The 72,089-nt window shown below is 49.9% G+C and overlaps 2 pseudogenes; both read left to right on the top strand.

Moving 5' to 3' along the window:
- Positions 1-33,638: 33,638 nt before the first annotated feature.
- Positions 33,639-56,141, top strand: LOC123989145 (annotated as a pseudogene).
- Positions 56,142-63,054: 6,913 nt separating this feature from the next.
- LOC114882498 lies at positions 63,055-66,479 on the top strand (annotated as a pseudogene).
- Positions 66,480-72,089: the final 5,610 nt, after the last annotated feature.

The following is a 72,089-nucleotide window of genomic DNA, read 5'->3' as shown; positions in this document are numbered from 1 at the left end:
ATTAAATTCAATTAAAATCGCATTAACATGACGCGCGATCCCCAATCAGTAACCTCTAATCTCGGACGCATTATGCTCGCGTCTCGGCTCTCTCCCGGATTCCGACCCGCGGCTTCTTCTTTGATCCCCTCTCTCGCGCTCACTCTTCACAGCATCCCGAGCTCGATCTTTCCCTCTCACTGTACCTGCCGGGCAGTGGATCGAGACCGGCCGGCCTGAACCTTCCTCTCGCTGGCTGATTCTCGGCGAACCGCGACCCTTCTTACTCTTCCCCTTAGGTTCTCTGATTGCATCCGCACTATACGTAGTGTTCCGCTTACGGTGCACTTACACACATGTGGTATAGAATTGAATGAACTGAATGGATGGATGAATGCATGTGACAAACGACACGAGCGTTCCGAGCGCTACCGCGTGCTCTCGCATGAGCATTCCTTCGTTTGAAATATTTTCGCGTCCTCTCCCACGTCCGGAATTCGCCCATCGAGAGATTTAGCTCACCCAAATGTGTGTTGCGGTCGATGGTGTCCAGGCAACCCAAGACTTCCTTTCGCTCGCTATCATGCGTGAATTCCTCAGTGCGCGTAACCAATTCCAGGCCCGAAATCCGCCCATCGAGAGTGTGTGAAGCAGTCGCTGGTGTCCAGGCGGCTCGGGCTCTCCTGTCTCTCGCATTCATGCGAGCACTCCTTCGTTTTCGCGACCTCTCCCAGGCTGAGATCCGCCCATCGAGAGGGTTAGCTCGCCCAAATGTGTGTTGCGGCCTCTGGTGACCAAGCGGCTCAGCTCAATCCTACACATCTCCTGCGGAAACATACGGGTAGGGAAAAATGATTCTGCAAGGATAATGCATAGTTCCGGTGATGTGTACGCACAGCGGCTGTGGAGTGTCCACCAACGCACTCTGTACCTTCTGTGGCTAAATGAAATCACCGCCGTTCAAAATAGCCTGCGTTATGAGCGGAGGTGCGCTGGGGCTTACCCGCGACGTTCTTGGACGACTGAACGACTTTAGGTCGGCCGAGTCGGTCGATGTGTAAGCAACATCGTCGCTACACAGATAATGCTCTGCATTAAAGCCCTCTGGGGTTGCCGGAGGTATCTGTGGCCGATACGGAGCAAGCTTTTAGTGGGTATTGGGGTACTGTAACGATCCAACTCAGGGAAACTTGTTTTGGTATGTACCTTTGAGTCCCACACTGCCCGAGACCCTTCCTAACCCGACGGGTTCCTCGCTTACGTAAATGTATTTTCTTGCTGTCAAAATATAAAAGAAAAAAAGGTTAGGTTAGGTTACGTTAGGTTTACCCCTGTGGATGGGGGGTATAGAATACAGCCACGGTAACCCCTGCCTGTCGTAAGAGGCGACTAAAAGGGGAGCGTGAAGATAGAACACAGCGAAGAGGACAGACGTGGTTGGGGCGCTGCAGTGGGAAGGGGACGCTCTGAAGGAGTGAAGCAGAACACGGGTAAGCTTTCGTTTATTTACTAATATACTTAATCATTTATTTTGTGTGCTTGATATCTTGTGAGAATGTGCGAGTGTGTGCGAGTGTGAGTGTGCGTGTGCGGCATGTATGTAACAGGTATCGGGACATCATGGCTGAAAGCAGAAGAGAAGGTGGTGAGGTAGAAGAAGAGCGACGATGACTCCAGAAAAGAAGAGGTGGAAACTGATGACAGACGTGGTTGGGACGTTGCAGTGAAGAAGAGGACGTCCTGAGGGAGTGAAGCAGAACGTAGGTATTTATTTCTTTATTACTTACATAATTAATTATTTATTTTGTGCGCGTTGATGCTTGATTAAGGGTTTGTGCGAATGTGAGTGTGGGTGTGCGGTGTGTATGCGGTAGGTTTCCGGGCATCGTGGCTCAGAGAAGAGAAGGCGGCGAGGCAGAAGGAGAGTGGCGACGACTTGAGAATAGAAGTGGCGGAAAATGAAGACAGACGTGGCTGGGATGCTGCAGTGGAGAAGAGGACGCCTTCTATGGGTTAATCAAGATACAGGTTATTATTGGTTTATTTATTTATATATTTATTCATTTATTTTGTGAGAATGTGCGAATGTGTGTGAGTGTGTGTGTGCGAGTGTGCGTGGAACAGGTCATCGAGGATTGCAGCCTACGAAGACGTGGCACAGTCAACCGGGGAAAGGACTCGCCCCGGGACCTGGATGTGCTGAAGAAAAATGGCCTGTCCCGGCAGGGGTCAGGTGGAAGAGATGACCTCAGGGAAAATGCACATCTTCACCATCCTACAAGGTGGACCAAGACATGGCACGGTCAACGGGAGGCAAGATGTCCAGGTCCTGGCCGTGGTCGAAGAAAAAGCCCCTGTCCTGGCAAGTGCCAGGCAGGTGGACACAGGCACGACCAACCGTTGAGTGGGTACCTCCGGTTCCTGGTCGTAGTCGAAGAAAAGTGGCCTGTCCCGGCAGGGGTCAGGTGGGAGAGATGACCTCAGAGATAATTCACATCTTCAGCATCCTACAAGGTGGACCAAGACATGGCACGGTCAACGGAAGGCAAGATGTCCCGGTCCTGGCCGTAGTCGAAGAAGAAGCCCCTGTCCTGGCAAGTGCCAGGCAGGTAAACACAGGCACGGCCAACCGTTGAGTGGGTACCTCCGGTTCCTGGTCGTAGTCGAAGAAAAATGGCCTGTCCCGGCAGGGGTCAGGTGGGAGAGATGACCTCAGGAAAAATGCACATCTTCAGCATCCTACAAGGTGGACCAAGACATGGCACCGTCAACGGGAGGCAAGATGTCCGGGTCCTGGCTGTGGTCGAAGAAAAAGCCCCTGTCCTGACAAGTGCCAGGCAGGTGAACACAGGCACGACCAACCGTTGAGTGGGTACCTCCGGTTCCTGGTCGTAGTCGAAGAAAAATGGCCTGTCCCGGCAGGAGTCAGGTGGGAGAGATGACCTCAGAGAAAATGCACATCTTCACCATCCTACAAGGTGGACAAAGACATGGCACGGTCAACGGGAGGCAAGATGTCCGGGTCCTGGCTGTGGTCGAAGAAGAAGCTCCTGCCCTGGTAAGGCCAGGCAGGGGAACACATGACGCGATCACCCGTTAAGCGGGAAGTTCCTCCGGTGTCCTGATCGTGGCCGAAGAAATATCCTGTGCCTTATCGTACAGGTTGAAAATGTCCTACTGCTTGATCGGAGGTGTAGCGTCGTGGATCCTCAATCCCTTATAGCTTGATATGCGCATCGCGGGTTGAGGGTGGACGAAAGCGTCATGAAAGCTAGGGAGCCGAAGCGCAGTTGCGGCTATCGCTGTGTTCATGTGGGATATCCTCAAAGGATGAAACGGTTCCGGCGGCCTACGTCAGGGGACGGGTTTTTAGTGGGTAGTGTATCAGGCCGCGGACGCCCCGTCTGGGTACCGCCGGATCGTTCCTTCTGGGCTGTGACCCTATCTTTTGAGCCCACCCTTTAGGGTAGGGCTATCAGGTCGCCCCTTCTGGGTTGCCTCTTTGGGTTTGCCCTCACCAATGGGCGCCCGGCCCCCATCTGGGGATACGAGTCCCACACTGCCCGGGTCCCCTCTAGCCGAATAGTGCGAACAGGGGGAAGCCCGCGCGTGCATAAATGCATTTTCCTCTTCCATTAACTCCAAAAAAAAGGTTAGGATAGGTTCCACGGACCTGGTCAAGTGTACTGGCTGGGCGGGGAGGTGATACCCCGACGTGGCGCGTCCCCAGGTGGCGGATAGGGGAATGCTCGCCATGCACTTTTCGGAGTGCATGGAGGGTAGGAGTGAAATAAAATAGCTCCCGCGGACCAAACACCAAGGGAAGCAATACCCATCAAAACCTCCCCTGTGACTGGGGGATAGAATACAGGCACGGTAACCCCTACCTGTCGTAGGAGGCGACTAAAAGGGGCGGTTGCTGCTGTCGAAGTAGCCTCGCAGATGACCCGGATTGATGCCGGTGGGATCTACGGATCCTGGCAGGGCCTCCCTTGCCGGTAAGGCCTGGGTCGGGGAGGCGAAAAGGTGACTGCAGCGTCGTTGAGTTCTCCAGGGGCCAGGCTGCGTGGCGGTCTGGTGCGGGTAGCGAACCCGGAGTGCCCTAGCAATGATACCGTAACCCAGTGGTCACGTTCCGCTGGAACGGGGGGCTTGCCTTCATTGGTCGGCCCGCGAGGATGACAACCTCTATAAAAAATCCCTAGCCACAAGCTGCGGTGCGCGGTGAGGAGGGCGTGCCCGGAGTAAGCGCCAGGCATGGCTGATGGGTGCATCAGTCTCTAGCCGCCAAACCCGGGGTACCTGGCGACCCGCCGGGTGTTCTACCCTTACCCGGGTAAGGCGGCTCTGCCCGGGCGGACCCATTATGGATGGAATTACTAAATCAACAAATAAACAAACTGGACAGGATTTAACGGAAACGACCATGGCTACGAATCAGGACGTGAGACAGGCAGCTGGCGAGGTGGACCTGTTGTTGCCCGGCACTAGTGGAGCGACGGATGCGCGCCAGCTATCCGTTCAACTTTCTAGGATGGACGCGGAATGGTCTACCCTGAGGTCGGGGCGAAGAAGGGGCGGGGTCTCCCCGGCGGCCCCGGATGCCGCTGCATATCGGGACGGCGAGGACTTGGACGAGTCAGTCGCTTCGACTGTGTCCTTGGAGAGACGGCCGGCGAAGAGGAGTGGCCGTCCGCCGACCACCGGCGTGTACTCGTAACTCGCCGCGGCGAAGCAAATGCTCCTGGAGGTACAACGCCAGAAGCTGGAACTCGCGGAGGAGAAGAGGGCACTGGACCCTGTCGAGGACCCTTCCGAGCCGAGTCGAAGTAGCAGGTCCCTCCCCGATCCTGAGGACCTGGCGGAGAAATTCAGTCATGTCCCGACCGTCGACCTAGCCGCCCAGGCCCTGGAATTCTGTAGGGATGTGAAGAGGGTAGCGGGCGTTTCCAAGGGCCCCAAGGGAACGCTCGTCAGGAAACCAAGGATGGCCGCACGCCATTTAAAGGCCAACCATACGGAAACGGCGGTTAGGGCCGCCCCCGCTAGGGCAGGTAAAGAGCTGGAGGAGCTCCGCCGCCAGCTAAAGCTCCGATAGGAGCAGCTGGCGGCCCAGACAGCCCAGATCAGCATCTTCCAGCAAAGCCTGGCGGAACTCACATGCCGGTAATCGCGGGCCTGAAGAGGGTCGCGAGGCCCGACACGCCATTGTCCGGCGAAGAGGCGGGCAGGAAGAGGAGGAAGGACGAAGTCGAAGTTTTCGACTTACCGTCTTGCCCGCCTGAATGCCCCGTGGTGCAGGTCCCGATCCTAGCTGCTGCACCTGGAAAAGAGGAGGGGAAGGTTGGTGGCCGCGAGCCCGATCTGATGAGGGGATTTGCGGCTCTCCTCGAGAAAGGTCTGTCGGGGCTCAGGGCGGAGTTCAAAGCCGCTATTGCAGCTGTCCAGCCCCCGCTTAAGAGGGCGGAGCGCGTTAAGGGGGAGCTACGGCTGCGACCATCCCCCTTGCATCGAGGAAGGAAGCGGAGAGGCGGGCGCGGAATAAGTTCCTGCCTGCGACATAGCCGTTGCCAGGGCCCTCCTCAGCACCGGACCAGCCGGCAGCATTTGTGGAGGCCAGAATGGCCCGGATTGTTGAGGAGCATCGGAGGGCGGCGGATGGGACCTGGGTGACGGATGTTGGCCGCCGCGCTAAAGCTGCGGAGAAGAAGGCGATCGGGGAGAAGAAGGCGGCAGCGGCCAAGGCCCCTCCCTCCCAGGGGTCCAAGGTGGTTGCCCAGAAGGGGCAGAAGAGAGGGGCGGCACCGGCGGTCAAGGGGCAAGGGGCCCAATCTGCCAGGCAGTATGCCCCCCGCCCTCCTCGTACAGAGGCGGTCACCATCAACCTAGCTCCCGAGGTAAGGTCTCATACGCCGAGGCTATGCTCATGGCCCGCGAGCGGGTCGAGTTGGAGGAGTTGGGCATCACGGCGTTGATACCCAGAAGAGCTCGGACCGGTGGCTTGGTCCTCGAGTTACCTGGGAAGGACAGGACGGAGAAAGCTGCCAAGTTGGCTGACCGACTTTGCCAGGTGTTCAGTGGCACCGAGGTGACGGTTGCCCGCCCCATAAAAATGGGCGAGGTTAGGGTGACCGGTCTCGACGACTCGGTCACCCCGGTGGAGGTGGCGGCCGCGTTGGCCGCTGGGGGGGGTTGCTCCGCTGAAGAAATGAAAATGAGGGAGATTCGCACCTCCCTCCAAAGGATGGGGACTGTCTGGGCGGGATGCCCTCTAGCGGCACTCAAAAAGTTATCCGTCTCCGGGAGGGTTCTGGTCGGGTGGTCCTCGGCCAGAATACAGGCGCTGCCACCGCGGCCATTGCAGTGCTATCGCTGCCTGGAAAGAGGGCATGTTAGACAGCGATGCACTTGCGAAGCTGATAGGTCCGACCGCTGCTATGCGTGCGGAGAGTCGGGCCACGTGGCCAGCAAGTGTAGCGCCGCCTCGCGGTGCCCCATCTGTGCGGACCTGGGGCGGCCCGCGGGGCAGCGATTGGGGGCAAAAGGTTGTGCCCACTCCTCCTCCCAGAGGAAGAAGAATAGTGCCGTTGAAGGGGCAGGAACAGCCCCCAAGGAACAGGCATCAAGGACCAAGCCTGCGGAGTCGAAGAAGGGGTGCAAGAAAAATCCACCTGCCAAGTCGGCGAGTAAAAATGCCGCGGAGGCGGCTCGTAAAGCCGAGGTATGGGGCCCATGGGGCCTATACTTCAGGCCAACTTGAACCACTCGGCCAGGGCTCAGGACATGTTGTTCCAAACCCTGGCCGAGTGGAAGGCTGGGTTGGCGGTGGCCGCGGAGCCGTACCGAGTCCTCGACAGACCAGATTGGTTCGGGGACGAGGACGGCACCGTGGCGATTATTGGCACCGCAGTACCCCCACACCCCTCCCCACTGGAACGGGGCCGGGGGTTCGTCGGCGTGCTGTGGGGTGAAATAGCGGTGGTGGGGCTATATGCCCCGCCCAGATGGCCTCTCGCGCAATATGAACAGTACCTGGACCGGGTGGGGGACTTTGTCTCCCGTTGTTCCCCCCGGCCAGTGCTAGTCCTCTGGGACATTAATGCCCATGCTTCACTTTGAGGCTCCCCGAGGACAAACGCGAGAGGCAGGGCGGTCGTATATTGGACGGCGGGGATAGGACTCCACCTGCTCAATGTGGGGTCCGTTAGCACCTGCGTGCGTGACCAGGGGGAGTCTATAGTCGATCTGTCTTTCGCTACTCCCCTGGCCGCGCGTATGGTGCAGAGATGGACGGTGGTGGAAGAGGCGGTCACACTTAGTGACCATCTATACATCCGCCTCGACCTTACCACCACCGCCCGCCGCCCCTGTGGACCACCACCGCTACGATGGGCTGGGGCCTCGGTCCCTATTGTACGCGGCCCGAGGAGTGCCGTCATCGGGTGTGGCCCCCGATGGCGGCGGAGTTGGGCACGTAGGGGGAGAGCCAAAGCTAGACCCGCCCCCGAGCAAGGCGGCGCCAACGCGCCATGGGTGTTTGGGCCCCGGTGTTGCTCGTCAGAGGTCCCGGGGCCCTCCCCAACACACAGCGTAGGCCACCGTGGGGGTTTTAGCCGGTGAAAATCCGGCACGACCCTCGGCTCCTTCCCATGAAGAAAAAAAAAAAAGGTTTCAGGGGAATCCATTGTGGACCTGGGCTGGGCGTCCCCTGTGGCCGGGCGCATGGTGCAAAATTGGAGGGTGGCGGCGAGGGAGACGCTGAGTGATCATCTATACATCACAGTCAGCTGCTCCCTCCCCGCCGACCCCAGGCCGGCGCGTGGCCCGCCACTGCGTCGCTGGGTGCTGAAGAGACTGGACAAGTACATGCTGATGGCCGCAGCCCTTGCCGGGCCGGTCGCGGACGTTGAGGGGGAGGCCAAGTGGTTCCGGGAGGCGATGGCCGCAATATGCGACACCGCCATGCCCCGGGCCCCGCGCCTACCCCACCGGAGGGCGGTGTACTGGTGGTCGGGGGGCATTTCGGATCTCCGATGAGAGTGTCAGCACGCCCGGCGCCAGTGGGAGCGCGCCCGAAGGGTTCCATTCCGCGACCCGGCGAGGGAGGATCTGCTGAGGGGCACATACCAGGTCTTCGTGGTAGCCCTGAGGCAGGCCATCAGGGACGCGAAATCCCGGGCCTGGGAGGAGCTCCAGAGCTCTCTGGACGAGGACCCGTGGGGGCGCCCTTACCGGATGGTCACGGGCAAGCTCCGCGCACGGGCAAGCTCCGCGCACGGGCAAGCTTCGCGCACGGACGCCCTCGGTCTCGGAGAGCCTGGACACCCAGCTTCTGACGCGGGTAGTAGACACCCTCTTCCCCCGTTCCGGGAGAACGTCGCACCCACGCCACCAGCAAGGGCCGGCGGAAGCGCGTCGCCTGGTCCGCCGACCTGGGGGTCACAGGGGAGGAGCTGGATGATGCCGTCAGGAGGCTCGGCGCCAAGCACACCGCCCCGGGCCCGGACGGCATCCCGGGCCGCGCCTGGGTTATCGCGCCCGGCATCCTAGGTCCGAGGCTGTGCCGCCTCTTCCGCGCCGCTTTGGAGCAGGGGGTGTTCCCCTCGATTTGGAAGGAGGGGCGGCTGGTCCTCCTCCGGAAGGACGAAGGGCCCGCAGATTCTCCCTCTGCGTACCGGCCCATTGTGCTGTTGGGCGAGGTGGGAAAGCTCTTCGAGCGTTTCATCGCAAACAGCCTCGTCCACCACCTGTTGAGCGTTGGCCCCGATCTGGCCGGCATCCAGTTCGGGTTTCGCGAGGGTCGCAGCACCATCAACGCTATCCGGCGGGTGCGCACCCTCGCCGAGTCGGCTACGTCCCGGGGTGGGGTTTCGCTGGGTGTCTCCTTGGACGTTACAAACGCGTTCAACACCCTGCCCCATGGGGCGATACGGAGGGCGCTGGTTCACCACAACGTTCCCCCGTATCTGCAGAGGATCATCAGGGCCTTCCTGGATGGCAGGTGGATACTGTACACGGGCCGGGACGGTACGCTGCACCGGAGGGAGGTCGACTGCGTAGTGCCCCAGGGGTCCAAACTGGGCCCCCCCTTATGGAACGTGGGGTACACCGTGGCGCTGCGGGTGATCCTCCCGCCCGGGGTGTGGGCCACGGTATTCGCAGATTACTACCTGATGGCCACCGGGCGGGACTGGTTAAGGACCTGCCGCCGTGCCGAGGTAGGGTGTCGCCATCGTGCGAAGAGCGATCCGGGCGCTGGGTCTGGCGCTGGCTCCTCACAAGACCGAGGCCATGTGGTTCTTCGAGCCTCGGCGTGGGGTAGCCCCTCCGGCCCAGCTCTGGCTCGAGGTCGACGGGTGCCGGATCGTGATCGGCCGCGGTTTTCGATACCTCGGTCTGTATCTCGACAGCCACTGGCGGTTCGATTTTCACTTCGACCGCCTGGCTCCCCGATTGGAACAGGTGGCGACCAATCTTGGCCGCCTGTTGCCCAACCTCGGGGGACCGGGAGTGAGGGTTCGCCGCCTATACGTGGGAATCGACCGGTCCATAGCCCTATACGGGGCTCCGATATGGGCCTGCGATCTGGCGGTCAGGAGACACAGCTGCACTCTGCTGCGTCGGGTGCAGCACCGGCGGGCCTTCAGGATTGTGCGGGGCTACTGGTATTCGCGAGCCCTCCGCCAGGCCGGGGAAGACCCGCCGGGGCCGACGGTCGAGGAATACCGGAGCCAGGCCCGACTGGTCACGGCAGAAAGGTGGCAGAGATCCCTAACAGAGGGGGCTGCCGCCGGAAGCCGCGCCGTCGGGGCGGTCCTGCCGATGATATCGGAGTGGCGGGACCGCGGCCACGGCGCCCTGCCGTTCCGGGTCACGCAGGTGCTCTCCGGACACGGGGTGTTCGGGGAGTTCCTGTGCCGGAGGAACAGGGAATGGGCCCCCCACTGTTGGCTCTGCGGGGTAGCGCGGGACGCCGCACAGCACACGCTGGCGGAGTGCCCGGTGTTTGCGGTGGCCCGCCACGCCCTGATGTCAGAAACAGGGGAGGATATCTCGCTGGCAGGCGTCGTGAGACAGATGTTTGCCGGCGAGACAGAATGGAGGGCCGTGACCACCTTCTGCGAGGAGGTCATGTCGCTCAAGGAGAGGTCCGAGCGGGATCGTGAAAGGTACGATCCTGCTCGGAGAGGTCGCGGACGTGGGACGCGACGACGTCGCAGGGATCCGCCGCCCTTAGGGGTGTGGGGGGGGGGCGATAGCGCCTTTCGCTATTTGCCCCCTCGGCGCGACGGATGCGGGACGGCGTAGTGTAGCGGAAGGGCACGCGGGCCTTTCTACTGGGGAGATTTTAAGGGGGGTGTTTCTTGTGAGGGTGGGAGGGGTCGCGGTGTACCCTCCCACGCCGGACGAAATGAGCCCGGACCCCGGTCGGACCCGGGGGCGGGCGGGTGGGGTCCCCGTTCTCAATCTCCGTCCGCCTCTGGGGGCCGGGTGTCTCCGGGCGGAGAGTGGCGTCTCCCTCCCACGCTGGGAGTGGCGCTGGCCCCGGCAGGGGGGGTGCAGCGGAGCCGAGGGAGTCCACCTGGAGGGTGTCCGGCCACGGCTCACCGCAGTCCACAGAGGGACGACTCAGCGGGCCACAGGCGCCCTGTTTGGGCGCCATTGCACGCGGACCCGGGGTATAGCCGGCACCGGAAGCCGGCGGAGCGAAGGACAGCGCCCGGCCTTCCTCGCGGGCGGGCGGGGGGTTGCTCCTCCCCGTAGCCTGTGAGGAGCTCGAGACGCGGGGACTGCAGGCGGTACGGGCTCGGGGGCCTGGCCGCCATTGCACGCAGTTCCCACGCGATGGAGCCGGCACCGGGTGCGACCCCTGGTGCCGGCTGGGGGAGTTGTTACTCCCCCGGTGAGGGGCGCTTTCAGCGCACGGCGGGGGAGGCTTGGAGTTATAGTAATCAGGTCCCGGAGCCTCTGCCATACGCCAGAGGAGGTCGCCGTGGGGTTTTAGTCAGTAGGAATCTGACACTCCCCCGCTGTCCTACCCTACGGGTGGCGGGGGGTCTAATGTAAGATTTCCCCACGAAAAAAAAAAAAATGGTTGGATTCCCGCTCGACGCGTCGAGGAGAGGACGTGTTTCGTGGTCGCTCCGCGGTTAGATTTTCAACGCGGTGGATAGCGGCTTAGTTATTCGCGTTTTTTGGTAAAATCATTTTTATTATGTGTTCGGAAGTGCTATTGTGTCTTTTTTTGATTAAATATTGTGTTAATTTATTGTTAAATAACGAAAACGTGATGTGCGTGTTATGCGACATTTCGACGTCGTGTTTCCGGTGTTCGTGGTATTAATTATAAACATTGGACATTATTTAAGGATAATTTTCGTAAATTGGAAATGATTCGCAGTGAAATTCCGCGTTTTTTGGAGCCACAGCTCCAAAACTACGGATCTGAACAAAAAATGTGGTACAACAAAAATAGTAGGAAATTTAATTTCCTACAAAAAAGGTCTCTTATCATTTTGCCATAGCTCGCACCGTTTCTGAGATATTTGCAGATTTACCTCAAGGAACGTGGCGTCACGCACATATTCCGAGATATTTCTTCTTCTTCTCGTTCTTCTTCTGCACAGCTGCGCTGGAAGTGGCATCTACAGCTCGGAATAGTGAATACAGTTTAGAATAGTGCAGGGTTACCTCAAAGAAAGGGGCCACGGTGTTTCTGCATCTTTATAACGTGTGTACGTGTACGAATTTCGCACTTCAAACTCGTACGAATATCTCGGTCGGTAACATGGATCGATAATCCCGTCTTCACCAAATACGTAAAAGTAATCGCTACTGCGCTGTCTAACCACCGATCCGAGCGCTCGCCAATATTGAAAAAAAAAATTCTAACCGTTACGGCATTAACGCGAAAGCGATACAGAGAGCGATTTTCCAGCGACAGCAACGACCAAGAGCTTTATCTTTACTCGAGTTTAGAGCATTTTTAATTTCAATTCAGTGCCTTGCACCGCGAAGTCTGTGAATCGTGTAATTCCACATTAAAACACAAGTGTGATTTTTGTAGTGCTTAATTCACGACTCATTGTGTAAAAATTGTAAGTTATACACAATTAGTGACCGCAAGGCTGTGTCGTTCATCTTCTCCTCGACGCCCACGTCTTTGAAAAGACAGAATCCACGCCTTTGCCGACAACTCTAATTCTCGCCGAGAACACATTATTTCTATTGTGAATACAGTAATAATGATATTGTTATTAAATGTACACTGATCTGTAGTAAGGTATCAGTATATTACATTATATCTAATGTAGATATACTAACAATGATATGGTTATTAAATGTACATTGATCTGTAGTAACGAACCAGTATATTACATTATATCGAATGTAGATATACTAATAACGATATTGTTATTAAATGTATATTACATATCTAATGCAGATATAGTAATAATGATATTGTTATTAAATGTGTATTACATATGTAATGCAGATAGAGTAATAACGATATTGTTATTTAATGTTCCTTTATCTATTGGAAGGTATCAAGATATTACATTACATCTAATGTAGATGTAGTAATAATGATGTTGTTATTTAATGTATATTACATATCTAATGCAGACATAGTAATAATGATATTGTTATTCATTGTATATTATATACCTAATATATATATACTAATAATAATATTGTTATTAAATGTATATTATATATCTAATGCAGATATAGTAATAATGATATTGTTATTAAATGTATATTACAATATCTAATGCAGATATAGTAATAATGATGTTTTTATTAAATGCACATTGATCTGTATTAGGGAATCAGTATATTCCATTACATCTAATGTAGATATACTAATAATGATATTGTTATAAAATGTCTATTACAAATCTAACGCAGATATAGTAATAGTGATATTGTAACTAAATGTACACTGATCTGTAGGAAGGTACCAGTATATTACATCATATGTAATGTAGATATAGTAATAATAATATTGTTATTAAATGTACATTGATCTGTAGGAAGGTATGAGTGTATTACATTATTTCTAATGCAGATATAGTAATAATGATATTGTTACTAAATGTACATTGATCTGTAGGAAGGTATCTGTACATTACATTATATCTAATGCAGGTATACTAATAATGATATTCTTATTAAATGTACATTGATCAGTAGGAACGGATCAGTATATTCCATTACATCTAATGCACATATAGGAATAATGATATTACTAATTGTACACTGAACTGTAGGAAGGTATCAGTATATCACATTATATCTAATGTAGATAAAGTAATAATGATATTGTTATTAAATGTACATTGATCTGTAGGAAGGTATCAGTATATTACATTATATCTAATGCAGGTATACTAATAATGATATTGTTATTAAATGTACATTGATTCTTCTTCCCTTCTCGATCCTGTATTCCGGGTTGTCGTCAGGGTGCTCTTCAACCTCCTGGTACTTTTTGTTGTACCAATTGCCTTGCGTTGGTGGTTGCACGCCGCAAACCGGTTGTGGCCGCCGTGAAAGCGCATCGGCGACTGTGTTTTCTGGACCTCGTCGGTAGCGGATTTCGAAGTCCCATTGGCCGAGTTCCAACGCCCATCGAGCGAGTCGATCTGACGGGCTGTCAATTTTCTCCAGCCATTTGAGAGATTGGTGGTCGGTGACCACGATGAAATGGTATCCCTCTAGGTAATGGCGCATCTTCCAGATGCCCCATTTTACTGCCAGGCACTCGAGTTCGGTGGCCGAGTAATTTTTCTCGGCATTGTTCAGTGTCCGGCTGGTGTAGGTGATGACCCGTTCGCCCTGGTCGTCTTCTTGCGTGAGCACGGCTCCCAGGCCTTCCGTGCTCGCGTCTGTCTGGAGAACGAACGTTTTGTTCCAGTCCGGCATCGCCAGGACTGGTGAGTCGGCGAGTCGTTTCTTTAGCTCGTCGAATGCTCGCTGTTGTTTTTCGCCCCATGACCAACGCACGTCTTTGCGGAGGAGGGACGTCAGCGGGGCCGCCTCTTATGAGACTTCCGGTACAAAACGTCTGTACCAGGAAGGGAGGCCTAGAAATCTCCTCAGGTCTTTGATATTTGCTGGCGGCGGTAGTTGAGCAACGGCGGATACTTTTTCTGGGTCGGTTCGCAGGCCTTCGTTGTCCACGATGTGTCCAAGATATTTTAGACTGTTTCGTGCAATGTGGCACTTTTCCCAATTCGGGCGTAGTTTCGCCGCCTGAAGTCGCCGGAAAACCTCGGTCAGGACCCGTAGGTGTTCCTCGAACGTGGAAGTGACTACGACGATGTCGTCTACGTAAGCGAAGGCGTACGGCGCCAGTTCTGGTGGAATTACTCGGTCCAGGAGTCTCTGGTACGTTGACGGTGCCGAGTGAAGTCCGAATGGCATGACGACGAATTCCATCATTCGTCGCCCTGGTACGGTGAATGCGGTTAGCGGCCGGTTTTCTGGTGAAAACGGAACTTGCCAATAACCGTTTTTCAGGTCGATCGTGGAGAGGTATCTTGCTCCACGTAATTTATCCAGTGTCGTGTTGACGTGCGGCAGTGGATACGCGTCTTTACGCGTGACCAGGTTCAGTTTCCGGAAGTCCACGCAGAAACGATATTTCCTGTCTTTTTTCTTCACCATGACGATGGGTGAACTCCATGGGCTGCTGGATGGTTGAATTACTCCGTCTTCAAGCATCTTTTCGACTTCCTCGTCGATCAGTTTCTGCATGGCCGGGTTGCGTGGTCGGTACCGCTGCTTTATCGGTGTTGTTTCCTCGAGCCGGATCTCGTGCTCGATTAACGGGGTGAGCCATCGTATCCCCTCGAACGCTCTTTTTTCGCGCCCCAGGAATTGGTCTAGCTGCTCCTGGTCGGCTGGTGTGAGCTGTGCTAGACCAATTGGCGCTTTTACCGTGCACTGGACAGGTAGACTTGTCGGCTGGTTCTGATGGTCTGTGCTGTCCACGCGTTGTTCTCCTAGCCATACTTGCAGGCCCATCCTGCGTAATAGGTCCATGCCGATTAACATAGGATAGGCTAAATTTGGCATAACGTAAAATTCATGTTTTCTACGCATGCCATTGTAAAGTCCCTGCCCCCTATAGCTGGCATAGATTTTCATCTCCTGACCATTGGCTAAGGAGGAGGATAACTGGTGGTCTTCTTTCTCCTATCCGGCCTGTTTGCAAGCCTCGGCCGTCTCGTCGCTAATGTACGACGCGGCGGCCCCTGTGTCGAGTAAAGCTTCTACGATACTTTTGCCTACTCGGACGGTGATAACCATCCGGTCGTTTGCAACGGCCATTGGCAGTTGATCCTCGGTGATCTTGCAGTGGATGGTGTTCTGGTCCTCTTCTGGCTGGCTCTTCTTTCCTTCCGGTTTCTTCTTCTTTTTCTTCTTTCGGCGTGTGATGTTATCACGCGGGTCGGGTTCTTCTGGGCTGGTCAGCCGGTTTACTGGGGCCGGTGTTTTCCGGCCCCTCTGGCGTTTCCCTGCCTCGGACATAGGCAGGTTCGCGTCATTTCGCCTACTTTGCCGCAGTAGGAGCAGAATCGGACAGCCGAGTTCGGGCATTTAAATCGGTCGTGCCCTGATTGCCCACAACGCCAGCAGTGCGTTTCTCGACTATAATTGGCCGCAATTTTGCTGCCGCGGGGTTGGTTGGAAGGTCCCGCGGCTGGTTCGCTTGATCTTGCAGCGCGTCTCTCTTCGGCCTTTGGTGTGCTGGCTCGTTGTGTGGCGATGAGCTCGGCCACATTTTCTGCTAGGGTTATCACGTAACTGATGTCCTTGAGCTCAAATCGGTTGATGTAGAGCTGCAATTCTGGCTTTAGATTAAAGAAGATGGCATCGCGGAGTTCCTCCTCGGTGTACTCTCCTCTGCGGCGCATTAACGTCGTTATTTCGTTAATGAAGGTCCTTATCGATTCGTTTGGACCTTGTTTGCGGGCGGCGATTTGCTGGTCCAATCGCCTCTTTTCTCCGGCTGGTACGAAGAATTTTCGTAGCTGTTCCTGGAGTTCCGGCCACGAACAAACTTTGTTCGCTGTATTCCTGTACCATATTTGGGCTTGCCCTCGTAACAATTGGGTGAAGCCGGTACGCATCTGGTGGTCGGTAAGGCCGTACGCAGCTTGTAGTTCTTCCAACTGCTCCAGGAACGGGTACGGGTCTCGTCCGTCAAACTGGCAGTTCCATTTTCTCATTATCTCCATCGTTTTTGACCGGTCTTCGTGGTGTCTGGCGGCTGGTTCTGGTGGAGGGGATGGCCCTGCTAGAGACGCCGTCATCTCGGCGTTCGTGTTTTCCCCGCGGTTCGGTGTTGATGTGGCCGCGGTTTGACGGCTTCCGAGGTGTGTGTTCGGAGCCACTCACGGGCCATCTCCGCGTGGAATTCTTCATAGTCTCGGGTACGGTCGAGTTCTTCCTTATATCCCGGCTCATCGTTCGGTTTGTCTGGAAACTCGTCCTGGTGTTCTCGGACGTAGTCTGCCAGACGCGTCCGGAGCTGGACCCATGTTCCCAGGGTTGGCTGCTGTAGTCTGCGTAGCTCGCTGACTACCTGGTCCTTCTTTAGGCGATACACCCAGGCGACACCTGCCATGTCGGTTTGCTTCCTCGGAATCGATTCGGCCAACTGTTAACAGCCACTGGATCTGGCTGGATTGACTGTTTGCAGTTGCCCTGTCGAATTAGTCGGCAAATTCGGGAAGGTAGGCCGTCCGTGGTATATCCCTCTGGTCTGGTCTTTTTCAGCTCGGTCTTCTAGCTGGATTCGTTTTCGGCTGGTGTTCTAGTTCTGGATTCTCGTTCTGGATTCTCGTTGCTTCGCTGTGTGTTCGCTTCGATTGCTCGGTAGCTTCTGTTCTGATATCCGTTTGCTCGTTACTTATATACTAAGTCTTAATTCTAGTGGCTCCACCGTCCTGATTCCGAACTGTTCGGGCGCGATGTAACGGGGTCGTACGGCTCGGTGCGCACGGCATTGCGCACCGCGGTCGGTTTCCCCGTGCCAGGGTTCACAAGGGAACGTGTCGGTAAGTAATGAGGCGGTGATATGTTAGAAAAATATAAATTTATTCAAAGAATACTGAAGCTACTGGTGGACTACGTGAATACAGGGCGGCGGTCCTAGCCTCGCCGCGCTGGAAGCCGGGCGGTGGTCTCCGGCCTCAGATACAACAATCAAAATATCGTCTGGTGATTAGACGCGTGGAGCCATATTACTTAAGACTAGAGTACAGGTCTTATGTACTACGGTCGGAACCCGGTCCGTCACAGAAATTACGCGGAACTTATGCCTAACGCTCTTACAAACTACTGCGGTCGCTACCGCCTTACAAGCTAAATGAGTACGGACGCACGCTGGTGTACGCGGAGCGCGAACGCGAACAATCTAGCGAAGGCGCCGAGGCACTATCGAGTGCCGAGGAAGTCAGGAAGAGGAAAGACCCGATTGGGCCGACGGTATTTTATTCAATCGCGCTGCGGTGTTTCGCGCTGCGGTGGAGTTGTTGCCCGTTTGCCTCACGCGGCTCGTCTTCTCGTATGCCGAGGTAGAACCGAGCAGCGAACGAGACGACGACCAATCCTGGCCAGCCTGGGTAGCGCCGCGAAGCTGGACGGAATCGGCTGCCAAAGGCAGAATACGGTGCCGTGTAGGCTAGCGTTCGGAATCCCCGCGGAAGCACCAGCAGAGATTATGAACGCGCAACTAGCTTGGTCACCCCGGGTCAACCACGGGTCTGACGAGGCTAGGCGCGTACGGCCGCTGAACCTACAGGAGCTGCCAGGTCGTAGAGTAGTGCCGAAGCCCCGAGGCAACTCATCGATCATCGCATCGATCGGTCCTACTTATAGTCTAATCGCACGGGAGTGGGGATGCCGCCGCGGCGGGGGCCCGCGATGCGCGACGCCGATCTGCGGCTGTCGTCGCCAACACTGTGGCCCCTTTCTTTGAGGAAACTCTGCACTATTCTAAGCTGTATTCACTATTCCCAGCTGTAAATGCCACTTCCAGCCCAGCTGTGCAGAGGAAGAACAAGAAGAAGAAGAAATATCTCGGAATATGTGCGTGACTCCCCTTTCCTTGAGGTAAATCTGCAAATATCTCGGAAACGGTGGGAGCTATGGCAAAATGTTAAGAGACCTTTTTTGTAGGAAATTAGATTTTCTACTATTAATGTTCTATGAGATTTTTTGATCAGATGCGTAGTTTTGGAGCTATGGCTCCAAAAATCGCGGAATAACCTTTTTTTTTTTCGTGGGGAAATCTTGCCTAAGACCCCCCGCGCCACTGGGGGAGGGCAGCGGGGGCGTGTGAGATTCCTACTGACTAAAAACCCCACGACGACATCCTCTGGCGTATGGCAGAGGCTCCGGGACCTGATTACTATAACTCCTGAGTCTCCCCCGCCGTGTGCTGAAAGCGCCCCTCACCGGGGGAGTAATAACTCCCCCAGCCGGCACCAAGGGTCGCATCCGGTGCCGGCTCCATCGCGGGGGAACTGCGTGCAATGGCGGCCGGGCCCCCCAGCCCGTACCGCCTGCAGTCCCCGCGCCTCGATCTCCTCACAGGCTACGGGGAGGAGCAACCCCTCGCCCGCCCGCGAGGAAGGTCGGGCGCTGTCCTTCGCTCCGCCGGCTTCCGACGCCGGCTACACCCCGGGTCCGCGTGCAATGGCGCCCAAACAGGGCGCCTGCGGCCCGCCGAGTCGTCCCCCTGTGGGCTGCGGTGAGCCGTGGCCGGCCACCCTCCAGGGGGACTCCCTCGGCTCCGCTGCACCCCCCCTGCGGGGGCCAGCGCCACTCCCAGCGTGGGATGGAGACGCCACTCTCCGCCCGGAGTCACACGGCCCGCCACAGGCGGAAGGAGAGCGGCCCCCGATTGAGAACGGGGACCCCACCCGCCCGCTCCCGGGATCAACCGGGGTCCGGGCTCATTTCGTCCGGGGCGGGAGGGTACACCGCGACCCCTCCCACCCCCACAAGGAACACCCCCCGTAAAATCTCCCCAGGAGGCGGGAGGGCACGCGGGCCCTCCCGCTACACTACCCCGTCCTGCATCCGTCGCGCCGGGGGGGCAAATAGCGAAAGCCGCCATCGCCCCCCCCCCCGCACCCCTTATGGCGGCGGATCCCTGCGACGTCGTCGCGTCCCGCGTTCGCGACCTCTCCTTGAGGGCCATGACCTCCCCGCAGAAGGGGGTCACGGCCCTCCATTCTGTCTCGCCGGCAAGTATCTGTCTCACGACGCCGGCCGGCGAGAGATCCTCCTCTATTTCTGCCGTCAGGGCGTGGCGGGCCACCGCAAACACCGGGCACTCCGCCAGCGTGCGCTGTGCGGCGTCCTGCGCCGCCCCGCAGAGCCAACAGTGGTGGGTCCATTCCCTGATCCTCCGGCACAGGAACTCTCCGAACACCCCGTGTCCGGAGAGCACCTGCGTGACCCGGAACGACAGGGCGCCGTGGCCGCGGTCCCGCCACTCCGACATCATCGGCAGGACCGCCCCGACGGCACGGGTTCCGGCGGCAGCCCCCTCTGTCAGACCTCTCCGAGACCGGGAGCGCCCGTGCGCGGAGCTTGCTCATGACCATCCGGTAAGGGCGCACACACGGGTCCTCGTCCAGAGAGCCCTGGAGCTCCGCCCACGCCCGGGATTTCGCGTCCCTGATGGCCTGCCTCAGGGCTACCACGAAGACCTGGTATGTGCCCCTCAGCAGATCCTCCCTCGCCGGGTCGCGGTCTCGAGCCCTTCGGGTGCGCTGCCACTGGCGCCGGGTGTGCTGACACTCGGATCAGAGATCCGCAATGTCGCCCGACCACCAGTACACCGCCCTCCAGGGGGGCAGGCGCGGGGCCCGGGGCATGGCGGTGTCGCCACGACCGGCCCGGCCTGAAGAGCTGGCCCGGCCACGGCATGGGGTGCGGCCATCAGCATGTCCTTGTCCAGCCTCCTCAGCACCCAGCGACGCAGTGGCGGGCCGCGCGCCGGCCGGGGGCGGCGGGGAGGGAGTAGCCGAAGGTGATGTAAAGATGATCACTCAGCGTCTCCCTCGCCGCCGCCCTCCAATTTTGCACCATGCGCCCGGCCACAGGGGACGCCCAGCCCAGATCCACAATGGATTCCCCTGAGCCCGAACGCAGGTGCTGGCGGAGCCCCTGTTCAGGAGCAGGAGCCCCGCGGCAGCCGCCCAGAGCAGTACCGCCCCTCCTCTCGCGTCGGTCCTCGGGGACCCTCAGGCTTCGGCCTTGGAGTTGAAATCCCCGAGGACCAACGTCGGCCGGGTGTGGGAGCTAACCACAACGCTCCCCACCCGGTCCAGGAACTCCTCGAACCGCTCCAGGGACCAGCCGGGCGGCGCGTACACGCCCACCACTGCTACGCCCCCCCAGTCAACGGCCACGAAACCCCGCCCCCGTGCTAATACATCGGCGACGTGCCGACCCCCCAGGACGATGGCGACGGAGCCCGCCGCGTCGCCGAACCAGCTGGGTCGGTCCAGTACGCGGTACGGCTCCGACACCACCGCAACCTCAATCTGCCAATCGGCCAGGGTATGTAGCAAACTGTCCTGCGCCCCGGCCGAGTGGTTGATGTTGGCCTGCAGGAAAGGACCCTTAGGCATCATTGCGCGCCGGCTGCACCGCTGCCCCCACAGCTGCTCCTGCGTTGCTGGGGCTCGCTACCCCAGTGGGCGATGCAGACGTGGACTGCTTCGCGCTCGACTTTTTGGCGGACTTCTTCCGCCCTTTCTTCGCGGTGACCGACGGGCATCCTCTGGTCCCCATCCTGTGCACCGCGGGCCACCCTGAACCGGTGCACAGGGGGCACCGCGGCGGGGCCGTACAGCCACTGGCTCGATGATCCAGATCGCCGCAGTTGAAGCAGCGATCCGAACGATCGACCCCGCAGGGACACCGCTGCCTGACATGTCCAGTCTCCAGGCAGCGGTAGCACTGCAGGGGGCGAGCCGCCAGGGCCTCGACCCGTGCTGAGGACCAGCAGACCCTCAGCCTCCCCGCGTCGACGACCTTGTTGGCTGTGGTAAGGGGGCACCTCACCCAGACCCTCCCCAGCCCACGGGGTGGGGCGCGAATCTCCCCCACCTTGACCTGCTCAGCGGTGCAGGCTCCTCCGGTTGCCACCGCCGCTGCTACCTCCTCCCGGGTGACCGAATCGTCGAGCCCGATGAGGCGGATCTCGCCCATCTTAACTGGGCACGCCACCCTTACCTCATCGGACCCGCGGAACACAGTTTCGAGGCGGCTACCCAGGGCCGCCGCCTTTGCCGCCCTCTCCGTCCCGGCGATCTCCAGGACGAGACCGCCTGTGGCCGCGCGCCTGGGCCGGAGATCGGTGATGCCGATCTCCGAGAGGTCGACCTCCTGCCTGGCCCTGATCATGGCCTATACAGCAGGTGGTCTTCGCCCCGGGCCCGACCGTTAGCGTGACCGCCGAGGTTTTGGGGGGGCGGGCGAGGCGGGGCTTCTTTGTGGCCTCCTTTGTCGCCGCCGCGGTTCCCTCCTTTCGAGCAGCCGGGGGATTTGTCGTCCCGGCCGTCGTCCTCCTCCCCGTCTTCTTCGCCATCTACACACCCTTCTTCTTCGCCGCCTCTGCCTTCTTGGCTTTGCGGCCTACCACCTTGGACCACGCCTCGGTCTCCTGGCGGTGGTCCTCCTGGATTTTTGCCATCCTGTCGGCAACGAACGAGCCGGAGGAGGCCGTAGGACGGGAAGGCGCGCGAGTCCCAGCCGCCCCCGAACCCTTTTTCTGGGGCTGCGTGGTTCCCCCCGGATGTCGTGGGATCCCCGTGCTGTTGCCTCTGCCCTTTCCCCTGCCGTCCAGAGGTGGCAGGAGGGGTGCACCCGGCGGCGCCCGCCGGGGGGCGGGGCCGAGCCCGCTCCCCGACGAACTCCCGCCGGAGGTCTTACCGGCAAGGGAGGCCCTGCCAGGATCCGTAGATCCCACCGGCATCGCCCTGCCTCATCTGCGAGTCTACTTCGACAGCAGCAAACGCCCCCCTTTCAGTTGCCTTGTACGACAGGCAGGGGTTACCGTGTCAGTATTCTATCCCCCAGCCACAGGGGAGGTTTTGATGCGTTTTCCTTCCCTTAGTGTTTGGTCCGCGGGAGCTATTTTATTTCACTCCTACCCTCCATGCACTCCGAAAAGTGCATGGCGAGCATTCCCCTATCCGCCACCTGGGGACGCGCCACGTCGGGGTATCACCTCCCCGCCCAGTCAGTACACTTGGCCAGGTCCGTGGGTCCGCGTAAAACCTTTTTTTTTTGGTTCAGTTGGAAGAGGAAATGCGTTTGCGCACGCGCGGGTTGGTTCCCCTTTTCGTCTATTCGGCTAGAGGGGACCCGGGCAGTGTGGGACTCATGTCCGCCCTGAAGGGGCAGCCTGGCGCCCGTGAGGTGAGGGCAAACCCAAAGAGGCAACGCCAGAAAGGGGCAACCTGGCAACCCAACCCTTAAGGGTTGAGTTTAGCCCAAGAGTAGGCCACAGCCCTGAAGGGGCGACCTAGACGGGCAGCCCAGAGTGGGCACTCCCAAGGCTGGACATACTACCCACTAAAACCTCTCCCCTAACGTGGGCCGCCGGCACCTTTTCACTCGTTAGAATTCATAAAGGAATACCAGCGTATAGCCACAACGCCGCTTCGTCACTTCAACGCATTTCGCGTTATTGCGACCGCCCGCAAACACGCCATGCACTAGGCACATGGGGCATCTGGGGATCCACGCCGTTGCACCTCCGATCCAGCGGTAGGACATGTTCAACCTGAGCAGTACACGCAGGAATTTTTCTTCAGCAACGATCGGCACCGGGGCATCCTCCAGGATCGCGCCTTCCCGGCGAGACCGCGCCGCCTCTTCGCCTGCCTAGCACTATTGCCAGGACAGGGGTTCCTCTTCAGCACGGCCAGGACAGGGACATCGTATCTCCACAGTTGACCGTGCCCGTCTTCGTCCTACTGGTAGGTTGATAATGATAATGTGGCTTATCCTAGATGTCATCACGCCCACCTGTCCTGCCACGAGGACAGGCCATTTTTCTTCAGCAACGCTCGGCACCGGGGGGACATCCTCAAGAATCGCACCATCCCGGCGTTACCGCGCCACCTCTTCGCCTGCCTAGCATTTTGCCAGGACAGGGGTTCCTCTTCGGCCACGACCAGGAACCGGAGCTCCTGCTCAACGGGTGGTCGCGCCATGTGTTCACCTGCTTCAGCAGGGCTTGCTCTTCAACACAGCCAGGTCCCGGGGCGAGTCCTTACCCCGGTTGACTGTGCCACGTCTTCGTAGGCTGCAATCCTCGATGACTTGTCCCATACATACTCCACACACACACACAAACGCTCACGACAAGCATAGCACATTGGATACCCCAAAATGCAACAATAATATGTGAATGAGTGAATGAATGAATGAATCAGTAAATCAATAAGTCCATGAATAGAACCGATAAACGAACAGTAAATAATGATAAAATGATAAACATAATAGCTATAATAAACATAAACATAATTAAACGTGATTAAACGTAACTAGCTCACAAAATTCAACAAAAATCAGCGTATAATATGCATCTGATGCACAGAACAGTTTATGAAACAGTTAAAATAAAAGGACAAACAATAATAAACAAGCGAACATGCGAACATGTGAACTAAACATAAGAAGCATGGCAAGCGAGTAAACAGACGAGCATATGTGGACTCGACATAAGCAGAGCAAAGCTATTAACCAACAAAACCTCAAAACCTCAGACGTCAACATCCAGCCAAGCAACCAAGCAGCAGGGAATAATAGTAAAGAGTATTTAATATTTAACCCTAGCACACAATTTGAACTCACTGTTCAAATAAAATTCAAACAAACTATAAAACTGAAATGAAAATGAACCAAGGATGTAAAAGGTAAAGTAAAGATGCAAAGATGCCAGACAATAGCAGATAGCAATGCCAGAAGAAGTAAAACACAGAATGCCAATATTGTCAAAAGTAAAAGGTAAAGTATAAAGTATACTATAGACAGCAGATTCTCATGCGAAGTGGGTACACGCATTACCACAAAATGAAGAAACAAGATCACCACAACAGAAAGATACGCTATATAGTATAACAAATAAATGCATGAGCGACAGGGAATTCCTCATAATCATCTATTAAAACTATCAAAGTGACTGAAAGAAGAATTACAGATAATAAGAAGAGAACTGAGAGCTTATATGAAGTGCTCGAACCAACGAAGCTGAGAAGCTGAGAATCCCTCCTGCGAGGCCCACATAGCCAAGATAACCAGGATAACGTAAATGAAAAGAGCAACATAAAACATAAAATTGAGCAGGTCAATCAATGGCGCTAACGTCAGACATTGTATACAATACATAATATATTCCTATCACGTCAATTAATGGGAAAAGTACTAAATCTTCAAAGAAGGGAAGATCAGCTGGGAATAAAAGCAAAAGAAGAAATAGATGGTGAGCATAATGTAACACTGATAATTGGAATTATTGTTTGAAATTATTGAAACTGCTTAAACTTGTTTGCAGGAACATTTCACGCAACCACGACCTCAAATTCGTTTAATAAGCAAAGATGCTGGAGAAACAATCAAATCATCAAATGAAGGCAGTGAGCAATAAATAAATAAATTATTAATTATTGTTAGCAAATCATAATAAAGATAAGTAGCAATATATATCCCATAACATGAATGATGATGAATATAATGAATATAGTAGGAAGAGATAGAACTATTAACATCATAAGATACCATGATATTAAATATTAAACCGTAAATCATAATATTAATCCATTTGCAGAAAACCCTACGCCAGCCAACAGAAGTGGAGGCAAAACGTAACGATTAATAGGAGAGGAAAATACCCACCTGACATAATATGAGGAGCAACATGAAACGTAAATCAGCATAAAACCTGAAGCATGTCAAATCAATTCAAATAGTTAAAATTGCATAGATTGTTACTGAATTATCATACCGCTCCGATAAGTCTGACATTAACGTTAATACTAATGCAGATGCAAGTAAGTCAATGTAGTACAACGTGTGATGAACAAAGCTAATCAAATAATAAACACCACATACTACCGTATAATTACTGAACCACAATATAGAAATAAAAGAAAACTAGTCCCTAAAATGAAGAAAATAGATAAAATTATTATGAACATATGTATATATATAATATGTAACAAAAACACGCCAAGTGCAATCAATTTAATTTAATAATGTATACTAATATAGATAGTTAATTAAACTCCTTATATTATAGTCAATTTAAATGATACAATTCCATTCAACCCCTTTTAATCCTGATTAATAAAGAATACATATGAACACTAGAACCAACCAGACATTATTATAAGAAAGTCAAATGAGATCCACGGTCCAGGAAATCAGAATTTCAAAGAATTTAAGGAATCATGACGCACATATGTATGTATAGAAAACAATAAAGACATTGTACCATGCCAGAAAGATTACTGCAGCGCATGCTTCCCTGAGCATCCACCATATTAACCAAAACTGAATTAACATTTTCCAAATCAAAGTCAGAATCGAATTGCAGTTAAGATAGGAGAAATCAATATACAAAAGATTGCATAAAGTATATTCATGTCAGATGACCAAGAATAAGAATAAGAATAGTGAGCCGCGAACAATAAACCAATAAACCAAAGTTACTGCCATTCATATCTAGGAGTGCTAAAGATGTATAATATATCATATAGTCTACAATTAATTAACAATGCCTAGGAACCCAAACAACCTCTGAAAGCTTAGAAACAATGTGTGATACTACAAGAGAGACTAAGAAACTAAGAACTAAGAAATCAAGAAATCAAAATCAAACCCATCCTTAAAATATACAGAATGATTATAAACGCAATAAGTGCACAAAATAAACTCATTAAACCATCCAATCCAGACAACTCTACTAAATTCCATAAATATAAGACCCAAAGTAAGACAGATAATATAATCACAGCAGGTACGGTGAAATAAAAACAAACACATATTAATAATCAGAAATCAAGTCAGTTAATTTAATTTAATTTAATATGTCATATGCCGCCACCAGCTACTCTGTTCATTTATTCACTCAATTATAATAAAATGAAGGTAAGAAGTTATATAAACAATGCCATACAATTTACAATTAATTCAGCACAGAATACTGACTAGGTATAACCTAATATAACTAAAATAACTGAGTTATCTGAATTGACAGAATAACTGAATACAATCCAAAATCTAAAATAATCTAAAATAATATAATATATAATATAATATAATATAATATAATAATATAATATAATAGCATAATTAAATAGCATATTCAATATATTCAATACATAAACATAAACGTAAATGGAAACATAAATTGAACGTAATATAATATAATAAAATAAAATAATATAATATAATGTAATATAATGTAATATAATGTAATATAATATAATATAAACAAAACAGAGCAAATAGCACCACTTGAAACACATACACTGCAATGAAACACAATGCATCATCGTAGAGCGCGCACTTTCACCACAATCACCTCCGTACGAATAAATACAAAATTAAAATTAAAATTAAATTAAATAGAAAATTCAATTCAATTAATTAAGTTCAATTGACACTTATCACTTAACACTTCGTATCACATTACATCATAGATGACCGATGACCATGGCAACGTCAACTAAGGTAGGAAAGGAAACCGGGCGAAGTAAAATAAAGAGCGCGACCATGAACCATAAAGAATAGAATATAGATACCTAGCGTTCATGAAAATTCCCTAGTCTATACCATAATGATTATCGACCATCAAATTAACCACCAAACCATCAAATTAATCAATCATACAGAATATATAAACGTTCGAAAGCGAAAAGCGAAAATACTTCAACAACTTTCAATAAATCACCGCAATGAAAACCAGAAGTAAGGTACCTATGAAAGATAACGATAGCAAAACGCATTGTAATAAGTAAAGCACGCAATACTGCCCGAAGGTAAGCCGTAAAAGCTATCCCTAGTCGGTAACCAACCGCAGCACCAGAGATATTACCAACCGCAATTATTCCATTTACCATATATTACTCGGCCGTTCGCTTCGTGACGGTTATCCACAGACCAATTATCTGCCGCGCAGCAGTTACCTACCGCGCGCCAGTTACCGGTTACAACACAGTTACCCTCCGCAGAACCATCCATCGTACAGCCGCGCAATCCTAGGAATCCATACTTACCATCAAACCTATCATCAAAGATAAGTCTGATATACAACACTATTCGCGAAGGTAAAGGTAATTATACTTAAAGTAAGAGGTAACAAATAAAACTTCGAGACGGGGCAAAGTCAAGAATAAATTTATTAATAAGTAAGTCAAAGCTACGATTATCATTTATTATATAAATCATTTATGTTTGTGAATAAACTGAAATAAAATATATAAATATAAATATGAATATGCATATGAATATAAATATAAACATAAATATGAGTACGAACTATAAAAGAAAGTGAACCAACCATAAAGCTAGATTAATAACAATTATGAAATAAATCAACCCGTATAAAACCCGCAGACTGCGCGGAGTGCAGGACACACTGCGCTAGCACATTATCGCGGTGCAGAAAACAAATTGTGCAAAAGTACCGAAAATGAAGGAAAACAACCGCCGAGGAAAGAGAGGCCGAATAAATAAATAAGCCAAATAAAACAAATAACATAAGACACTTAACCAAATAAATCAAAATGAAAATGAAAATCAAAAATCAAGATCAGAATAAAAATAAAAATCAAACAGCGCATGTAACGACGCATGTAATCAAGCAAATCTCATACAACCAATCAAGCACACAATTAAATAGTATTAACTAATACTAATTTACGGGATAAAATAAAAAATAAAATAAAATAAATCAAATCAAAATAAGATTAGATCAAATAACAGGGAAGGAATAGGATGTGAGCCCAGCATAATGCATGACATAATGAATAAATAAATAAATAATATAACAACGCGATCAAGAAAATCGCAAAATTTATACATTATACTGCCGTGCCGTTTAGAAAGAATTGAATTCGCCTCAAACTCTTCCCTGCACATCCCTGCATGAGAAATCCTCGGAACCTCGAAAGCCTTGACAAGGATGTACAAGGTCGAGGAGGAATGAAAATTAACAAATAAATGTGTAAGATAAATGAAATATATAAGACAATACTTATAATCGATCAAACCATAATTATAAGTACATGAATTATGCAGGCCCACCAAGAAGGTTGAATCATCCAAATAACTAAATTTAAAATAAAATACAGATAAAATACAAATACAAAGCAATAAGAAAAATAATGAAATAAAATAAACGTAAAGTAGAATAGGCCATAGAAAAGTCAAATTCAGAGATGAGATGACGGATGACAAATTATTTACAGAAACATAACCCTAAAGTGTCAGAGCCACCAAGTGTCAAACCAGTATGCAAGGACTTGTTAAAAGAAGCAAATTAGCAGTTAAGAGAGCTGAATTGTAACTGAAAATGAAAAAGGGAAGAAAAGAAGGGAAACAGGGTAAGATAATAACATACTATAAAATAGCAGGAATAGCCCATCCTGATGACATGGATATTAATTTTACAGGAACAGCACACCGTCACATCATCAGAAAGAACCTTACAATTACCAGAGAGACACGTCGTGCATGAGTTGAATTAAAGAATATTAAAGAAGAATGAGAATAATATGAAAATGTCCAAGGAATATCAAGGACGTACAGGCAACAAATCAAGAATCAAGAAATCAAGAAGGCGATAATGAAATAAAATAAAATAGCGATAAACAGTGATGGCGTGGCACAGATAAAGTATAAAAATATAAACCGAACGGAGGAAACCATAAATAAGTACATTAAACATATTAATACCATCCACGACACTCCGTACCATCATGAAGATCAAAATAAGCTACATCATATCAATTACTTTAATTCAATTCAATTCAGAGTGAAGAACAAATCAGAGAATGAAAGAATGAGCGACAGAACAGTAAAGTAGTTAATTAAAGATATTAAAGAAGAATGAGGTAAATAATAAGACATAAATTATAAATTGAAGGCCGTAACCAGCAACATAATGTAAAATAATGTAATGTAACGTAAAACAGTGTAATGCAATGTAATGTAATGTAAAGCAGTGCAATGCAATGTAATGTAATGTAGAGTAATGTAATGTGAAGAAAATGAATATAATGTAAAGAAAGAAATATAATGTAAAGAATATGAAATGTAATGTAATAAAATAGAATACTAAATACAGAAATTGAACTGAACGTATACCATAACCGTAAAGGTTATCATCCCAATTACCCTATTTCTCAATCAAAGTAGATTATAAGTCAGATTATAAATGATAAATAATAAATGATCATGTCACTAGAAATGCAAGAAGAACCGATTATTGGATGACATATCAAGATAATAACTAAAGCGACAAAACAAATCATCATTAACTGCGTAGTTCAAATAGAAACTAGAAAGTAGAAAGTAGAAACTGATCACCATATGAGGTATGAAGATAGAATAAATAAAACAACGAAATCAAATCAAACATAAAGAGCGTAGCTAAATTAAACACCACATTGTACAATCGAACAGGTAAGTCTGATATGAAACATTCAAACCACTATCAATCAATTGTGAATAAATTATGAATAGACATTGGCACAGACAAAACCATTCATCGTCACAGAAAGAACAATAAATCAAATCTACTGGCCTTGATCAATCAAAATAAAAATAAATAAATAAACAATAAATAATGAATGAATATTGAAGGGAGCCAACAGTTGAAAAGATTGTGAAATTATAAATTATAAATTAAGAAATCAAGAAAATAAACAAAGTGTAAAGTGTAAACTGTAAAGTGTAATGTGTAAGCAAAATAACCAGCACAATATACTGTGATATAAAACAAATAAAAGAAGAATCAGGTCCGTGGAACCTAACCTAACCTAACCTAACCTAACCTTTCTTTTTTTTATATTTTGACAGCAAGAAAATACATTTACGTAAGCGAGGAACCCGTCGGGTTAGGAGGGGTCTCGGGCAGTGTGGGACTCAAAGGTACATACCAAAACAAGTTTCCCTGAGTTGGATCGTTACAGTACCCCAATACCCACTAAAAACTTGCTCCGTATCGGTCACAGATACCTCCGGCAACCCCAGAGGGCTTTAATGGAGAGCATTCTGTGTAGCCACGATGTTGCATACACATCGACCGACTCGGACGACCTAAAGGCGTTCAGTCGTCCAAGAACGTCGCGGGTAAGCCCCAGCGCACCACCGCTTATAACGCAGGCTATTTTGACCGACGGTGATTTCATTTAGCCACAGAAGGTACAGAGTGCGTTGGTGGACACTCTACAGCCGCTGTGCGTACATACCGCCGGAACTGTGCATTATCCTTGCAGAATCATTTTTCCCTACCCGTATGTTTCCGCAGGAGATGTGTAGGATTGAGCTGAGCCGCTTGGTCACCAGAGGCCGCAACACACATTTGGACGAGCTAAGCCTCTCGATGGGCGGATCTCTGCCAGGGAGAGGTCGCGAAAACGAAGGAGTGCTCGCATGAATGCGAGAGAGAGGAGGGCCCGAGCCGCCTGGACACCAGCGACCGCTTCACACATTTGGGTGAGCTAAGCCTCTCGATGGGCGGATTTCGGGCCTGGAATTGGTTACGCGCACTGAGGAATGCACGCATGATAGCGAGCGAAAGGAAGTCTTGGGTTGCCTGGACACCATCGACCGCAACACACATTTGGGTGAGCTAAATCTCTCGATGGGCGAATTCCGGGCGTGGGAGAGGACGCGAAAAATTTTTCGAACGAAGGAATGCTCACGCGAGAGCACGCGGTAGCGCCCGGAACGCTCGTGTCGTTTGTCACATGCATTCATCCATCCATTCAGTTCATTCAGTTCTATACTACATGTGTGTAAGGGCACCGTAAGCGGAACGCTATGTATAGTGCGTATGCAGTCAGAGAACCTAAGGGGAAGAGTAAGAAGGGTCGCGGTTCGCCGAGAGTCGGCCAGCGAGAGGAAGGATCTGGCCGGGCGATCTCGATCCACTGCCCGGCAGGTACAGCGAGAGGGAAAGATCGAGCTCGGGATGCTGTGAAGAGCGAGCGCGAGAGAGGGGATCAAAGAAGAAGCCGCGGGTCCGAGATTAGAGGTCACTGATTGGGGATCGCGCGTCATGTTAATGTGATTTTAATTGAATTTAATTAAATTGATGTAAGGAAATTTAAAATGTAATAAAATTCAAAATTTACCAAAATCTAAAATTTACAGAAAACTAGAATTGATGTTTCGTGTTTGAAGAACCACATTAATATTATAATTAAGAATTCATACGAACCAAAACCTTGAATTTTAAATTTGCCATGAAAATTAATTTTAAAGGTAATTAAATACAATTTTCGCGAAAGAAAGTTGGTGCAGATTGCTTTCAAGATTAATTGTCGGAGAGAGAGGTAGATGTTCGGGAAATGTAGCATGTATTAAAATTGGATTTTCGAAATTTGAATTTTAGATTAGGCACGAAAGCTAGCAGTTTTAAGGGGGTAGACACAGTACGTGACGTCACCGATTCGGGACGTCGGTATCACAGTAGTTTTTTCGTTGGGCCTGGTGGAGCCACTTGCGTGTTTTGTTAGGAACTTGAAAGGATTAATTCTCAGCTAGCGAGCGCGCAACACGATCTAGGAAGGCAACAGCGCCTCAAGTATTTTTACAAACACATTCAAACGCTCATCTCGCCAGAGGCATCGCCACGATACGCCTGAAGAACGAAAGCGAAACATTGGCGCGCGTTTAGAGTGAGATGTACGGTGATCATGCTATATTTCTTTCAACCCAAATGATAGAATTGTCACGCTCCGATAAATTCTGACTGACCAAACGCGTGGATTTTACATAGCACACCGTAGCACTCCTCGCTGCTGAAAAATATATGCCTGCTCCGAAGGAACGGGCAATCTGAGAATTATTTTTAGAAGAAGTTATTAACTTTTTCAAATAAATGTTTTTTAATTAATAAAAGTATACAGGATACGTCATGCGATTGGGACGGGTTATATCTTGAATTTGGTAAGAGATAGGAAAAAGCTGTTTATGTAAAAGTTCAATGCTATGATAATGTATATTTTTCTGTGATTTCATTTTCTTCGTGAATGCAACGATGCACTCAAAAAATGCAAATCCACTTTTTATTTAAATGGAATTGCATTTTTTTTTACTTGTGTCAACTCCTTGAAACATTCTGCATAAAAAAGTAATATGGTACTATTAGAACTAATAAATGGAGGGACCTCGCGTCTGTACAGTAAAAGTTGAATTTGTGCAACAATTTATATATTCAGCAGAGGTATCGAATCTCGGATTATATGAGATAGCCAGCCAAGCGTGAACGTAGAAAGGGACAGACAGTGGAGGAGAGAGCGAGAGGTCCAATGATCAAAGGAAAGAGCCGATACATATCGGTGTGACTAATACTAAATCAATTATGAAACTTTTTTATTTTTGACTTTTTTTAACCGAAATTTTTACTAGCGCATTGGTGAAATTTCTCTGGTTAAAATGATACCAAACACGATATAGTTTGAATGAGGCGAGGTTTGCTATGGGGCGCTGTGAAAAATCCAGGCGGACGGCAGTCAAATCTTAGAGAAAAGGGACAATCTCAACATGCAAAATGAGAGAAGGACAGCATGACTGTAGTGCGTCTCACTCAGCGTTCGTGCGTTGTTGCCTTTTTCGCTTGCCTTCGCAGCACAGTTCGAGTGACGTAATCAAGCTGACGCTTGATTCTGGCTACGATTCCAGATCGGCAGCCTTTCTACTTAGACGCCACCTTATAACTACTAGCTGAACTAAATTTGTCACGTAACTTGCTCTGTAGTATCCAGATAATGGCGGAACTCGTCTTTGGAAATGCTTTTACGGGAATACACTTTTCGTCCTTATATGAGAAGATTTTGATCTAAATAAGGGTTCATTCGAAAGAGGAAGGTTCAATGCATGGCGCTCTGGTCACCGTTTGAGTCACAGAATTGTTTTAGTGACCTAAAAAATACTTGGAATCTGCGGATGTATTTTGTCGATTCTTCCTCTACTTTGGACACTCATATTATTATGTAGATGTATTTTGTATTTGCCTCGCTATACATCGAGCCCGCGACACAGGTGGCGATATGTGTATGGTAACCGTCACCTGTAGTAGGATAAATAACGCGGACGATCGGTTCAAGGAAAGAGTATTGCGAGCGAGGCGGAAACACAAACATTAAACGAAGTAAACAGAAGGTGCTAGAACGTTTTTTTGAACCACGCCTTGCAAACCGTTTTCTCCTATTTCTTCCGAATCAGTTTTCTCCCTACAGAATTCAGAAGTGGGATCAGAACCGAGTTTGAGTCGAATTTTTATCGCGAGTGAAGTCCCTTTCGCTTTGAAATTTTTGCAACACGCGAGTGATCGAAATTTTGTCGGTTTGTGCGACTTATGACAATTCGCGAGTGCAATGGCGCCGTTAAGGGGACCCTCCGATTATACCGTTGCTGAACTGAAGATCGCCCTGCGGTCATTAAATCTTAGTTCGACCGGAACGAAAACGGAATTAGTGAATCGATTATTGTCGGAACATGCGGATATATGGGAACGCATGCCGGACTTGATTGGCCCAGTGGGTCAGCAAAGCACACAAGATGCTCCGGTAAGTCGGGAGCGAACGGAAGAAGCCGACCGCCGGGAGACGGTAAACAATTTCGGACGTGATACTCAGCAAAGTGACGAAATGCCTGAAATCGTGCGACGGGAATTAGAATTACTCCGGAGAGAAAATTCGTTATTAGAGCGCGAATTGAGACTTTTGTCGCGAGAATCGCGCGAAACCCAGTCCACGCCCATGAGTAACGGACGGAGCGTTCGTTCAAACGTAAGCATTAACACCATTGCCAATCTGCTCAGCGATTTCCAAGGTGAGGACGGTTTATTCGTGAGATGGAAACAACAGGTTGACCTATTTCGAAGAACCTATGAACTTGACGATGACATGACGACGGTCCTGATCGGATCTAAATTAAAAGGGCGCGCGCTTACGTGGCTGCATTCAAAACCCGATTATCTTAATCTTCCCGTGGATGAATTACTCAAGGAGTTAGGCGATATGTTTGATTGTCGGCCCGGTAAATTAACTTTGCGGAAGCGGTTCGAGGAAAGATCGTGGCGTCCGAGTGAAACTTTTGCCGATTATTATCATGACAAAGTAATTTTGGCGAATCGAGTGCCTATCGACGAAAGTGAGATCGTGGACTATTTGATTGACGGTATTCGAGACGTTCGGTTGCGAGATCAGGCCCGGGTGCAACGATTTTCGTTAAAATCTGACCTGCTAGACGCGTTCAAAAAGATTAGCCAGCCGGCTGATACAAAAGAGCGAATGGCCAGACCATCCAGAGGCACAGACGAGGAACGGGTCCCGAGATCATCGACGGATGCGGCTCGATATGCTCCCGTTTGGTGTTCGAACTGCCGCGGAAAGGGCCATAAAGCTGCTGAATGTCGACGGCCAAAACGAAGCTGGGGATCTTGCTACGGCTGCGGAGCTGCTGACCATCGGATGAACGCCTGTCCAAAGAAGACATCGGGGCCAGCGAACACGGCGAACTTGGTTCAAACGTCGTCTATGAGTGCACCGTATATGCTTCCCGTGAAATATTCGGTGGCGGATGCGTCTGGTAACGTATGCAATTTTCAAATCTCAGCGATGGTCGATACTGGATCTCCCGTGAGTCTCATTAAAAATAGTTATGTTCCGATTGACGCACGATCTCCAATCGATTCGAACAATTATAATATCTGCGGGATAAACGGGTCAAAATTGATTATCTTGGGTTTGTTTGCGAAACACGTTTATATTCGAGATATATCGATCCACATTAATTTTCTCGTCGTCCCCGACGAAACGATGGCGTGCGCGGCTTTATTAGGACGAGATTTTACTTCGCATTCCGCTTTAAAATTTACGTTAAGGGAAACTTTAAACGTCGTCAGCCGCGACCTCGAGACGCGAACGGAACGTACGGACGAATTTTGCGATCAGCTGTTATTGATTGATCCAACGGGCGGGAAGACTTCGGACACGCTTAATATTGATCCGAAAATCGAGCACCGAATTGCCGAGGAGCTACAAGAAATGTACGACGAAAGTCAGGAGTCGGCGATCGAACCGGTTAAACATAATTTTGAGATGGAAATCGTTTTGAAGCATCAACAGCCTGTTAGTTTTCGTCCGAGGCGTTTGTCGTTTGCGGAGAAGGAGAAGCTGCGAGTGATCCTCGATGATCTGTTACGCGACGGGGTGGTTAGACCAAGTAATTCGCCGTACGCGAGTCCAATTGTGCTGGTCCGTAAGAAAAACGGTGAAATCCGGCTTTGTGTAGACTTCCGTGAGATCAACAAAATTACAGTTAAGGACAATTTTCCTACTCCGCTCATCGACGATCACCTCGACAGGTTGAGAAATAAGAAATTTTATAGCAAGTTAGATTTGAAAAACGGATTTTTCCATGTCAAGATGGCTGAGTCTTCCGTTAGATTCACCTCGTTCGTGACGCCACTCGGACAATTCGAGTTCGTTAGAATGCCGTTTGGACTGACGAATGCACCACGTTGCTTCCAAAGGTTCATCAATGATGTTTATAGGCCTTTGATTGATAGCAATAAAATTTTGATCTATTTAGATGACCTTTTGGTGGCCACTAACACCATTGAAGAGCATTTGGAAATTTTGAAAGAGGTATTTTTGCTGGCACGGCGACATTGTTTGCGATTTAGGCTCGATAAATGCTCGTTCCTGTACTCAGAGATTACTTATTTGGGTTACACAATAAATGAGACAGGAATACGACCAAGCGGAGAACACGTTGAGTCCATCGTCGATTTTCCTGTTCCGCGTACTGCTCGCCAAGTGCACCAATTCGTTGGTTTAGCAAGTTTTTTTAGGCGATTCGTAAAGGGCTTCTCAACGATCGCGAAACCTTTATATGACCTAATTAAAAAAGCCGAATTTAAGTTTGGCCCGGAAGAATATAAAGCTTTTAACGAATTAAAAGGCTACTTGGCGAGTCAGCCTATTTTAGCGGTGTATTCTCCGAACCTAGAGACACAGTTGCACTGTGACGCTAGTGCTAGCGGTTTCGGCGCGATTTTAATGCAAAAGCAGGGGGATGGCAAGCTCCGACCGGTCTTTTATTTTAGCCGCAGAACTACACCCACGGAGTCGAGGTATCACAGCTTCGAATTGGAGTGTTTGGCGGCGGTTTACGCGATCAAACGCTTCCACGTGTACTTATACGGTATACCATTTAAAATTATCACGGATTGCGATAGTTTCAGATTGACACTAGGCAAACAGGGGATAAACCCTCGTATATCCCGATGGGCAATGTTCCTGCAAATGTACGATTACACCATCGAACATCGTCCAAGCGATCGAATGAGACACGTTGACGCGTTAAGCCGTTGTCACAGCGTTCTCATACTAGAAGCAAGTACCTTCGAGCAGACTTTGGCTTTAAAACAAAGCCAAGACGATGATCTGCGGCAGATCCGAGACCGGCTGGAGCAGAGTGAGAGTAAATATTTCGAGCTGCGCGACGGATTGGTGTACCGTAAGATCAAAAATGCTAAACTGTTATTTTTTGTGCCGGCATCTATGGAAACCAATGTCATTCGAACGTGTCACGACGACTTAGGACACGTGGGAACAGATAAAGTCATCGAAAATATTACGAGGTTGTATTGGTTTCCAAAGATTCGCGAAAAAGTAAAGTTTTATATCTCAAACTGTTTGAAATGTATTGAGTTTTCTCCCGTTAGCGGTAAAAAGGAGGGATATCTACATAGTATACCAAAAGGCGACGTTCCGTTCGATACGATTCATGTGGACCACTGCAGCCCATTCGAAAAAACTAAAGACAGGTCTAAGCATGTACTGTCGATAGTTGACGCGTTTTCTAAATATATCCGGCTGTATGCATGTAAAACGGTTACATCGAAAGAGACTATAAAACACTTGCGAGATTATTTGCGCTGCTACGGAAGACCGAAAAGAATTATCAGTGATAGGGGAACCGCGTTTTCATCAGAGAAGTTTAAAATTTTTACACAAACGGAATCGATCGAACACGTGTTAGTTGCCGTCGGAACCCCCCGTGCCAATGGACAGGTGCAGAGGTATAATCGAGATCTAGTTCCAATGTTAGCAAAAATTTCCGAAGCTCCGAATAAATGGGATGTTTCGTTGGAGTCTGTTGAATTTGCAATCAATAACACCATATGTAGATCGACTGGTGAGACCCCGAGTAGGTTGCTTTACGGGGTAAATTAACGAGGGGAAACCGGCGATAAAGTGTGGGAGTATTTGAATCGACACGTGTTAGACGACCGAGATGTAGATAAAATTCGCGAGTCCGCGGCACGGAAGATCAAAGACAGCCAGGAAGCAAACGAACGGTACTTTGATAAAAAGCGTAAAGCGGCGAGTCCGTACCGCGAGGGCGATTATGTCATGATACGGAATGTGGATTCAACTCCGGGCGTTAATAAAAAATTAATTCCTAAGTTTAGGGGACCTTACGTGATAAAAAAAGTATTGGACCACGATCGGCATTTAGTAAGTGATATCGATGGCTTTCAGCTTACTCAAAGACTTTTTAAAAGCGTGGTCGGTCCCGATCAATGAAATAAATGAACGACCAATAAATGAAATATTGGGTTCGAGATTCTCCCGTAGCAAATTAGGCATTTATTTATCGTGTCGTATTTATATGTAAGAGCATTGTACATGAGCATGTATGTGTGTGTCTATTTTCGTTTTCGTGCAAGATTTGATGTAAATTTTATTTGTAATTAAGAACATCGGTATGCGACGATGACCAGGGACGGTCAAAAGGTCAGGTTGGCCGACTGTAGATGAATTTTGTATTTGCCTCGCTATACATCGAGCCCGCGACACAGGTGGCGATATGTGTATGGTAACCGTCACCTGTAGTAGGATAAATAACGCGGACGATCGGTTCAAGGAAAGAGTATTGCGAGCGAGGCGGAAACACAAACATTAAACGAAGTAAACAGAAGGTGCTAGAACGTTTTTTTGAACCACGCCTTGCAAACCGTTTTCTCCTATTTCTTCCGAATCAGTTTTCTCCCTACAATTAAATATCGACACAATCTCGTTGAACCATGACCAGATCGCCCTGCATTGGACCTTCCTCTTTCGAATGAGCCCTCACCCGTCGGCGTCTAAAGGGGGTGCGAACGAACCGTGTTCGTGTACAAAGGGTCCGATACTGCCGATCTGAAGGGGCTTCGCGCACGATTCCTTTCTAGTCGCCTTTTACGACAAGCCAAGGAGGCTGGAGACGTATTCTGTACCCCACGCCTCCAGGGGAGGATGGGATGTAGTCTTCCACAGTAAATGTGTTAGAGCTAGAAGTTTCCAGGATTGAAGATTAGTGACAAATTAAGCTTTATGATTTGGGGTTGTGAAATTGTGTTGATGTTAGACTTGAGACCCGGGAGGAGTTCTGGATTTGGATTTTAAATTGAATTTAAATTGAGGGTAGAGTTGATCGCGGGAATCGTAGTCTAAAAGTAATTAAATATAATTTGTGCGGATGCGATGTAGATGAATAAATGCTCGTTATCTTAGAATTAAAGTTATGGGGAGGCTAAAATGGGTGATCAAGGAGAAGAATTGTACTTGAAATTAAGGGGGTTCTGAGAATCTTGAATTAAGATAACATAACACATAGAAACTGAAAGTTTAAAAGTAAAAGCAGATGTGTACAGTAAGAATGGGTGTGGATCCTGAGCAGAATGTAAAAGGTGAAAATAGCGGAGAAATAAAAACATAAATAAAGAAATAAATGAAGGAATAGGGAAAAAGGACGGTAGAGAACAACGAAAAACAGCCAGAAACAGCTGTAAGCGGAAAGTTTGTAAAGCGGCATACGGTACATTTGGAGTTAAGCTGTACCAGGTGTCGGGTAGGGTAGGCGATAAAGTAGGTGATGGGTAATAAACGGGCAATGAGGAGCAAGGCGCTAAAGGAGGCGACGTAGGGTAAAAGCGGTGCGAGTTCGCAAGGAATAATAGAGTAATAGAGTGAAAGTACAGTGAAACGGTAAAGCAGAGTAAGGCAGTACCATAAACTAGGAGGCCTGCTCGAGCGACCAGAAGGAGACAAAGGAGAATGGAAACAATCAGGAAAATAAAGAAGTCGGAGTTGTATTGTCCACGTGAAGCGTAGCTGACAAAAAATAAATATGCAGGGGCACGCTGACGGGCGCGGGAGTCATGTCGGAAAAGTACCCGTGCCTGACTATCAAGGTGTAGTGGGTGTGTAGGAGATGCCGCATGGAGGGAGCTACATATTCGCGTACAGCAGGAGGGTCCAAAAAAACAGAGTAGATAGGGTCATTGTTCGTCGAGAGTCGGCCAGCAAGAGGAAGAATCGGGCCGATCGATCTCACTCCACTGCCCAGCAGGTACAGCAAGAGGGAAAGATCAAGCACGGGATGCCGCAAAAAACGAGCGCCGGGGGGGAGATCGGAGAAGAAGCCGCGAGTCGGGATCCGGAGGAGAGCCGAGACGCGAGCATAATGCGTCCGAGATTCGAGGGCGCTAATTGGAGATCGTACGCCGCAGAAAATTGAAATGAACTAGAATTGGTGATCCGCAGTTGAAGACCGCGATAATATTATAATTGAGAGTTGATACGGGTCAAACCTTGAATTTTAAACTTATCATTAAATACGGAGGTAATTAGATACAATTCCCGCGAGAGAAAGTTGGTGCGGATTGCTTTCAAAATTTGTTTCCAGAGCGAGAAGTAGGTGTTCGGAAAAAGGAGCATATCTTAGAATTGTGTTATCAAGATCGAAATTTAAGATTTCACGTGAGAGCTAGAAGTATTAGGGCGCCTCGTCAGGCGGGTGAGAGGCACGTACAAGCAGGTGATGAGCGAATTACGTCACCCACTCGCAGGTAGCGGCCGGAACCGGGTAAACGAGTCACCCATCGGCCGGTGTCCGAAGGGATGCGAACGGGCCTCATCCGTGCATATCGGCTTGTTGCTGCCTATCTAGAGGGGCTAAACGCGCGGTGCCTTTTAAGTCGCTTTTGATGACAGGCTTGGGAGGCTGGAGACGTATTCTGTAACCCCCGCCTCCAGGGGAGACTTGATTCTATACTTCCACAGCAAATAGGATCTGATATAATCGAAAATCTGGTCTATGCTTTATTAAGTCAACACCCTTGACCGTTATTGATCAGTGAGTGCAATTGATGTAATTGTAATTTATTCACGTTATTAATGTTGACTTGAATAGGTCCTTTCATCGAAGGCTTGGTAAGTTTTGGGTTGCCGGGCTTTGTTGAAGACGACCACGAGACCCCTGCTTCGTTCGAGGGGAGGCGAGAAAGCGAGGGGAGTGTGCCGAAGCGCGTATCTCGAAGGCGGGGCTCAAGGGTGAGAGACTACCCCTCGCAGGTTCCCCCAGCCACAACGATTGCCGGCCGCTCTGGATATACATTGGGGCACCTCGTAGGGGCCTTTTGATCGAGCAAGCAGGGCTGATGCCCGTGGCAAGTCAAGGAGGCCCGTCATTCGAGCGTGGTGGCGTGGGTTCTCGAATCGATGCCCTTGCGTGTAGCCGCAGCCTCCACGGTCGAATATCTAGGTCCACAGTGTCTACGCGCTATTCGGGGTCGGATCACCGCTATCTTATTCATCGATTTAAAGCGAGACCAGAGGCTATTGGTTCGCCCGAGGATTCTCTTTGGGAGGCGAGACTAGGTCGCCCGGACATGGAGGCGTGGAGGGAAATCGTGAGCGGCCAGTTACCGATACCAGGATCGCTCGATCCAACAGTTCAACGTAGTCAAGAGAGAGGAGCTGCAGCAGCTGGTCCATCGGAACAGTCCGCGCTACCGCCGCTGTGTACTGTGGCCGAAATTGATGAAGTGATTGAGGAGTTAGAAACGCTCTTCCAGTCAACCCGTCCACCATTGCCGACCCGCAAGAGGAGGAAAATACAAAATCTACCATGGTCGAGCCAGGAGATAGCAGATCTTTGTCTCCAAGCAAAGCGTCTCCGCCACCGCTGGCAGAAGGTGGCTCGCCGGAGCCCGACGACAGCACGACAGCAGGCGCACCCGTATCGCATGGAGATGCTGGAAAGCCGACGTGCTTTATCCTTGGCATTGCGTCGAGCTAAACAGGCATCGTGGAGTGAGATGGTCTCGACTATCGAAGAAGATGCGTGGGGGAAACCCTACAAGGCGGTCATGAATCCTCTGAAGGGGAAGTCGCCCCTGGTTCGCCTCAACCGAGAGGAGTTCCACGCAACGGTGTCCGCGCTTTTCGTGGTAGAGCAGGAGCGACAAGAAGAGGCTGCCATCCCAAGGAGTAGTGCAGCAGAAGAAGAGGAGGAAGACGAAGCAAGAGGAGAAGAAGCAGCGCAGGATTCATTGATCTGGCCTCGTCAGGAAGGAGCGTCAACGTCGTCGGCATCCAACGCACGCGAGATCGCGGGGGTAGCCGCAGGGTCAAGCGCTGTTCCTCCTAACACCAGAAAGAGATGCTGAAGCCCAGGGGAGGGCACCTCGCGCCAGGGGGACGTGTTCACGAACGAAGATGTGAGGTACGCAATGGGGATGTTGAAGAAAGGAAAAGCTCCGGGCCCAGATGAAATCCCTGGCGAGGCCGTTCACGTTCTGCGTAACTCTGCATCCGGCTGGGTTTGTGCCCTTCTCAATTCCTGTCTGAGGTTAGGATACTTTCCAAGGGCTTGGAAAGTAGGGCGTCTGGCTTTAATACCGAAGGCCGGGAAAGCTTGTAATTCTCTTTCCGACCTTCGACCGCTTTGCATGCTGTCAGACATGGGGAAGTGTTTCGAATATGCTTTGCGCGTGTTAATGCTAGAAGCGATTCGCCTGTCTGGAGGGCTGTCGGTGCGTCAATTTGGGTTCACGGAGGGCAGATCAACTCATCAGGCGATGAAGGTGGTCATGTCGGAGTGGGGTCGTGCGCGCAGAGGGCGAAATCACTGTCTGCTAATTACCCTGGATGTGAAAAATGCATTTAATACAGTGCGTTAGGACCGCATCCTGGCTGCAGCCGAGCGCCGTGTGTTTCCGACGATAATAATGGACATGTTACGTAGCTATTTAAGCGAGCGAAGAGTGGGAACCCGGACGCCAAGCGGTGAGTGGGTGGAAGCAGCTGTATTTGGTGGGGTGCCACAAGGATCAGTGTTGGGACCACTGTTGTGGAACCTATCGTACGACGGGCTGCTGGAGGTGCTGCTGCCACCAGGCGTGACAACCGTGGGTTTCGCGGATGATATGGCGCTGCTTATAGTAGCCCGATCATTAGACAGAGTGCGCGAGCTGGCAGAACATGCCTTACGTGTGGTGGGGGCGTGGTACGAGAGAGAGAGACTGGTTCTCGCGAAAGAGAAAACTGAAGCAGTGCTCTTAACTGGGCGGCGCGTACCCGACGGACTTGTACTATCGTACGAGGCCGCGATAATCAGGACATCGCGCTCGATTAGGTACCTTGGTGTGATGTTCAGTAATAGCAGACTCTTTCATAGTCAAATGAGCCTGGTATATGAGAAGGCAGTGAAAGTAGCGCAGCACCTCTCGTGGCTGCTACCGAATCCACGAGGATGCGGTCCGAAACCGCGTTTGCTGTATTACCGAGTGCTAGAATCTATAGTTTTGTATGCGTCTCCGGTATGGAGCGAGGCGGTGGAGTACGGATGTGTGAGACAGCGATTGACATCGACACAGCGCTTGGGGTTACTGCGCGTGACACGCGCGTATCGTACCGTTTCATCAGAGGCATTGTGCGCGCTGTCAGGTTGCATGCCGTGGGACTTATTAATAAGGGCCAGGGCCGCTTTGTATGGGTACGAGGAGGCGGAGGATCCGGAAGAGCGCGTGAATCAGCCGCAGGTGGTGGAATATGACACCTTTGATCGCTGGCAAACTCGATGGACAACCTCGGAGAGCGGCGCCTGGACTCGCAGGCTGATTCCCAACATCGAGGCGTGGGTGGAGAGCAATGGAGCACGTTACCTAACCTATAATCTGGCGCAGGTGATGACAGGTCACGGATGCTTTGCTCATTATCTCCATCGGATAGGAAGAAGTCCGTCCCCGAGCTGCTGGTTTTGCGATCCTCCATTGGACGATGATGCGTGCCACACAGTGTTTGTGTGTGATCGTTGGGCAGTGCAACGAACACTTCTATACCTGGAGGTAGGGGAGCTGACTCTAGAGTCGTTTGCAAGCTGTCTTCTGGATAGACGAAGGCGACGCTCTCTTATATCGTTTGTAACCGAGTTGATGACCATAAAGGAGAGTGTGGAGAAAGCAAGAGAACGCGCATGGTTAATGGTGCCTCGTCGAGTCCGCCGGCGAGGCTCCCGTCACTCCCGCGGCACACGCGGATCCCGGGCGAGGGGTGGCCGTGGGCGCCGGCGAGGCAGGCCGGCGAAATTAGTGGCATTAGTGAGGGCAAGCCAAACGCACGCACGTACTCAACCCGACCACCTAATTATGTTTGCGAGTATGTGAGTTAAGTATGTGAGTTTAGTATGTGTATTATTGTATCTGCGAGTTTATCTGTGAATTTATATGTCAAGAAAACATTTGTAAGAGAAGGTAAGGAGTTACGTAGAATGTTATTAATAAATGGACGCCTTGCAGGCATTATTGCTTGATCATAAATTAATGTTTGTGTTTACCCAGTCCAGTAATAGGAATGCTGTACTCGTGTCATAAAATAGGACACATACACAGAAGTTCGAAGGTAGGGTTCACTCATTGAGCTGATCATTACCGGCACAATCGATGCCAAGTATATTATTCGCGTGTCTGGAAAATTGAGGCGAAGTCGTACTCGTGAGGCCACGCTGAGTGAGAGCAGGGAGGATGGGGAGCCGCGAAGGAGCACTTCCGCACGGGCAACTTGCCAAGCCATACAAAATCCGACTTAAAAATTTAATAGGTGCAGTATGCAGGCCAGGCAGTCCGAAGCCGGGTTAACGAGTTCCGTCACCTTTGGCAAATAGCAGTTGGGAAGGGCCCACACGGGGAGTACGGTAAGGAATATCAACCGTGGATCGGAGTCCGGGAGATGGTCGAGACGCGAGCTTAATACGCCTGAAACTCGAGGTCATCAATTGAAAATCGTGCTGTGCAAAATGCAATTATGATTAAATTGATGAAACGCAATCTTGAAATAGTCAAAAATTCTAAAGTTGACAAGGAACCAGGGTCAATGATTCGTAGTTGAAGGACTATGTTAGTATTATGATTGAGAATTGAGAAGAATCGTAGATTTGAATTAACTTATCTTAAGAATAAAATTAAGAGGCAATTAATACAGTCCCGCGAAGGCAATTGATGCGAATCTTTCTCAAAATTAAGCGTTGCCAGGGAGATAGGTAGGTATTCGAACAATGAAGCATGTATTAGAGCTGAGTTTTCATGATTGGATTTAAAATTAGGCGTGAGAGCTAGAAGTTTTAAGCGTCTCGTCAAGCAGGTGAAAGGCGCGCACCGGCGGGCGGTGAGCGTATTAAGTCGCCCACTCGCACGTAATGTCCAGAACTAAGTCGATGAGACGACCATCGGCCGATGTAAGAAGAACAGCAAGCGAGCCGCGTACGTGTACGACGGCCTGAAGGCGCCAATCTGGAGAGACTCCGCGCGAGGTCCCTTTTTAGTCGCCTTTTACGACAAGCCAGGGAGGCTGCAGACGTATTCTGTAACCCCGCCTCCAGGGGAAATTCAATTCCATATTTCAAATCATAGCCCAGGAAAGAACCAGGACACGAACGTGATGAGCCTGTAGTTTGAGGTTGCCGATTGACAGTCGTGCAGCGCAGGAAATGCAATTATACTTAGGTTGATAGAATGTAGTTTGCATAAAAGAGCATGTTATAGTTCAACATTTCCAAATTAAGGACAACAGGGAGCTAGAGTTGATAATTCATAATTCATAATTATGAATCTATACTAGTGATTAGAAGTTGAGAGGGATTCGTAAATTGAGTTTTGTATTAACATGGGAGTTGAAGCTAAGGGGCCATAAATGTAAGTTCACAAAATAGGCTGCTGATCACTATTTCAGGATTTAGGATCAGCAGAATGCTAGAAACGATGTTCGCAGAGTGAAAGGTTACATTAGAGTTATGAGAGGTTTCGTACTCTGGTTTTAGGTACATATGTGAGCTAGAAATTAGATTTAAGATTGGATGGATTCAACCGTTGATGAGCCGGTAATCGCAGTTGATTATTTGCCTAGCTGCATGCCCAAGCAGTTGCACAATTGAAGTTAGAGTATAATTGAGACTTCAGCAGGTCAGAGATCATCCGAACCGCGTGAGCCACTCGTTGGAGGCGAAGCGCCTCATCGAGAGATGGGAGAAACATGCGGACGACCGACGAGCAAATTCCGCCGCCCGCTTGCGGGTGATGATAAAAACAGGTCAGTGGATCAGCCATTAGTCAACGTCCAAGAAGTGTAGCCAAGTCGCACCCATGCACGTGAAACTCGCCGTTAGCTATAATAAGGACTTCGCGCGCGACCACTTTTGCTTCATTTTTAACGACGCCGGGCCAAGGAAGCTGGGGACGGGTTCTACAATCCCCGCCTCCAAAGGGAGTTCAATTCAATTAATACAGTTCTCTACTTTGCTAGTTGGTCGGACAGACGAGCCATAGTGCCACAGGAGATATAAGAGGTATGAAAGACGCATTCATAGATTTAGGCTATACTTGGTTACATGAGGGTTTAGCACAATCGTTTGCATATTTCTGACAGAGAGCCCGATACTTGGTGAGCAGACGACAGCTTCCAGAAGCCATCGCCGGTTTGTAATTAACAGAGAGCAAACTATGTTTGAATTAGGTTATGCAATTGTGTTTGCGTTTGATTAGTTTATAATGTATGAAGCTGAAATTGAGACTAGGGTTGAGGCTGGGATTGAAATTAAAATTTCCTGGTTCAAACTTACCTTTCCTTCGGTTATTTGTACGGGAGTGACATACCATTATGACAACCGTGGGCGGCTCGCAATGTGTGTTGCAGTTGCCCTTTCGTAAGACAGGCTGAGAAGGTGTCAAACTTGATTGATATGCCAAATCAGGGTTGATTAGCCGTCCAGATAAAAGGCAGCATCAACAATGGCAGCAGTGCACGTAACCTTCGTTTGGTTCTCTCAAAACCTCATGTCAGAGTTCTCATCTCGTGAGTCGGGTTGGGTAGATGTCAATTTAGATTTGGTGAGGCAGATCAGGGTGGACCAGTCGCCAAGATAAGGAGGCTGCATCAGCAATGCCCATAACACTCGAGGCCCTCGATGAATGTACGTCGCAGCCACGAAATAGAACCGCAAAGCACGCTTGCAGTAAAACATTAGTGAAGCGAGCTCGCATCACTGGTACACTTCCGTAACACTTATAGAACCGCACAGATTACGGGGAGACACAAAAAGAACGCGCACACACATGCACCAAAGAAGATAACCTAGCACTTAGTATCCACATAGTCGTGAGGCGCCGCGAAGCACAGCAAGGGCCGCAGAGGTCGCGAAATCGTAGGAATTACTAATGCTGCAAAACCGAAGAAAAACCGAAGAAGTTCTAGAAAATCAAGAAAAATCAAGGAAACAAAGAACGATGCAACCCTGCAGCGCCAGATGCCTGGCAGGCCACGGGACCCTCGAACGACACGTCCGACCAGCTCGGCAGCCAGCACGAGACTCCAAGCTAACCTAACCTAACCTAACCTTTTTTTTCGTGGGGAAATCTTGCATAAGACCCCCCGCGCCCCTGGGGGAAGGGCAGCGGGGGAGTGTCGAATTCCTACTGACTAAAACCCCACGGCGACCTCCTCTCGCGTATGGCAGAGGCTCCGGGACCTGATTACTATAACTCCGGAGCCTCCCCCGCCGTGCGCTGAAGGCGCACCTCACCGAGGATGTAACAACTCCCGCAGCCGGCACCAGGGGTCGCACCCGGTGCCGGCTTCATCGCGGGTGAACTGCGTGCAATGGCGGCCGGGCCCCCCATCCCGTACCGCCTGCAGTCCCCGCGCCTCGATCTCCTCACAGCCTACGGGGAGGAGCAACCCCCCGCCCGCCCGCGAGGAAGATCAGGGGCAGCACTTCGCTCCGCCGGCTTCCGGTGCCGGCTACACCCCGGGTCCGCGTGCAATGACGCCCGAGCAGGGCGCCTGCGGCCCGCCGAGTCGTCGCCCTGTGGGCTGCGGTGAGCCGTGGCCGGCCACCCTCCAGGGGGACTCCCTCGGCTCCGCTGCACCCCTCCTGCGGGGGCCAGCGCCACATTTAGATTATTTTTAAAATTAGGAATTTTTCCTTTTAACTTATGAATAATTTATTCATTCCCTTTTCTTTCTTGAAATGAAATGTTTTATTTCTACATTTGCAAAAGTTATTCCTATTAATTTAACTAGATCTTATATTAATTTTAATTTTTTTTTATTAATATTTTTAACTATAAATAGAATTATTGCTTCAATTTTTATTTTAGAAGAAATAAATTTTAAAAAAATCTTAGTTTTTTCTTCAATAAATCACTCTTCTTATTTAATTTTTATTTCATTTTTTAATTCTCAAACATTTATTTTTTATTTTATTATTTATTTATTAAATACATTTTTATTAATTTATTTACTTGAAAAAATAAGTTTTAAAAATAAAATTTTTACTTTAAATTTAAATAGAATAAAAAATTTTAATTATCTTTTTATTATTATTATTTTTTCTTATAGAATATTACCCCCTTTTAGATCTTTTATAGCAAAATGATTTTTTTTAACGAAAATATTTTAATTCAAAAATCTATTTTTTTTTAAATTATTTTAGCAATTTCTAGAGTAATTATAACTTGAAGTTATTTAAATATTATAAATTATCAATTTACTTTATCTAAACTTACTAAAAAATCTTGATTAAAATTTCCAAAATTTTATTTTTAAAATAATTTTAATTTAATTTTAACTTTTTATTTAATTTTTCTTTTTAACTTTTATTTATTTATTTTTTAATAGTATTAGAAAATTTATTTCATTTTTAAATTTACATTTTAATCCTTTTATCAGGCATAATACTTAATATTTACTAAAGATTTTAAGTTAAATTAAACTTTCAACCTTCAAAGTTGATTATATAATATATTTTTAAATCTTAATTAAATGATTTTATTCTACTAATCATAAAGATATTGGAATTCTTTATATAATTTTTGCTTTATGATCTGGAATAATTGGATCAGTAATAAGAATTATCATTCGAATAGAACTAAGTATTCCGGGATCATGAATTACTAATGATCAAGTTTACAATTCCTTAGTAACCGCTCATGCTTTTTTAATAATTTTTTTTCTTGTTATACCATTTTTAATTGGATGTTACGTATGCGTCTTGGAAATTTCCTTATATGGTGTTACAAACCCTTCTCAAGAAATTTCCTTATATGGAATCGGATGTGTGCACCCGACACCAACCGTCTTCTAGAAAATTCGAGACCAACGCAAAGCAAGGGCGCGGTCCTACGGGTCACGTAGAGTCAGTCCCCACCACCCTTTTTACTCTAGTTTTTGAGTATAAAAAGGGTGGCGACAAGGGCACCTCGGGTCTAGTTGAAGTCTAGAATCAGTTCGATACACGTGAGTACGTTCTTTTTCGGATAATCTCTGCAACGAGGAAACTCTGCGAGATCGGGTATTCAAGTCCCTTTCAAGCACTCACAGTAACTATACAGTACGTTGTCGGCTGTTAAGCATTATTATAATCGTTGTAATCCGTCCCCGTTTGCTCGTGTTCGTGAAAACCGAGAAGGATTAGATTCTTGCTTCGCGGAATCGAAACTAAACTTTATTTATTCAAATCATTTCAAACGTGCAACCTGCGACAATTACACACAACAATTGTAAGGTCCGGAATAGAGAATAAACTCATACTAGTTTAATTTACATACTATTGTACAATTATATTTACTGTCCAGAAACCCACTAAGGTGTACCTTTACCGCTCGAGGTACATCAATCAAGTTACGAGACCTAATACTAACGCTTCCTGCGGCTCCCTACGTTAGCCATACGTAGGTTCGTCCGCATATCACTCTCCTGAGGCTCCCTACGTTAGCCATACGTAGGTTCGTCCTCCACTCTACACCTTTCCTGTGGCTCCCTACGTTAGCCATACGTAGGTTCGTCCACCATAGCCAACCTCCTGGAGCTCCCTACGTTAGCCATACGTAGGTTCGTCTCCACGTCTACTTCCTTAGGCTCCCAGTGTTAATAACAACACTGGTCAAGCCATTAACAATTACCATTTACCTAAATTAAGCCCCGGCTACGCAGCCGCCCCCTCCGGCTCGTAACAGAGGATTTGGGACCCTAAAGGGAAGAGAGGAAAGAATCGAGGAGGATTTAACATGGGAGGAGAGGAGAATCCAGTGGATTTTGAGAAGAATCGCCAGGGAGGAAAGAGAGAAAGGGAAATATGTGTGGGTGGAGCACGGAAAAATAAGAGTAGAGGGGAAGTGGTAGAAATGGGACGACGCTAATGGGAGGTTGATAGACGGGAAAGGAAGAAAATGGGAAGACATATATGAAAGACCGCAGAACAAGGGGGAAGATGCACAAGGGAAATAGAGGAAGAAGACAAAGGGGAAGTGGCAGAACAGAAAAGGAGGGAAAAGAAGAATAGAATTGAAGAGAGGGGAAGGGTGGAGGAGAGAAAAGGAAAACAAGGAGAGAAGAAGGCAGACAGAGGAAAGGAAGAATAAAGGGAAAGGAGAGAAGAAAGAAGAAGGAGAAAATGAAGAGGGGGGGTGGACAATAGGCTTCTGGAACTGCGCAGGGGTCAGGAATAAGGATGCTGATTTCTGGGAGACAATAAAGAAATGGGACGTGGTCGTGTTAATGGAGACATGGCTGGAGGAGAAGGGATGGGAGATGATGAAAGGAGGGCTCCCAAAAGGATACAGGTGGGAGGCACAGCCAGCAAGAAGGAGAAACAAAAAAGGAAGAGCAATGGGTGGGATGATGATAGGGATAAGAGAAGAAATAATAGAGCCAGAAGGGCGGATATGGGGAAAAGAGAGTAAAGAGGGCATAATGGTGGCAGAGATAATAGGGGGGGGAAGAGAAGTGGAGGATAGTGGGGGTATATGTAAACGGAGACATGGACTCAAAGGTCAAAAGCCTGAGAACCTGGCTGGAAGAAACGGGCGGAGATAGAAAGACGCTAATAGGGGGAGACTTCAACGCGAGGACAGGGGAAGAAGGAGGAGGAGGGACAGAGGCGGAGGAGGAGGAAGAAGGGGGGAGAAGAAAATCTAAGGATAAGAAAATAAACAAGGAGGGAAAAATCCTGATAGAAAACCTAGGGAAGACAGGATGGTCAATTATGAACGGGAGCGTGGAAGGAGACGAGGAAGGAGAATTTATATACACAGGGGCAAGAGGAGATACGGTGATAGACTACATTATAGCAGAAGAAGAAGGAAGGGAGAGAATCTTGAGAATGGAAGTAGGGGATAGGATAGATTCAGACCACCATCCCCTAATAATAAAGCTAAAGGGGAGAAGAGAAAAAATGAGAAATGGAGAAACGAAAAGGAGAACTATCCGGAGAGGAGACTGGACGGAGCAAGGGAGGGCGAAATTCAGAGAGGAAATAACTTGGAGGAGGTCGAAAGAAGGGAGACTAGAAGAAGACATGGAACTCATGACAGAGGAATTCAGAAAGGGAATGGAGAGAAGCTATAGGAACAGTAGCAAGGAAAAGCCCAAAAGATGGTGGGATGAGGAGTGCATGGAGAAGAAAAAGGAAGCAAGAAAGGTACTAAGAGAATGGAGAAGAGGGAGAGAGGGGAGAGAAGCCTACAAAAAGGCGAAGAAGGAATACAGCAAGCTATGCGAAGATAAAAAGAAGGCAGAAAATGATAAGTTTATAAAAGAGGTGGAAGAGGCAAGAACAGACAAAGACGTATGGAAAATAGTGAATAGGGAGAGGAAGAAGAAAGGACAGATGCAAAAAAGTATAAAGGAAGAGGAATGGAAAAACCATTTCATGAACCTGCTAGGGGGAACGGAGGAAAAGGTGGTTTTGGGAGGCAAAAGAAAGGCGGAAATGGACGGGGAAGAAGAAATCAGCAGGGAAGAGATAAGAAAGACAGTGGCCAAGTTAAAAGACGGGAAAGCACCAGGGGGGGATGATATACCAAACAAAGTGTGGAAATACGGAGGGGAGGAGATAATGGAATGGATAAGGGAGGTCTGTAACAGGGTATGGAGGGGAGAGGGATGGCCAGAAGGATGGAAGGAGGGGATAATAGCCCCGATCAAAAAGAAGGGAAATGGGAACCAGGTCGGAGACTAGGGGGGGGGGGGGTGACCCTGATGCCAACAGCATATAAGATATATGCGGCAATTTTAACGGAGAGGTTAACGGAGGAAGTGGAGAGGAAAGAGATGCTGCCGCCAAACCAGACAGGTTTTAGGAAAGGCATGGGCACCATGGACAATATATATGCGCTGAATTACATGGTGAACAGGCAAATAAGGAAGGCAAAAGGGAAGGTGGTCGCGTGCTTTATTGACCTGAAAGCAGCATTCGACTCGGTAGATAGAGGGGTACTATTGGAAGCGCTAAGAGAAAGAGGAGTAAGAAAAGGGCTGAGAGAAAGAATAAAGGAGTTACTGAGGGAAACTAAGAGCAAAGTGAGGACAAACGAAGGAATGACGGAATCATTCTGGACAGCGAGAGGACTGAGACAAGGGTGCCCGCTGAGTCCGTTACTGTATAACTTATTAACGGCGGATCTGGAAGAACAGATGAGAAAAGGGGGGATAGGGGGAATCAAACTGGGAGAAAGGAAAATATGTACCTTGGCGTACGCCGATGACGTGGTGCTGTTGGCAGAGAAAGAGGAGGACATGGCGGCGATGATAAGGAAGCTAGAAGGGTACCTAGATAAAAAGAAGCTAGAGCTAAACCGGGAAAAGTCAAAAGTGATGAGATTTAGAAAAGGAGGAGGGAGGTGGAAGGAGAGGGACTGGCTCTGGAAGGGGAAGAAAATGGAGGAAGTAAAAGCGTTTAAATACCTAGGGTACACCTTAAGAAGAAATGGGGGGAGTGAACTGCATATAAAGGACAGAGTGAGGAAGGCAGGATTAGTGATGAGACAAATATGGGGGATTGGGAAAAGAAGATTTGGAAAGGATTGGAAGAGGAGGATATGGCTATGGGACAGGCTAGTCTGGCCGGCAATAGCTTATGGGGCTGAAGTGTGGGGGTGGAGGGAGTGGAAAGAAATTGAAGGGCTGCAGGAGAGATTCCTGAGGTGGACGATAGGAGTGGACTGGTGCACACCGGGGTATTTGATGGGGGAGGAGCTACAAAGACCGAAGATGAGGACCAAAGCGGGAAAGCTGGCGTGGGGATTTGAAAGAAAACTGTGGGAGGGAAGAGGAGGGGAGTTAGCTAGGGAACGCTGGGAGGAAATGATTAAAGGGGAACAAAGAGGAGCGGAAAGAAACAAATGGGAGGAAGAAAGGGAAAAATTCCTTGCTGAAAAAGGCGTAGGAACGGAAGAAAGGGAAAGAAAAAGAAGGGAGGGGGAAATGGGGTACAAAGAAATGGAAGAGGCTGACATGTTACAGCAGGAAAAAGAGAGATGGGAAATGATAAGGGCATCGAGCTACAATAGGTGGTACAAGATGATCAAGAAGCCAGGAGTACCGAAATACCTAGAAAGAGGGTGGAAGGAAGCGAGATGGAACCGAGTCGCTAGATTCAGACTGGGGAATGAGATAAAAGAAGCCAGGCACTGGGAGAGGGAGGAGGATAGGAAGTGCAGAATATGTGGGTGGGAAGAGGAAACATGGGAGCATATATGGGAAAGGTGTAGTGCAAGAGAAGAACGTAAGGAAGGATGGCAGGAAAAAGTACAGGAGCTGCTAGGAGAAGAAGGCGCGGGAGAACAATGGATGAAAGAGGTAGAAGAACAAAGGAGAGAAAGAGAGAAAGAAACCTAGGAGGAGGAACAGACATGGGAGGAGGGGGGAAGGAAAAAGAGCAAAAAGAGTCACCTATAAAGAGGAGAAGGCAAGAGGGACGGGAAAAAGAGTGGTAAAGGGAGTAAGGAGAAAGAGAAAAAGGAAAAATGAAAAAAATGAAAAATGAAAAATGAAAAATGAAAAATGAAAAATGAAAAATGAAAAACGGCGACAAGAAAACCGCAGGCAAAACGGAGAAGAGAGCACGAAGAAGGGGGTCCAACAGAGCGCGCAACAGGTGGGGGCGCCACAGCAAAGAGAAAATAAGTTGGCAGCACTGAAGGACTGAGCACGTGGCGAATGAAACGAGAAAAAGAACAAAGGGCATAAGATCACGGGTCGCAAGCAAGAAAGGGAGAACCTAGAAGTGGGGTGCAAGCAAAGAGACAAAAGGAAAGTATAAGAGAAAACAAGAAGAGTAAAGAGAAAAAGTGAAAATGGAAAGCACATGGAGGGAAGAAGTAATGGAGGAAATGAGAAAGATAAGTGAGAGTGTAAAAGAGATAATGATGATAATGGAGATGGGAGTGTCGGAAAAGAACAAGAGCCCAAAAGAAAAAGAAGGAGAGCAAGACGCAGAAAGGGAAGCAAGAAAAAAGGAGGAAAAAGAAAAAGAAAAAATGGGGTAGAGCAAAGAAGAAAATAGAAGAAAGAAGGAGTGGGAGACGAAAGAAAATGATAATGGGGAAGAAGCCGTGAAAATAAAAGAGGAAAAGAGGACGGAACACGAGGAAGAGGAGAAGAACCAAAAAGAACAAGAACAAGAGGCAAAAGGAGAAACAGAAAGACAAAAACAGGAGCCGAAAGAGAAAGGAATAAACGAGGAAGAAAAAGAAAGAAAGGAAGAGGAGGAGCAAAAAGAAGAATGCAGGGAGGATTGGGAAAAGAGAATAGAGGAAGACAGAAAAGAGAGAAGGAGAAGGAGTATAGTTTGGAGAGGGGTCGAAGGAGCGGACAAGGAAGAGAGAAGCAGAAGGATTAATATAATGCTGCAGATAGAGCTAGGGAAAAAATAGAGCTGAGAAGAGTAACGGAGATAGCAGGAGAAGGAGGCAGGACCGTCATACTAACTGAATTGGAGACGGAGGAGGACAGAAGAAAAATAATGTGGAGGAAAGCAGAAATATGGGAGAGATGGAGGGCAAACGTAGAAGAGGATCTATCAAGAGAGGAAAGAAAAATCAGGTGGCTGATAAAGGAAAGGGCGAGAGAAGAGAGAGGAAAAGGAAAGAAAGTGGAATTCACTAACAGAAAACTCTGGGTGGAAGGACAAGAGTGGATCTGGGAAGACAAGGAAGGAAAATGGAAAACGAAGCCAGAAAAGTAAAACGAGAGAGGACAGGAAGACTGACATGGGTAGGAGGGAAGAGCAAGAAGAATTAAGTACAAAGACATACAAGTTTAAGTTTAAGTTTAAGAGTATAAGACACAAAGGGCCATGAAGGAGAGTTAAGATTATTATTATAAAAATCATTCCTATTAAAAATAGTTAGGCACAGTGCAGGGTAAAGGCAATGCATATGCAGGAAAAGACAATATTAGTCGAAGTATTTTATTTTCTACATTTTATGTTATTTCACTATTATCACATATCTATATACTTTATTTTATTTTGTTACTGGCGAATCTTTAGTTCAAGTATGCTTTATGTCTATTTTTATTTTGTTTAGTTTAGTTTTCTTTTGTATTAATAGAATAACTAGCGAGAGCGAATTTGAGTTTAGCTTTAAACATGGTTGGAAGATGACCCGAGGAATCTGAGTTTATTTTATATTGTTTTATTTTGCTTTGGAAAAGGGAATATTCTGGATGTAAAGATATTGTGTTTATTTTACTGTATTTATGATTTAGGAAAGAAGAGGAGAACAGTTGTAAACAAGGTTGGTGAAAGCTCCTTGTTAAAAAAAAAAGCGCCTTGTAACCCCGAGAGGGAAGACAATAAAATTTATCAATCAATCAATCAATTGGAGGATTTGGAAATTGATTAGTTCCTTTAATACTAGGAATTCCAGATATAGCTTTTCCTCGAATAAATAATATTAGATTTTGACTTTTACCCCTGTCATGGTTGGTCACACTGCGTAAACTAGTCAGCAGACCTTTTGATAAATGTTGGTACGAGACCCCGCCATAATAGATTACTAGAGTACGTTAGCGTCCTGAGCCTAATGTATATATGCAGCAACGTGTATCATTGTTTAATTAATAAATAACTAATACTTGTTTTGTATGAAGTGTGTTACACCAATTATTACAACCCCCATCTTTAATATTATTACTTTTAAGAAATTTTTTAAATCCAAGACCTGGAACAGGATGAACAGTTTATCCTCCCTTATCATCAAATTTATTTCATGCCTCCCCTTCAGTTGATTTAGCAATTTTCTCTTTACATATTTCAGGTTTATCTTCTATTATAGGTTCATTAAATTTTATTGTTACAATTATTATAATAAAAAATATTTCTTTAAAATATATTCAATTACCTTTATTTCCTTGATCAGTATTTATTACTACTATTCTTTTACTTTTTTCCTTACCTGTATTAGCTGGAGCTATTACTATATTATTATTTGATCGAAATTTCAATACATCTTTTTTTGATCCGACAGGAGGGGGAGATCCAATTCTTTATCAACATTTATTTTGATTTTTTGGACATCCTGAAGTTTATATTTTAATTTTACCTGGATTTGGTTTAATTTCTCAAATTATTTCTAATGAAAGTGGAAAAAAAGAAACTTTTGGGAATATTGGTATAATTTATGCTATATTAAGAATTGGACTTTTAGGTTTTATTGTTTGAGCTCATCATATATTTACTGTTGGACTAGATGTAGATACACGAGCTTATTTTACTTCAGCTACTATAATTATTGCAATTCCAACAGGAATTAAAGTCTTTAGATGGTTAGCTACATACCACGGATCTAAATTAAAAATAAATATATCTATTATATGAACTTTAGGATTTATTTTCCTTTTTACTATAGGTGGTTTAACAGGAATTATACTTTCTAATTCTTCTATTGATATTATTTTACATGATACATATTATGTTGTTGGACATTTTCATTATGTTTTATCTATAGCAGCTATTTTCTCTATTATAGCTGCAATTATTCATTGATTTCCAGTAATTATTGGACTTTCTATAAATCAATTTTGATTAAAAATTCAATTTTTCTTAATATTTATTGGAGTTAATATAACTTTTTTTCCTTAACATTTTTTAGGAATAATAGGAATACCACGACGATATTCAGATTATCCAGATTCTTATATATGTTGTGACCCAGTCGGGGGTTCACTCTATAATGGGGGCGTTCGTAATACAAATCGTCAAACACAAAATTATCGTTGGGCGCCAGCCACTCGCGGTGGCAATCAAAATTTGGACAAAGGGACAGAATGGGGGGTCGTTACAGGGGATGGGACTCGTGGCACTTACGTCCTTACAATCTCGCGGGGGAGTACGCAAGGAGGATTTGTCGAGGGTTAGGGAAGATCTCAGGGTGAGGGAGGTTTCTGGAAGTTCGTCTACGTTACGCGTGAGGATGCTTTTAGACGGGAATGTTGGGGGCTGGACAAAAGGGTTTCAAGAAATATAACGGGGGATCACCGGCGCGATACGCGGACACACAAGTTCGCAATCGAAGATCGCCGTTGCCGAAACTCACAAACTTCTACAATAATATCGGAAGGGCTTGAACTCCACACTCACTCGCACTCTCAAAATCTCTAGTCGCTTTACAAAAAATCTTTATCTCCACGAATCGCTAGTTTAGATAGCCCAGGGCTCAATGACGGCTCGTCGTCGCTGCCGCGACGACGGGACCGTCGCGGGATGATTTTTGGGGTGGGGATGGGGAATAGGAAGGGGGCCTTTTCTGGCAACGGAATAGGTTGGTTATCGATTGTCGATCGGCCGGTGTTCGGGTTCGTTGGGGCTGGCGGATCTCCGGCCGTGGCGGGTGGACTGAGGTCTTCGGGCTCGGCGACAGATGGCTCCAGGTGGACGTTTGTCTCAGCTGCTGGGCCGCTTCGTCTCTTTTTCCGAAGTCCCGCGTTGCTTTTCCTCTCCTGGAGGGTGGGAGGTCTGTCGCCGGCCTCGTAGCTCCTTCTTGCGGGTGATCCCTGTTGTCTCTTGTCCGTCGCCTCCATCGGCCCGACACCGGCGGGCGGGGAAAGGGGTGAGGTGTTAGAAGGGTTAAGGGTCATTTCTAGGTGGGATTTGAGGTGGGAGAAGCGCAGCGATTGTAACGGGGGGGCACAGGTGTCACCACGTTACAACACCCCCCCGCCTTGACCGGAAACGGGAGATACAACGGGTGGGGATAAGGACTTAGGTGAACAATAATTTTGAGAACAGAGATCCAAAATCGACGGGTTGTCGCGGACACTCATCCTTCCATGCTGCGCTCTCATTCAGGAGGGGTCGCGGACATGAGCGACCCTCCTGTTGTCGTGTCGAATCGTAGAATTTTTAATTGATGGACCTGTAATATAAACGGATTAGTATCCGGCCGAAATCATAAAGAAAAACAGGGGGGAGAATCTAGACGCTGGGTGGAGAAATTACGACACAATTTTACCTGCCTTGGGTTTTGACTACTCGTTGTGCCGAAATTTTTATGCGGATTAAGGGAGGGTGGCAGGTGTGCCTGATTCTTGGTAGGATGTTTGGAAGGGTTTCGTCGTTGTCTCGTTCGTCCGTCCGTTCGTCTTGGTACTGGGCTGTCGTCCAAAATAATAATAAAAAAAAATTGGTCTGTGTCAGGTAAGGTGGGACTCGGTGGATGGGATGGGAAGTATTTTTAGGGGTTCATTTGGGGGAGGGGAGGGTGGATAGAGGGATAAGGACCGGAAGAGTAAAGGGACAGTTAAAAGGAGAAGAGCAAAAGAGAGAGAAGAAAGAAGGAGAACCAGAAGGAAAGGAAAACCAGAAGGAAAGGAAAAGAATGTAAGAAGAGAAGGAATAGTTGAAAAGAGAAAAGAGATAGTGCGGAACAGAGGAGGAATAGCGGAAAGCGAAAGTATGAAGAAAGGAAAGGATAGTTTAGGGGAGGTTGCGGGGCTTACGGACTTTTAGGGACATGAGGGGTGGCGGAGGGATTTTTAGGGACATCAGGGGCGGGGGTTCGGGGGTTCGGGGACGTGAGGAGGAGGGATAGTTCGGGAATAGGGGTTCTGGGGGTGGATAGCGGGCTAGGGTTTGTTGGAGGAATTTTAGGGATGGGGCCTGGGGTGGTGTGGTGTTGATTGGGGAAGAGTCGCGGCCCTCCTGGGTCCTCATGCGGGCTGCTGCCGCCCGCAGTGTGGCCAAATGAGGGTCGACGGGAGAGGTGGGGTGCGGGGGAGTTGTTGGGTAGGCCTTGGTTGTGGGAGTTGGGGTACGGGATCTTTGTGCCTGGATTTTCCGTACTGCCTCCCGGATTAGGTTAATGCAGATGGTGGGGGTTTGTGTTGCGGAAGTTGGGGTTTGGGAAGCGGTTGGGGGTGTCGGTGAGGAGGGTAGTTCGGGAGTGGATGGTGTAGGGGGAGGAGCGGGGGATGCGGGAGGGGTTAGGTATTCGGACTCCTCCGAGTCCGTCTGGACCGCTATTGCGGCGGTCTGTACTGGCGGCCGGCCTCTAAACAGCCGCGGTCGCCGCGGCGTCGGCCTCCTCCGGCGGGCCCTGCTCCCCCTGCCCCTGCCGCCTCGCTTTGATGTAACCATCTGTTGGGGTATAGGTTTGTTAGTAGGATTTTCTTTGGTGGGCACTTTGCTGGGGGTGGCTTTAGTGGGGGTGGGTTAGTGTAAATTTTGGTTTCTGGTATCGTCGCTTACGGCTTACGCAAATGGAATTTTATTATTGTTTATTTTCGTTTTCCGAGATTTGAGCGCTAAATTTTGTTTCATTATTGTCGATATCTAGGAAAATTCTAGGTCGTGGAATAGGTAAGGACATGAGGGGAGGTATGGAGGGTTGGTCTGTTTTTATTCCGTACATTGTCAGTCTGTTCGTTACGTCTCTGTTACAAAATTCTGTACCGTTGTCTGTAAGGAGGAATTTGGGACATCCCCATCGGTGGAGGACAAGGGACTCGAAAGCGGAAAGGATTGGTTTGGCGGAAGCTTTATGGAGGGGTTTTACTTCAATATATTTTGTGAAAAGGTCTTGGAAAACGAGGAGATATTTATTTTGGGATTTACTGGGAGGGAAGGGACCCATAATGTCAGCAGCCACGACGGTCCAGGGCGCCTCCACCGGGCGCTCCCGCATCAACCCCGCCGGTGGCCGCTGCAAAACTTTGCTTTGTTGGCATTGAAGACACCGTCTGACAAATTGGACTACATCCTGAAACATTCCAGGCCAATAGAAATCTTGCGTCAGACGGTAGTAGGTTTTATCAATGCCAAGGTGACCGGATTGGGGAGGATCGTGGGCGTCAGAAAGGGCTTTTGGGCGCAAGGAAAGGGGGAGGACTAACTTCCAACCGTCAAGGTCGGGGACGATGGGATCTAATAGGGAATTAGGACGGTGGTAATACAATCGGTTATCTTCAATTGTCCAGTCGGGATATTTGGAGGGAAAATCTCTTACGTCACGGAGTTTATTGGAGTACCATGGATCGGGATCGTTACCGACGGCCGCCACGCCGTCTATTGGGTCGCCGTACATTCGGGAGAGAGCGTCTGGCACGACGTTGTGGGTTCCCCTTCGGTGGACGATTTTCATCGGTTGGCCTTGAAGGGTCAAGGCCCACCGGGCCAATCGTCCAGTAGGGTCCTTAAGGTGGTGAAGCCACCGGAGACTATTGTGGTCCGTCACCACAGTAATTTCGGACCCTTCAATATAGGGGCGAAATTTTTGGGTTGCCCACACGACGGCCAGACACTCCCTTTCCGTCACGGAGTAGTTTCTCTCCGCGCGAGTGAGGGAACGGCTAGCGTAGGCTATCGGGTGTTCTTCACCGTCTACGGTTTGGACAAGAACTGCCCCGATAGCCGTATCGCTAGCGTCAGTTTGGAGGGAAAAGGGAAGGGTAAAATCGGGACGAGCCAGGACGGGAGTTTTGGTGAGGGCCGTTTTCAAGGTTTCGAACGCGGATGCTTGCTCGGGACCCCATTCCCAAGCAACATCCTTTTGTAGGAGACGGGTAAGGGGGGTTTGGTCTTTGGAAACATCTTTTAGGAATCGGGAATACCATTTCACCATTCCAAGGAAGCGTCGGAAGTTGTTTTAGGGTAGTGGGTGGAGGGTAGGAAAGTATGGGTTCTATTTTTTCTGGATCGGCAATCATACCGTCCTTATTTATTAAAAAGCCGAGATATCGGACCTCGGAACAACAAAATTCGCTTTTTTCGCGGTTTATTTCTAAATTCGCCTCTCGTAGTCTGGTCAAAACTTTCGCGAGCCATTCTAAGTGCTCCTCGTACGTGTCGGTCGCGATTACCACGTCGTCTAAATACGCGAAGATGTGTGGCTCCCAGTCGGGAGTGATCAATCTGTCCATGATGCGTTGGAAGGTTGCGGGGGCGTTGGTGAGGCCGTAGGGCATGCGGGTGAATTGGAAAAGGCCTCTACCGGGAACTGCAAAAGCGGTGATTTCTTTACTGGAGGGATCGAGGGGAACTTGGAAATATGCTTGGCTAAGATCTAATTTGGAAATATAACGGGCGGTTCGGAGGCTATCGAGGATACGATCCATGCTAGGGAGGGGATAGGCATCCTTTTTTGTGACTTTATTAACGTCGCGGTAATCTATACAAAATCGGTAGGAGCCGTTAGGTTTGGGAATAAGGACGGGACGACTACACCATGCACTAGAGGAGGGTTCAATTATACCGGACTGGAGCATGGAATCTACTTCCTTCTGTGCGGCTTCTAAGACGCGGGGAGCCATGCGACGAGGACGTTGTTTAATAGGAGGGTGGTTTTGAACATCAATAGAATGTATGACAAGAGGAGGGGTTCCTAAGGTAGAGGATGGGGGTGGGATGAGGCGATCAAGAAGGGTTTGAATTCCCGAGATTTCCTCGGGGGTTGCTTCAGAAAGTCCGGCGCAAGCGGGGTTCATGGGAAAGGGATCGGGTGAGGATTCAGGGTAGAAGGGGTGAAGAGGTCCGTTCGGAGTTCGCCACGTCCTTAGATCTCCGTCTATGGTAATTCCAAACCGGGCGATAAAATCCATCCCTAGGACTACCTCATACCCCAATGACTCGCTTGCGCGGAGGGGGAGGTTGTGGATTTCGTCATCGACCTGGATCGCGACGGTGACCTCTCCGAGGATTCTCTCTTTGATGTTGTTGGCTAGGATCATGCAGGCTTGGGAAGGGGTTAAATGGAGTCTGAATAATTGAGCGATTTTGGGACCTGCATAGGAATGGGTTGCGCCGGTATCAAGGAGGGCTTGGAAGATATATTTACCGTACTGCAAGGGGAGGAAAATGCGATTATCGCCGGGATAGGGTTCTGTACGGGACTCTACTAAAGGGGATTTCCTTGGAGTTGGAATCGGCGCGGTTGAAGGAGTTTTCGGGGGTTTCTGGACGCGGGATTTGGGGGGTTGGATCGGGTTTTTCGGGGAGGTCGCGTCGACCCTTACCGCCGACCTCCGCAGGCGTTTCCCGACAAACAATTCGGGCATTCCGGTGCGATGACGTCGAACTTGCCGCACCGGAAGCAAAACTTCCTCCTCGGCTGCTGGCAGGCGCCGAACCAATGCCCCGCTTGACCGCAGTTCCAACATTGGCCGGGAAGGGAGGATTGGGTGGAGGTAGCCGCGGGACGAGGAGGTAGTTGTCGGGAACCGGAGGTCGCTTGGGAGTAGGAAGTAGGGCGGTTGGGGATTGACGCGTTTAGGGAGGTTGGGGCACGGTATCCGACAGGGGGTGGTACCATGGGAAGGGACATCAAGCTGGGGATTTCGGTAATAGTAAGGGGAGGAGGAGGTGTAACGGGACGGTTGGAGGTTGAGGTTTGGGGGCGGTTCGAAGCTGGTGCATATCGGGGGGTTTTCGGGACGGATTGGGACGCTGAGGAAGGTCGGGAGTACTCAGCGGCTGCCGCGAGTTTCGATCGCGGCCCTCCCGGCGGGGGCACGTACCCCGTTCCCGGGATCGTGAGGCTCCCCGCCGTCGGTGGCCCGCGATACTCCTCACTGCTCCGCTGGGTCTCTTCCACCCACCTTCCCAGACAGAGTAAATCGTTAAAGGAATTGGGAGGGTAGGAAGTCGACTACTAATTTGTAGCGAGGGTGGAGATTTCGGATTACTATTCCTAACTGTTCGGGAGTGGATAGGGGAGGTTCTAGACGGCGGAATATCACTTGTAGTTTGGAAAGGTAGGTGGAGAGGGGTTCCCGCTCCCCTTGGGTGCGGGTCATTAGGTCCATTCTTAGGCGGTTTTGGTAGTTGCTCGGCATAGACGGAACTTGTGCAGGAATTCGCCATAACTGGCCCAAGTATGGGCCTGCCCCCGCGCCCAGGCTCGCGCCTCTCCGGTCAAGGCATAGGGAATAGCTCGGATCAGTTCGGGTTCAGTAAGGTTCTGGGTGGTGGCAACCTCGGCCAAGGTTTCGAGGAATTCCTCCCCGTCTTCCCCGGGGGCTCCCGAAAAGGAAATCTTCCATTTGCGGAATAATTCCACAGCGCGAGCCTCGCCTGCGGCAGGAATATAGGAAGGTTGGGAAAAATTCCCTAGGGGATGAAAAGGGTTGGTTCGGGAAAGGGAGGGTTCGGCGAAGTGCGGGGGTAGCTGAGGGAAAGAGGGGAAAAATGGAGGACAGTATGGGCGTTGGGAGGGGTATGGAACGGGATAAGTGTAATCCATAGGGTTTGGAGCTTGGGTTAGTGCAGGGGTCGGTTGTGGCGGGAGGAAAGGATACTGGGTTTCAGAGATTCTTTGTAGAAGGTGGGTACTACTTAGGGGAGGCGGAGCTGCCCCTAGGCTAGTACGGTACGGGTTGGAGGTATTTAGAGGACGAGTTGGAGGGTTAGGGGGTGGATTTTGAGGTGCGGGTATCGTGATGGGATCGATGAATGGATTTAAGGGGGGTGTGGGTAAGGGGGTAGAGTGCTCGCCGGTACTCGGGTCGGGCGCGAACGTAACCCTTTCGCGCCGTTCCCCGGCAAGCTGGGACTGATTTAGATCAATCGATGGAGGATTAACAGGAGTGGGACGGGAAACAGAAGTTACTGTGACAGTCGTGGTGGTTAGGGTGGTGGTTGAGGTCAGGGTAGCGGGGTTGGGAATGTAAGGTTGGGGGCGTATTTCGGGAAGGGATCGGTAGGAGGTTTCATAAGTGGGTGGATCAGCCGTTTCAGGCTCAGGATCCTCCGGTTGGCGGGAAGTAGGATCGGCGGTGGGATGCGGAGGGGAATCATCGACAGCCGGGGTCTCCCATGCCGTAAAAAGAGTAAATGGCAGGCGATCCCCGGCTGTGTCGAGCGCGACATCCCATGGCGCGGCATTCGGGCCGAGTACTCGCCGTATTTCCGCGCGAACGTACCGGTCCTGGAGATCCTGTAACTTTCCCCGTATATTCAACCGCGCGTGATCCATGAGCTGTATCAGCTCCACTACGTCTAGATTACCAACGCGCTCTCTTATTACCCGTGCCTCCTCCGAATCCATTTTCGCGATTTTTTTTTTTTTTTCGCGTTCCCGGCGGCAACGATACCAGAAAACTGGGGAAAACAAAAAAGGTAAAGGATCCTGAAAGAAAAGAGGGGTACAATCGCAAAAAAAGAAAATTCAACACAAAAATATCCGGTTTTATTAGTTGGTTTTCCTGGAAAACCCAAGGCTCGGTCTTCAGTAAACGGTGCTGAAAAAAAGGGGCGAAAAAAAGAAATCTGAAATCGAAAAGGCTCGATAGAGTGCTCACGGTCGGCGAAAGCACGGCCGGGCCCTCGATATCGGCAAATCGCGAGCAAAGTTTTGAATTTGGGAGGATACACAATAGAAATATATATTTCGGCACAGATAACAATACCGTTCCACTAATTTCAATAACGAGGACGGTTCGGTCGAAAACGGCGTACGTCGATGACTCACTGTTTATCGTCCGTAGGACGTTAACGGATCAGATTTCAAACTCACGCCGCGTTCGACCGGCGAACACTCGACAAAAAACAACAACAGGAGGTTCTCGGCAACGGGTACCTTCCGCGTCGCGGTTTCGAGATCTGTCGAATTTTTAACGGTAGAAATACAAAAATTTCCCCTACGCGAGAGTTTTTTGAACGGAGATTTTCCAGGCCCCACGTTGGGCGCCAAATTTGTGACCCAGTCGGGGGTTCACTCTATAATGGGGGCGTTCGTAATACAAATCGTCAAACACAAAATTATCGTTGGACGCCAGCCACTCGCGGTGGCAATCAAAATTTGGACAAAGGGACAGAATGGGGGGTCGTTACAGGGGATGGGACTCGTGGCACTTACGTCCTTACAATCTCGCGGGGGAGTACGCAAGGAGGATTTGTCGAGGGTTAGGGAAGATCTCAGGGTGAGGGAGGTTTCTGGAAGTTCGTCTACGTTACGCGTGAGGATGCTTTAAGACGGGAATGTTGGGGGCTGGACAAAAGGGTTTCAAGAAATATAACGGGGGATGACCGGCGCGATACGCGGACACACAAGTTGGCAATCGAAGATCGCCGTTGCCGAAACTCACAAACTTCTACAATAATATCGGAAGGGCTTACTTGAACTCCACACTCACTCGCACTCTCAAAATCTCTAGTCGCTTTACAAAAAATCTTTATCTCCACGAATCGCTTGTTTAGATAGCCCAGGGCTCAATGACGGCTCGTCGTCGCTGCCGCGACGACGGGACCGTCGCGAGATGATTTTTGGGGAGGGGATGGGGAATAGGAAGGGGGCCTTTTGGTTATCGATTGTCGATCGGCCGGTGTTCGGGTTCGATGGGGCTGGCGGATCTCCGGCCGTGGCGGGTGGACTGAGGTCTTCGGGCTCGGCGACAGATGGCTCCAGGTGGACGTTTGTCTCAGCTGCTGGGCCGCTTCGTCTCTTTTTCCGAAGTCCCGCGTTGCTTTTCCTCTCCTGGAGGGTGGGAGGTCTGTCGCCGGCCTCGTAGCTCCTTCTTGCGGGTGATCCCTGTTGTCTCTTGTCCGTCGCCTCCATCGGCCCGACACCGGCGGGCGGGGAAAGGGGTGAGGTGTTAGAAGGGTTAAGGGTCATTTCTAGGTGGGATTTGAGGTGGGAGAAGCGCAGCGATTGTAACGGGGGGGCACAGGTGTCACCACGTTACAATGTTGAAATTTATTTTCTTCTGTAGGATCTTTAATTACTTTAAATAGAGTTATTATTTTAATTTATATTATCTTTGAAAGAATATATACTAAACGAATAATTTTATTTAAATTTAATCAAACAGTCTTAGAATGAATTATACATAATCCCCCTATAAACCACTCTTATAGAGAAATTCCTATAATTTTAAAAAATTAATTTAATATGGCAGAATAAGTGCAATAGATTTAAGATCTATATATAAAATTATTAAATTTTTATTAAAAATTTCTTCATGGTATAGATATTCATTCCAAGATTCTAATTCACCTTATTCAGATAATTTAATATCATTTCATAATTTTACTTTAATATTTATATTTATAATTATTTCAGTTACATTTTTTATTTAATAGATATTTTTAATAATAAATTTATTAATCGATTTCTTTTAAAACATCATACTATTGAAATTGTTTGAACTATTATTCCAGCTATTATTCTTTTGTTTATTTGTTTTCCTTCTTTAAAAATTCTTTATTTTACTGATGAATTATGAAATCCAATTTTTTTCACAGTAAAAAGTATTGGTCACCAATGATATTGAAGATATGAATATCCTGAATTTAATAACTTTGAATTTGATTCTTATATAAATAAAAATTTTGAATATAATTCTTTTCGATTATTAGATGTAGATAATCGTTTAATTATTCCTTTAAAAATTTCTGTTCGAATATTAACTACTTCTACTGATGTAATTCATTCTTGAACAATTCCATCTATAGGAGTAAAAAGAGATGCCACTCCCGGACGAATCAATCAAATAAATATTTTTGCTCTTCGTCCCGGATTATTTTTTGGTCAATGTTCAGAAACTTGCGGTATAAATCATAGATTTATACCAATTGTTCTAGAATCTACATCTTATAATAATTTTATAAACTGAATTAAAAATTCCATTTAAAAAATTAGTTAAAAAATAACATTAATTTGTCAAATTAAAATTAATTATTAAATTATTTTTTAAATTAATCATTAAGTGTCTGAAATAAAATAAGAATTGGTCTTTTAAACCAAATATAGTAAATCCTATTTACTCTTAATGAAAATTTTATTCCACAAATAAGTCCCAGTTATTGAACATTAATTTCAATCTAGTCGACCTCGAGCCATAGCTGGGCCGGAGGGGCTACCCCACGCCGACGCTCGAAGAACCACATGGCCCCGGTCTTGTGAGGAACCAGCGCCAGACACAGCCCCCGGATCGCTCTTCACACGATGGCGACCCCCACCTCGGCACGACGGCAGGTCCTCAACCAGTCCCGCCCGGTGGCCAGCAAGTAGTAGTCATCTGCGAATACCGTGGCCCACACCCCGGGCGGGAGATTACCCGCCGCGCCGCGTTGTACCCCACGTTACATAAGGGGGGGCCCAGCTTGGATCCCTGGGACACTCCGCGGTTGACCTCTCTCCAGTGCAGCGTACCGTCCCGGACCGTGTACACTATCCACCTGCCATCCAGGAAGGCCCCGATGATCCTCTGCAGATACGGGGGGACGTTGTGGTGAACCAGCGCCCCCCATATCGTACCATGGGGCAGGGTGTTGAACGCGTTTGTAACGTTCAAGGAGACGCCCAGCGCCACCCCACCCCGGGACGAGGCCGACTCGGCGAGGGTGCGCACCCGCTGGATAGCGTCGATGGTGCTGCGACCCTCGCGATACCCGAACTGGATGTCGGCCAGATCGGGGCCAACGCTCGACAGGTGGTGGACGAGGCGGTTTGCGATGACACATTCGAAGAGCTTTCCCACCTCGTCCAACAGCACAATAGGCCGGTACGCAGAGGGAGAATCTGCGGGCCGTCCGTCCTTTCGGAGAAGGACCAGCCGCCCTTCCTTCCAAATCGAGGGGAACACCCCCTGCTCCAAAGCGGCGCTGAAGAGGCGGCACAGCCTCGGACCTAGGACGCCGGACGCGATAACCCAGGCGCGGTCGGGGATGCCGTCCAAGCCCGGAGCGGTGTCCTTGGCCCCGAGCCTTCTGACGGCATCGTCCAGCTCCCCCTCTGGGACCCTCAGGTCGGCGGACCAGGCGATGGGCTTCGCCGGCCCTTGCTGGTGGCGTGGGTGCGACGTTCCCCCGGAACGGGAGAAGAGGTTGTCTATTACCCGCGTCAGCAGCTGGGGGTCCAGGCTCCCCGAGACCGGGGGCGCCCGTGCGCGGAGCTTGCCCATGACCATCCGGTAAGGGCGCCCCCACGAGTCCTCGTCCAGAGAGCCCTTTAGCTCATCCCACGCCCGGGATTTCGCGTCACTGATGGCCTGCCTCAGGGCTATTACGAAGACCTGGTATGTGCCCCTCAGCACATCCTCCCTCGCCGGGTCGCGGACTCGAGCCCTTCGGGCGCGCTGCCACTGGCGCCGGGCGTGCTGACACTCGGATCGGAGATCCGCAATGTCGCCCGACCACCAGTACACCGTCCTCCGGGGGGGCAGGCGCGGGGCCCGGGGCATGGCGGTGTCGCATATTGCGGTCATCGCCTCCCGGAACCACTAGGACTCCCCCTCAACGTCCGCGACCGCCCCGGAAAGGGCTGCGGCAATGTCCTTGTCCAGCCTTTTCAGCACCCAGCAACGCAGTGGCGGGCCACGCGCCGGCCTGGGGGCGGCGGGGAGGGAGTAGCTGAAGGTGATGTATAGATGATCACTCAGCGTCCCCCTCGCCGCCACCCTCCAATTTTGCACCATGCGCCCGGCCACAGGGGACGCCAAGCCCAGATCCACAATGGATTCCCCCTGAAACCTTTTTTTTTTTTTTTTTACGTGGGGGAAATCTTCGAAAGACGCCCCCAGCCCTCCTGGGGAGGAGCCGACGGTAGTACCGGATTTTTACCGGCTAAAACCCCCAGGGTGGCCTACGCTGTGTGTTGGGGAGGGCCCCGGGACCTCTGACGAACAACACCGGGGCCCAAACACCCATGGCGCGTTGACGCCTCCTTGCTCGTGGGAGGGTCTAGCTTTGGACCTCCCTCTACGTGCCAAACTCCGCCGCCATCGGGGGCCACACCCGATGACGGCACTCCTCGAGCCGCGTGCAATAGGGACCGAGGCCCCGGCCCCGGCACCGGCCCCCTGCGGCCCCGCATAAGTTTTGCGGTGCCGCGCGATCGGTGTTGGGGGAGGGGCGTCCGCCCCTCCCCGGTGCTCCGCTTCTATGGGGTGACTGGTGTCCCCCCACAGAACTCCTCTTCAGGGGGACAGGGTGCTCCCCCCATCCTCTTCGCCCCGTTGGGGGCGATGGGCCCGGTCTGTAACATCTTCACGGCCCACCGCCCCACCTCCCTCCTGGTCGTGGCCGTCAGGGGGTCCCCCCGACGACGCCCCCTCGTTCTTCTGCGGATGGGGTCGTTTCTGTCCCGACCCCGCTCCGTTTCCTCCTTCAGGGCGATGACCGTCTCGCAGTAATCGGTCACCGCCCTCCACTGATTCTCGCCGGCGATATCTCTTTGACAAGTGCCGCCGGCGAGAGATCACCACCAAATTTGCACCGCAGGGCGTGACGGGCCCGCGCAAACGCTGGACAGTGCTCCAGGGTATGTTGCGCGGTGTCCCGCCCGCCCTGCAGCGATGGCATGCTGCCGTCCCCTCCGCCTGGATCCAGTGCAGGAACTCACCGAAACAACCGTGTCCGGTGAGCACCTGTGTGGTCCTAAACGTGAGCCTTCCGTGGCCGCGGTCCCTCCATTTCTTGAGCACTAGAAGGACCGCCCCGGCCACGCGCTGGGCGGCGGAGCCGCTCTCGACGATCTCGCGTCGCCACCGACCCAGGGCTCTCTGCCGGGCCTGGCGCCTAATCCTAGCAACAGCTTCGGTCATCTCTTCTGGCGGGATCCCGTCCAGACGAAGGGCACGCAGACGCCAGAAGACTTTGGCGTCACCCTCCGCCTGGAACTTGAAGGGGACAACCCCCGCCAGGGTCATCGCCGCCTCGTAGCGGACCGTGCGGTAACCTCTGATTACCCTGATGGCTATCCTCCTCTCAGCCCGGCGCAGCAGTTGCTGGCTGCGCCGGGAATCCATCAGGGCGTTCGCCCATATGGGCGCACCATAGAGGGCCATGCCCCGCACGATCCCCACGTAGATACGGCGAAACTTCTCGTTGGGTCCCCCGATATTGGGCAGTAGACGGGCAAGCGCGTTGCTTGCCCTGTCTAGTCTAGGGGCCAGACGACCGAAGTGCTCCTCGAAGCGCCAGTGGCAGTCCAGGTGGAGGCCCAAGTACCTGTGGCCCTTCCCCACCTGGACGTCGACTCCACTCACATGGACCACCGACTGGGGCGGTGGCGCAACCCTACGTCGAGGCGTGTAAAACCAAATCGCCTCGGTTTTGTGGAGAGCTAGCTGAAGCCCCATTCGCCGAATCCCCGCGGCAACGGCAGCGACGCCAATCTCGGTGAGGCGGCTAGTCCTTTTCCACCCCCGACCAACGTCCAACACGTGCGTATCATCTGCGAAGCACGTGAGGCTCACACCGGTCGGGAGCTCGACCCGCAAGACCGAGTCGTAACCCAGGTCCCGAAGTGTGGGACCTTTCGCAGAACCCTGGGGTACGCCACAGTCCACGTCCCTCTCGTGCATCTGGCCATTCCGGCCCCTATACACAATCTTCCGGTCCCGGAGGTAGTTGGCGACGATCCAACCCATGTAGGGGGGCGCCTTGTGGCGTATCAGCGCCCCCCTTATCGTCCCGTGAGGCAGGGTGTTGAAGGCGTTGACGATGTCTAGACTAACGCCTAACGCCACCCTGCCCCGGGACGTGGCCGAGTCGCAGCGGGAGCGCATCGACTGGATTGCGTCGATAGTGCTGCGCCCCCTCCTGAAGCAATATTGCGACTCGGCCAAGTCGGGACCCTCCTGGGACAGGTGCTGGAAGAGGCGGGATACCAGAATCCGCTCGAACCACTTCCCCACATCGTCCAACAGCACGATGGGCCGGTAGGCCGAGGGACTGTCGGCGGGTCGCCCATCCTTCCGGATGAGGACTAGCCGCCCCGTCTTCTACTGTTCTGGGAAGACTCCATCCTTAATGCATGCGCTGAAGAGGCGTCTTAATCTCTGACCGCGGACGCGTAGAGCCTTCACCCAGGCACGGCCGCGGACGCCATCGGGGCCCGGAGCAGTGTTTCGGGCCCCCATCCGTTTAATCGCCCCGGCTAGCTCCTCCTCCGTGACCCCCATGTCGTCGGACAAATCCGACTCCTCGTGGTCCGGCGGGGGGCGGGTGTGCTCCCTCTCTCGTGGGAACAAAGTGTCGACTACCCGTCCCAAAAACTGGGGTCGACAGGGGGCGCCCAGGGCTTAAGCTTGCCCATCACCATTTTGTATGGGCGCCCCCATGGGTCCTTCTGGAGAGAGCCTAGGTGCTCGTCCCAAGCCCGGGATTTAGACGGCTGCCCGTAGGGCAGTCTCCAAAACTCAGCACTGCGCGCACAGATCCTCCTCCCTCGCTGGGTCGCAGAATGTCCTTCTTCTGCGGGCCCTTTGCAACTGGCGATGGGCTGCGAGACAATCTCGTCTCAGATCACCAATTTCGCCCGTCCACCAGTAGGCGGCCCGCCTGGGGAGGTTCTTGGCCCGGGGCATGGCGGCGTCGCACACCGCCTTCATGGCACCCCGGAATCATTCGACCTCCTCCCCAATCACTTCTTCGACTCCGCAGGCTTGGTCCTTGATGCCTGTTTCTTGGGGGCTATTCCTGCCCCTTCATCGGCACCCTTCTTCTGCCTCTGGGAGTAGGAGGGGGCACAACCTTTTGCCCCCAATCGACGCCCCTCGGGCCGCCCCAGGTCCGTACAGAGGGGGCACCGCGGGATGGCGCTACACTTGCTGGCCACGTGGCCCGACTCTCCGCACGCATAGCAGCGGTCGGACCTATCAGCTTCGCAGGTGCATCGCTGCCTAACACGCCCTCTTTCCAGGCAGCGATAGCACAGCAATGGCCGCGGTGGTAGCGCTTGTATTCTGGCCGAGGACCACCCGAACAGACCCCTCCCAGAGGCGGATAACTTTTTGAGTGCCGCTGGAGGGCATCTCGCCCAGACAGTCCCCATCCTTTGGGGGGAGGTGCGAATCTCCCCCATTGTAATTTCTTCAGCGGAGCAACCCCCCGCCGCGGCCAATGCGGCCGCCACCTCCGCCGGGGTGACCGAGTTGTCGAGACCGGTCACCCTAACCTCGCCCATTTCTATGGGGCGGGCAACCCTCACCTCGGTGCCACTGAACACCTGGCAGAGTCGGTCAGCCAACTTGGCAGCTTTCTCCGCCCTGTCCTTCCCAGGTAACTCGAGGACCAAGCCACCGGTCCGAGCTCTTCTGGGCATCATCGCAGTGATGCCCAACTCCTCCAACTCGACCCGCTCCCGGGCCATGAGCATGGCCTCGGCGTATGAGACCTTAGCCTCGGCAGCTAGGTTGATGGTGACCGCCGCAGTACGAGGAGGGCGGGGGGCCTTCTGCCTGGCAGGTTGGGCCCCTTGCCCCTTAACCGCCAGTGCC

This window comes from Osmia bicornis, unplaced genomic scaffold (genome assembly GCF_907164935.1).
Source record: "Osmia bicornis bicornis unplaced genomic scaffold, iOsmBic2.1, whole genome shotgun sequence".
NCBI classification, from domain to species: Eukaryota; Metazoa; Arthropoda; class Insecta; order Hymenoptera; family Megachilidae; genus Osmia; species Osmia bicornis.
This window is presented reverse-complemented; position numbering and strand designations above follow the sequence as displayed.